The sequence below is a fragment of the Puma concolor genome, chromosome E2 (assembly GCF_028749965.1).
Source record: "Puma concolor isolate L17-30 chromosome E2, mPumCon1.1.hap2, whole genome shotgun sequence".
NCBI lineage: Eukaryota > Metazoa > Chordata > Mammalia > Carnivora > Felidae > Puma > Puma concolor.
In genome coordinates this window covers 63565205-63631462 of record NC_141681.1, presented here as the reverse complement: position 1 = coordinate 63631462, position 66258 = coordinate 63565205, and positions in this window count along the sequence as shown.

Sequence of the window (66258 nt, the reverse complement as noted above, 5' to 3'; positions counted from 1 at the left end):
CCGGGGCTGCTCGCCCCGGGCCTCCAGGCCCGGGGCTGCTCGCCCCGGGCCTCCAGGCCCGGGGCTGCTCGCCCCGGGCCTCCAGGCCCGGGGCTGCTCGCCCCGGGCCTCCAGGCCCGGGGCTGCTCGCCCCGGGCCTCCAGGCCCGGGGCTGCTCGCCCCGGGCCTCCAGGCCCGGGGCTGCTCGCCCCGGGCCTCCAGGCCCGGGGCTGCTCGCCCCGGGCCTCCAGGCCCGGGGCTGCTCGCCCCGGGCCTCCAGGCCCGGGGCTGCTCGCCCCGGGCCTCCAGGCCCGGGGCTGCTCGCCCCGGGCCTCCAGGCCCGGGGCTGCTCGCCCCGGGCCTCCAGGCCCGGGGCTGCTCGCCCCGGGCCTCCAGGCCCGGGGCTGCTCGCCCCGGGCCTCCAGGCCCGGGGCTGCTCGCCCCGGGCCTCCAGGCCCGGGGCTGCTCGCCCCGGGCCTCCAGGCCCGGGGCTGCTCGCCCCGGGCCTCCAGGCCCGGGGCTGCTCGCCCCGGGCCTCCAGGCCCGGGGCTGCTCGCCCCGGGCCTCCAGGCCCGGGGCTGCTCGCCCCGGGCCTCCTCGCCCGGGGCTGCTCGCCCCGGGCCTCCTCGCCCGGGGCTGCTCGCCCCGGGCCTCCTCGCCCGGGGCTGCTCGCCCCGGGCCTCCTCGCCCGGGGCTGCTCGCCCCGGGCCTCCTCGCCCGGGGCTGCTCGCCCCGGGCCTCCTCGCCCGGGGCTGCTCGCCCCGGGCCTCCTCGCCCGGGGCTGCTCGCCCCGGGCCTCCTCGCCCGGGGCTGCTCGCCCCGGGCCTCCTCGCCCGGGGCTGCTCGCCCCGGGCCTCCTCGCCCGGGGCTGCTCGCCCCGGGCCTCCTCGCCCGGGGCTGCTCGCCCCGGGCCTCCTCGCCCGGGGCTGCTCGCCCCGGGCCTCCTCGCCCGGGGCTGTCTCTTACCATGGCTAATCATGCCTGAAGCCTCTGCCTGTACCCGAGAGGAACGGGTCAGAGTATCCCACACAGCCTTCAGTCCATGGGGTCTAAGCTGAGAACCTTACGGGGAATGTTGGAGAAGTGGGAGACACAGAATCCCAAGCAGCCCCTCCAGGGGCTATGCAGCGAGCACAAAATCCCAAGGAGACAGATGCCTGACTCCGAAAAGGAAACAAACCCTTCGTCTCGGCCCAGAAATGACGGGGTTAGGTCCGAGAGTAGGGAAACACAGAATCCCAAACACCTGCTACGAGACACGGCATCCAAGCCCTGAGTCATTACCTTGGCTCACCGTGGGTGAAGCCGCTCCCTGTACCTGAGAGAAAGGGTTCACAGGACCCGAAACAGCCTCCAGACCCTAGGGAATCAGTGCAGAGATTCCCCGCAAAGGTCCGAGGCATTGGAGACCCAGAAAGGGAAGTGCCCCGCTCGCCCCGGGCCTCCAGGCCCGGGGCTGCTCGCCCCGGGCCTCCTCGCCCGGGGCTGCTCGCCCCGGGCCTCCTCGCCCGGGGCTGCTCGCCCCGGGCCTCCTCGCCCGGGGCTGTCTCTTACCATGGCTAATCATGCCTGAAGCCTCTGCCTGTACCCGAGAGGAACGGGTCAGAGTATCCCACACAGCCTCCAGTCCATGGGGTCTAAGCTGAGAACCTTACGGGGAATGTTGGAGAAGTGGGAGACACAGAATCCCAAGCAGCCCCTCCAGGGGCTATGCAGCGAGCACAAAATCCCAAGGAGACAGATGCCTGACTCCGAAAAGGAAACAAACCCTTCCTCTCGGCCCAGAAATGCCGGGGTTAGGTCCGAGAGTAGGGAAACACAGAATCCCAAACACCTGCTACGAGACACGGCATCCAAGCCCTGAGTCATGACCTTGGCTCACCGTGGGTGAAGCCGCTCCCTGTACCTGAGAGAAAGGGTTCACAGGACCAGAAACAGCTTCCAGACCCTAGGGACTCAGTGCAGAGATTCCCCGCAAAGGTCCGAGGCATTGGAGACCCAGAAAGGGAAGTGCCCCGCTCGCCCCGGGCCTCCAGGCCCGGGGCTGCTCGCCCCGGGCCTCCAGGCCCGGGGCTGCTCGCCCCGGGCCTCCAGGCCCGGGGCTGCTCGCCCCGGGCCTCCAGGCCCGGGGCTGCTCGCCCCGGGCCTCCAGGCCCGGGGCTGCTCGCCCCGGGCCTCCAGGCCCGGGGCTGCTCGCCCCGGGCCTCCAGGCCCGGGGCTGCTCGCCCCGGGCCTCCAGGCCCGGGGCTGCTCGCCCCGGGCCTCCAGGCCCGGGGCTGCTCGCCCCGGGCCTCCAGGCCCGGGGCTGCTCGCCCCGGGCCTCCTCGCCCGGGGCTGCTCGCCCCGGGCCTCCAGGCCCGGGGCTGCTCGCCCCGGGCCTCCTCGCCCGGGGCTGCTCGCCCCGGGCCTCCAGGCCCGGGGCTGCTCGCCCCGGGCCTCCTCGCCCGGGGCTGCTCGCCCCGGGCCTCCAGGCCCGGGGCTGCTCGCCCCGGGCCTCCTCGCCCGGGGCTGCTCGCCCCGGGCCTCCTCGCCCGGGGCTGCTCGCCCCGGGCCTCCTCGCCCGGGGCTGCTCGCCCCGGGCCTCCTCGCCCGGGGCTGCTCGCCCCGGGCCTCCTCGCCCGGGGCTGTCTCTTACCATGGCTAATCATGCCTGAAGCCTCTGCCTGTACCCGAGAGGAACGGGTCAGAGTATCCCACACAGCCTCCAGTCCATGGGGTCTAAGCTGAGAACCTTACGGGGAATGTTGGAGAAGTGGGAGACACAGAATCCCAAGCAGCCCCTCCAGGGGCTATGCAGCGAGCACAAAATCCCAAGGAGACAGATGCCTGACTCCGAAAAGGAAACAAACCCTTCGTCTCGGCCCAGAAATGCCGGGGTTAGGTCCGAGAGTAGGGAAACACAGAATCCCAAACACCTGCTACGAGACACGGCATCCAAGCCCTGAGTCATTACCTTGGCTCACCGTAGGTGAAGCCGCTCCCTGTACCTGAGAGAAAGGGTTCACAGGACCCGAAACAGCCTCCAGACCCTAGGGAATCAGTGCAGAGATTCCCCGCAAAGGTCCGAGGCATTGGAGACCCAGAAAGGGAAGTGCCCCGCTCGCCCCGGGCCTCCAGGCCCGGGGCTGCTCGCCCCGGGCCTCCAGGCCCGGGGCTGCTCGCCCCGGGCCTCCAGGCCCGGGGCTGCTCGCCCCGGGCCTCCAGGCCCGGGGCTGCTCGCCCCGGGCCTCCAGGCCCGGGGCTGCTCGCCCCGGGCCTCCAGGCCCGGGGCTGCTCGCCCCGGGCCTCCAGGCCCGGGGCTGCTCGCCCCGGGCCTCCAGGCCCGGGGCTGCTCGCCCCGGGCCTCCAGGCCCGGGGCTGCTCGCCCCGGGCCTCCAGGCCCGGGGCTGCTCGCCCCGGGCCTCCAGGCCCGGGGCTGCTCGCCCCGGGCCTCCAGGCCCGGGGCTGCTCGCCCCGGGCCTCCAGGCCCGGGGCTGCTCGCCCCGGGCCTCCAGGCCCGGGGCTGCTCGCCCCGGGCCTCCAGGCCCGGGGCTGCTCGCCCCGGGCCTCCTCGCCCGGGGCTGCTCGCCCCGGGCCTCCAGGCCCGGGGCTGCTCGCCCCGGGCCTCCTCGCCCGGGGCTGCTCGCCCCGGGCCTCCAGGCCCGGGGCTCCTCGCCCCGGGCCTCCTCGCCCGGGGCTGCTCGCCCCGGGCCTCCTCGCCCTGGGCTGCTCGCCCCGGGCCTCCTCGCCCGGGGCTGCTCGCCCCGGGCCTCCTCGCCCGGGGCTGCTCGCCCCGGGCCTCCTCGCCCGGGGCTGCTCGCCCCGGGCCTCCTCGCCCGGGGCTGCTCGCCCCGGGCCTCCTCGCCCGGGGCTGCTCGCCCCGGGCCTCCTCGCCCGGGGCTGCTCGCCCCGGGCCTCCTCGCCCGGGGCTGCTCGCCCCGGGCCTCCTCGCCCGGGGCTGCTCGCCCCGGGCCTCCTCGCCCGGGGCTGTCTCTTACCATGGCTAATCATGCCTGAAGCCTCTGCCTGTACCCGAGAGGAACGGGTCAGAGTATCCCACACAGCCTCCAGTCCATGGGGTCTAAGCTGAGAACCTTACGGGGAATGTTGGAGAAGTGGGAGACACAGAATCCCAAGCAGCCCCTCCAGGGGCTATGCAGCGAGCACAAAATCCCAAGGAGACAGATGCCTGACTCCGAAAAGGAAACAAACCCTTCCTCTCGGCCCAGAAATGCCGGGGTTAGGTCCGAGAGTAGGGAAACACAGAATCCCAAACACCTGCTACGAGACACGGCATCCAAGCCCTGAGTCATTACCTTACGGCATCCAAGCCCTGAGTCATTACCTTGGCTCACCGTGGGTGAAGCCGCTCCCTGTACCTGAGAGAAAGGGTTCACAGGACCCGAAACAGCCTCCAGACCCTAGGGACTCAGTGCAGAGATTCCCCGCAAAGGTCCGAGGCATTGGAGACCCAGAAAGGGAAGTGCCCCGCTCGCCCCGGGCCTCCAGGCCCGGGGCTGCTCGCCCCGGGCCTCCAGGCCCGGGGCTGCTCGCCCCGGGCCTCCAGGCCCGGGGCTGCTCGCCCCGGGCCTCCAGGCCCGGGGCTGCTCGCCCCGGGCCTCCAGGCCCGGGGCTGCTCGCCCCGGGCCTCCAGGCCCGGGGCTGCTCGCCCCGGGCCTCCAGGCCCGGGGCTGCTCGCCCCGGGCCTCCAGGCCCGGGGCTGCTCGCCCCGGGCCTCCAGGCCCCGGGCTGCTCGCCCCGGGCCTCCAGGCCCGGGGCTGCTCGCCCCGGGCCTCCTCGCCCGGGGCTGCTCGCCCCGGGCCTCCAGGCCCGGGGCTGCTCGCCCCGGGCCTCCTCGCCCGGGGCTGCTCGCCTCGGGCCTCCAGGCCCGGGGCTGCTCGCCCCGGGCCTCCTCGCCCGGGGCTGCTCGCCCCGGGCCTCCTCGCCCGGGGCTGCTCGCCCCGGGCCTCCTCGCCCGGGGCTGCTCGCCCCGGGCCTCCTCGCCCGGGGCTGCTCGCCCCGGGCCTCCTCGCCCGGGGCTGCTCGCCCCGGGCCTCCTCGCCCGGGGCTGCTCGCCCCGGGCCTCCTCGCCCGGGGCTGCTCGCCCCGGGCCTCCTCGCCCGGGGCTGCTCGCCCCGGGCCTCCTCGCCCGGGGCTGTCTCTTACCATGGCTAATCATGCCTGAAGCCTCTGCCTGTACCCGAGAGGAACGGGTCAGAGTATCCCACACAGCCTCCAGTCCATGGGGTCTAAGCTGAGAACCTTACGGGGAATGTTGGAGAAGAGGGAGACACAGAATCCCAAGCAGCCCCTCCAGGGGCTATGCAGCGAGCACAAAATCCCAAGGAGACAGATGCCTGACTCCGAAAAGGAAACAAACCCTTCCTCTCGGCCCAGAAATGCCGGGGTTAGGTCCGAGAGTAGGGAAACACAGAATCCCAAACACCTGCTACGAGACACGGCATCCAAGCCCTGAGTCATTACCTTGGCTCACCGTGGGTGAAGCCGCTCCCTGTACCTGAGAGAAAGGGTTCACAGGACCCGAAACAGCCTCCAGACCCTAGGGACTCAGTGCAGAGATTCCCCGCAAAGGTCCGAGGCATTGGAGACCCAGAAAGGGAAGTGCCCCGCTCGCCCCGGGCCTCCAGGCCCGGGGCTGCTCGCCCCGGGCCTCCAGGCCCGGGGCTGCTCGCCCCGGGCCTCCAGGCCCGGGGCTGCTCGCCCCGGGCCTCCAGGCCCGGGGCTGCTCGCCCCGGGCCTCCAGGCCCGGGGCTGCTCGCCCCGGGCCTCCAGGCCCGGGGCTGCTCGCCCCGGGCCTCCAGGCCCGGGGCTGCTCGCCCCGGGCCTCCAGGCCCGGGGCTGCTCGCCCCGGGCCTCCAGGCCCGGGGCAGCTCGCCCCGGGCCTCCAGGCCCGGGGCTGCTCGCCCCGGGCCTCCAGGCCCGGGGCAGCTCGCCCCGGGCCTCCAGGCCCGGGGCTGCTCGCCCCGGGCCTCCAGGCCCGGGGCTGCTCGCCCCGGGCCTCCAGGCCCGGGGCTGCTCGCCCCGGGCCTCCAGGCCCGGGGCTGCTCGCCCCGGGCCTCCAGGCCCGGGGCTGCTCGCCCCGGGCCTCCAGGCCCGGGGCTGCTCGCCCCGGGCCTCCAGGCCCGGGGCTGCTCGCCCCGGGCCTCCAGGCCCGGGGCTGCTCGCCCCGGGCCTCCAGGCCCGGGGCTGCTCGCCCCGGGCCTCCTCGCCCGGGGCTGCTCGCCCCGGGCCTCCTCGCCCGGGGCTGCTCGCCCCGGGCCTCCTCGCCCGGGGCTGCTCGCCCCGGGCCTCCTCGCCCGGGGCTGCTCGCCCCGGGCCTCCTCGCCCGGGGCTGCTCGCCCCGGGCCTCCTCGCCCGGGGCTGTCTCTTACCATGGCTAATCATGCCTGAAGCCTCTGCCTGTACCCGAGAGGAACGGGTCAGAGTATCCCACACAGCCTCCAGTCCATGGGGTCTAAGCTGAGAACCTTACGGGGAATGTTGGAGAAGAGGGAGACACAGAATCCCAAGCAGCCCCTCCAGGGGCTATGCAGCGAGCACAAAATCCCAAGGAGACAGATGCCTGACTCCGAAAAGGAAACAAACCCTTCCTCTCGGCCCAGAAATGCCGGGGTTAGGTCCGAGAGTAGGGAAACACAGAATCCCAAACACCTGCTACGAGACACGGCATCCAAGCCCTGAGTCATTACCTTGGCTCACCGTGGGTGAAGCCGCTCCCTGTACCTGAGAGAAAGGGTTCACAGGACCCGAAACAGCCTCCAGACCCTAGGGACTCAGTGCAGAGATTCCCCGCAAAGGTCCGAGGCATTGGAGACCCAGAAAGGGAAGTGCCCCGCTCGCCCCGGGCCTCCAGGCCCGGGGCTGCTCGCCCCGGGCCTCCAGGCCCGGGGCTGCTCGCCCCGGGCCTCCAGGCCCGGGGCTGCTCGCCCCGGGCCTCCAGGCCCGGGGCTGCTCGCCCCGGGCCTCCAGGCCCGGGGCTGCTCGCCCCGGGCCTCCAGGCCCGGGGCTGCTCGCCCCGGGCCTCCAGGCCCGGGGCTGCTCGCCCCGGGCCTCCAGGCCCGGGGCTGCTCGCCCCGGGCCTCCAGGCCCGGGGCTGCTCGCCCCGGGCCTCCAGGCCCCGGGCTGCTCGCCCCGGGCCTCCAGGCCCGGGGCTGCTCGCCCCGGGCCTCCTCGCCCGGGGCTGCTCGCCCCGGGCCTCCAGGCCCGGGGCTGCTCGCCCCGGGCCTCCTCGCCCGGGGCTGCTCGCCTCGGGCCTCCAGGCCCGGGGCTGCTCGCCCCGGGCCTCCTCGCCCGGGGCTGCTCGCCCCGGGCCTCCTCGCCCGGGGCTGCTCGCCCCGGGCCTCCTCGCCCGGGGCTGCTCGCCCCGGGCCTCCTCGCCCGGGGCTGCTCGCCCCGGGCCTCCTCGCCCGGGGCTGCTCGCCCCGGGCCTCCTCGCCCGGGGCTGCTCGCCCCGGGCCTCCTCGCCCGGGGCTGCTCGCCCCGGGCCTCCTCGCCCGGGGCTGCTCGCCCCGGGCCTCCTCGCCCGGGGCTGTCTCTTACCATGGCTAATCATGCCTGAAGCCTCTGCCTGTACCCGAGAGGAACGGGTCAGAGTATCCCACACAGCCTCCAGTCCATGGGGTCTAAGCTGAGAACCTTACGGGGAATGTTGGAGAAGAGGGAGACACAGAATCCCAAGCAGCCCCTCCAGGGGCTATGCAGCGAGCACAAAATCCCAAGGAGACAGATGCCTGACTCCGAAAAGGAAACAAACCCTTCCTCTCGGCCCAGAAATGCCGGGGTTAGGTCCGAGAGTAGGGAAACACAGAATCCCAAACACCTGCTACGAGACACGGCATCCAAGCCCTGAGTCATTACCTTGGCTCACCGTGGGTGAAGCCGCTCCCTGTACCTGAGAGAAAGGGTTCACAGGACCCGAAACAGCCTCCAGACCCTAGGGACTCAGTGCAGAGATTCCCCGCAAAGGTCCGAGGCATTGGAGACCCAGAAAGGGAAGTGCCCCGCTCGCCCCGGGCCTCCAGGCCCGGGGCTGCTCGCCCCGGGCCTCCAGGCCCGGGGCTGCTCGCCCCGGGCCTCCAGGCCCGGGGCTGCTCGCCCCGGGCCTCCAGGCCCGGGGCTGCTCGCCCCGGGCCTCCAGGCCCGGGGCTGCTCGCCCCGGGCCTCCAGGCCCGGGGCTGCTCGCCCCGGGCCTCCAGGCCCGGGGCTGCTCGCCCCGGGCCTCCAGGCCCGGGGCTGCTCGCCCCGGGCCTCCAGGCCCGGGGCAGCTCGCCCCGGGCCTCCAGGCCCGGGGCTGCTCGCCCCGGGCCTCCAGGCCCGGGGCAGCTCGCCCCGGGCCTCCAGGCCCGGGGCTGCTCGCCCCGGGCCTCCAGGCCCGGGGCTGCTCGCCCCGGGCCTCCAGGCCCGGGGCTGCTCGCCCCGGGCCTCCAGGCCCGGGGCTGCTCGCCCCGGGCCTCCAGGCCCGGGGCTGCTCGCCCCGGGCCTCCAGGCCCGGGGCTGCTCGCCCCGGGCCTCCAGGCCCGGGGCTGCTCGCCCCGGGCCTCCAGGCCCGGGGCTGCTCGCCCCGGGCCTCCAGGCCCGGGGCTGCTCGCCCCGGGCCTCCTCGCCCGGGGCTGCTCGCCCCGGGCCTCCTCGCCCGGGGCTGCTCGCCCCGGGCCTCCTCGCCCGGGGCTGCTCGCCCCGGGCCTCCTCGCCCGGGGCTGCTCGCCCCGGGCCTCCTCGCCCGGGGCTGCTCGCCCCGGGCCTCCTCGCCCGGGGCTGTCTCTTACCATGGCTAATCATGCCTGAAGCCTCTGCCTGTACCCGAGAGGAACGGGTCAGAGTATCCCACACAGCCTCCAGTCCATGGGGTCTAAGCTGAGAACCTTACGGGGAATGTTGGAGAAGAGGGAGACACAGAATCCCAAGCAGCCCCTCCAGGGGCTATGCAGCGAGCACAAAATCCCAAGGAGACAGATGCCTGACTCCGAAAAGGAAACAAACCCTTCCTCTCGGCCCAGAAATGCCGGGGTTAGGTCCGAGAGTAGGGAAACACAGAATCCCAAACACCTGCTACGAGACACGGCATCCAAGCCCTGAGTCATTACCTTGGCTCACCGTGGGTGAAGCCGCTCCCTGTACCTGAGAGAAAGGGTTCACAGGACCCGAAACAGCCTCCAGACCCTAGGGACTCAGTGCAGAGATTCCCCGCAAAGGTCCGAGGCATTGGAGACCCAGAAAGGGAAGTGCCCCGCTCGCCCCGGGCCTCCAGGCCCGGGGCTGCTCGCCCCGGGCCTCCAGGCCCGGGGCTGCTCGCCCCGGGCCTCCAGGCCCGGGGCTGCTCGCCCCGGGCCTCCAGGCCCGGGGCTGCTCGCCCCGGGCCTCCAGGCCCGGGGCTGCTCGCCCCGGGCCTCCAGGCCCGGGGCTGCTCGCCCCGGGCCTCCAGGCCCGGGGCTGCTCGCCCCGGGCCTCCAGGCCCGGGGCTGCTCGCCCCGGGCCTCCAGGCCCGGGGCAGCTCGCCCCGGGCCTCCAGGCCCGGGGCAGCTCGCCCCGGGCCTCCAGGCCCGGGGCTGCTCGCCCCGGGCCTCCAGGCCCGGGGCTGCTCGCCCCGGGCCTCCAGGCCCGGGGCTGCTCGCCCCGGGCCTCCAGGCCCGGGGCTGCTCGCCCCGGGCCTCCAGGCCCGGGGCTGCTCGCCCCGGGCCTCCAGGCCCGGGGCTGCTCGCCCCGGGCCTCCTCGCCCGGGGCTGCTCGCCCCGGGCCTCCTCGCCCGGGGCTGCTCGCCCCGGGCCTCCTCGCCCGGGGCTGCTCGCCCCGGGCCTCCTCGCCCGGGGCTGCTCGCCCCGGGCCTCCTCGCCCGGGGCTGCTCGCCCCGGGCCTCCTCGCCCGGGGCTGCTCGCCCCGGGCCTCCTCGCCCGGGGCTGCTCGCCCCGGGCCTCCTCGCCCGGGGCTGCTCGCCCCGGGCCTCCTCGCCCGGGGCTGCTCGCCCCGGGCCTCCTCGCCCGGGGCTGCTCGCCCCGGGCCTCCTCGCCCGGGGCTGTCTCTTACCATGGCTAATCATGCCTGAAGCCTCTGCCTGTACCCGAGAGGAACGGGTCAGAGTATCCCACACAGCCTCCAGTCCATGGGGTCTAAGCTGAGAACCTTACGGGGAATGTTGGAGAAGTGGGAGACACAGAATCCCAAGCAGCCCCTCCAGGGGCTATGCAGCGAGCACAAAATCCCAAGGAGACAGATGCCTGACTCCGAAAAGGAAACAAACCCTTCGTCTCGGCCCAGAAATGCCGGGGTTAGGTCCGAGAGTAGGGAAACACAGAATCCCAAACACCTGCTACGAGACACGGCATCCAAGCCCTGAGTCATTACCTTGGCTCACCGTGGGTGAAGCCGCTCCCTGTACCTGAGAGAAAGGGTTCACAGGACCCGAAACAGCCTCCAGACCCTAGGGAATCAGTGCAGAGATTCCCCGCAAAGGTCCGAGGCATTGGAGACCCAGAAAGGGAAGTGCCCCGCTCGCCCCGGGCCTCCAGGCCCGGGGCTGCTCGCCCCGGGCCTCCAGGCCCGGGGCTGCTCGCCCCGGGCCTCCAGGCCCGGGGCTGCTCGCCCCGGGCCTCCAGGCCCGGGGCTGCTCGCCCCGGGCCTCCAGGCCCGGGGCTGCTCGCCCCGGGCCTCCAGGCCCGGGGCTGCTCGCCCCGGGCCTCCTCGCCCGGGGCTGCTCGCCCCGGGCCTCCAGGCCCGGGGCTGCTCGCCCCGGGCCTCCTCGCCCGGGGCTGCTCGCCCCGGGCCTCCAGGCCCGGGGCTGCTCGCCCCGGGCCTCCTCGCCCGGGGCTGCTCGCCCCGGGCCTCCTCGCCCGGGGCTGCTCGCCCCGGGCCTCCTCGCCCGGGGCTGCTCGCCCCGGGCCTCCTCGCCCGGGGCTGCTCGCCCCGGGCCTCCTCGCCCGGGGCTGCTCGCCCCGGGCCTCCTCGCCCGGGGCTGCTCGCCCCGGGCCTCCTCGCCCGGGGCTGCTCGCCCCGGGCCTCCTCGCCCGGGGCTGTCTCTTACCATGGCTAATCATGCCTGAAGCCTCTGCCTGTACCCGAGAGGAACGGGTCAGAGTATCCCACACAGCCTCCAGTCCATGGGGTCTAAGCTGAGAACCTTACGGGGAATGTTGGAGAAGTGGGAGACACAGAATCCCAAGCAGCCCCTCCAGGGGCTATGCAGCGAGCACAAAATCCCAAGGAGACAGATGCCTGACTCCGAAAAGGAAACAAACCCTTCCTCTCGGCCCAGAAATGCCGGGGTTAGGTCCGAGAGTAGGGAAACACAGAATCCCAAACACCTGCTACGAGACACGGCATCCAAGCCCTGAGTCATTACCTTGGCTCACCGTGGGTGAAGCCGCTCCCTGTACCTGAGAGAAAGGGTTCACAGGACCCGAAACAGCCTCCAGACCCTAGGGACTCAGTGCAGAGATTCCCCGCAAAGGTCCGAGGCATTGGAGACCCAGAAAGGGAAGTGCCCCGCTCGCCCCGGGCCTCCAGGCCCGGGGCTGCTCGCCCCGGGCCTCCAGGCCCGGGGCTGCTCGCCCCGGGCCTCCAGGCCCGGGGCTGCTCGCCCCGGGCCTCCAGGCCCGGGGCTGCTCGCCCCGGGCCTCCAGGCCCGGGGCTGCTCGCCCCGGGCCTCCAGGCCCGGGGCTGCTCGCCCCGGGCCTCCAGGCCCGGGGCTGCTCGCCCCGGGCCTCCTCGCCCGGGGCTGCTCGCCCCGGGCCTCCTCGCCCGGGGCTGCTCGCCCCGGGCCTCCTCGCCCGGGGCTGCTCGCCCCGGGCCTCCTCGCCCGGGGCTGCTCGCCCCGGGCCTCCTCGCCCGGGGCTGCTCGCCCCGGGCCTCCTCGCCCGGGGCTGCTCGCCCCGGGCCTCCTCGCCCGGGGCTGCTCGCCCCGGGCCTCCTCGCCCGGGGCTGCTCGCCCCGGGCCTCCTCGCCCGGGGCTGTCTCTTACCATGGCTAATCATGCCTGAAGCCTCTGCCTGTACCCGAGAGGAACGGGTCAGAGTATCCCACACAGCCTCCAGTCCATGGGGTCTAAGCTGAGAACCTTACGGGGAATGTTGGAGAAGAGGGAGACACAGAATCCCAAGCAGCCCCTCCAGGGGCTATGCAGCGAGCACAAAATCCCAAGGAGACAGATGCCTGACTCCGAAAAGGAAACAAACCCTTCCTCTCGGCCCAGAAATGCCGGGGTTAGGTCCAAGAGTAGGGAAACACAGAATCCCAAACACCTGCTACGAGACACGGCATCCAAGCCCTGAGTCATTACCTTGGCTCACCGTGGGTGAAGCCGCTCCCTGTACCTGAGAGAAAGGGTTCACAGGACCCGAAACAGCCTCCAGACCCTAGGGACTCAGTGCAGAGATTCCCCGCAAAGGTCCGACGCATTGGAGACCCAGAAAGGGAAGTGCCCCGCTCGCCCCGGGCCTCCAGGCCCGGGGCTGCTCGCCCCGGGCCTCCAGGCCCGGGGCTGCTCGCCCCGGGCCTCCAGGCCCGGGGCTGCTCGCCCCGGGCCTCCAGGCCCGGGGCTGCTCGCCCCGGGCCTCCAGGCCCGGGGCTGCTCGCCCCGGGCCTCCAGGCCCGGGGCTGCTCGCCCCGGGCCTCCAGGCCCGGGGCTGCTCGCCCCGGGCCTCCAGGCCCGGGGCTGCTCGCCCCGGGCCTCCAGGCCCGGGGCTGCTCGCCCCGGGCCTCCAGGCCCGGGGCTGCTCGCCCCGGGCCTCCAGGCCCGGGGCTGCTCGCCCCGGGCCTCCAGGCCCGGGGCTGCTCGCCCCGGGCCTCCAGGCCCGGGGCTGCTCGCCCCGGGCCTCCAGGCCCGGGGCTGCTCGCCCCGGGCCTCCAGGCCCGGGGCTGCTCGCCCCGGGCCTCCAGGCCCGGGGCTGCTCGCCCCGGGCCTCCAGGCCCGGGGCTGCTCGCCCCGGGCCTCCAGGCCCGGGGCTGCTCGCCCCGGGCCTCCAGGCCCGGGGCTGCTCGCCCCGGGCCTCCAGGCCCGGGGCTGCTCGCCCCGGGCCTCCAGGCCCGGGGCTGCTCGCCCCGGGCCTCCAGGCCCGGGGCTGCTCGCCCCGGGCCTCCAGGCCCGGGGCTGCTCGCCCCGGGCCTCCAGGCCCGGGGCTGCTCGCCCCGGGCCTCCAGGCCCGGGGCTGCTCGCCCCGGGCCTCCAGGCCCGGGGCTGCTCGCCCCGGGCCTCCAGGCCCGGGGCTGCTCGCCCCGGGCCTCCAGGCCCCGGGCTGCTCGCCCCGGGCCTCCAGGCCCCGGGCTGCTCGCCCCGGGCCTCCAGGCCCGGGGCTGCTCGCCCCGGGCCTCCTCGCCCGGGGCTGCTCGCCCCGGGCCTCCAGGCCCGGGGCTGCTCGCCCCGGGCCTCCTCGCCCGGGGCTGCTCGCCCCGGGCCTCCTCGCCCGGGGCTGCTCGCCCCGGGCCTCCTCGCCCGGGGCTGCTCGCCCCGGGCCTCCAGGCCCGGGGCTGCTCGCCCCGGGCCTCCTCGCCCGGGGCTGCTCGCCCCGGGCCTCCTCGCCCGGGGCTGCTCGCCCCGGGCCTCCTCGCCCGGGGCTGCTCGCCCCGGGCCTCCTCGCCCGGGGCTGCTCGCCCCGGGCCTCCTCGCCCGGGGCTGCTCGCCCCGGGCCTCCTCGCCCGGGGCTGCTCGCCCCGGGCCTCCTCGCCCGGGGCTGCTCGCCCCGGGCCTCCTCGCCCGGGGCTGCTCGCCCCGGGCCTCCTCGCCCGGGGCTGCTCGCCCCGGGCCTCCTCGCCCGGGGCTGTCTCTTACCATGGCTAATCATGCCTGAAGCCTCTGCCTGTACCCGAGAGGAACGGGTCAGAGTATCCCACACAGCCTCCAGTCCATGGGGTCTAAGCTGAGAACCTTACGGGGAATGTTGGAGAAGTGGGAGACACAGAATCCCAAGCAGCCCCTCCAGGGGCTATGCAGCGAGCACAAAATCCCAAGGAGACAGATGCCTGACTCCGAAAAGGAAACAAACCCTTCCTCTCGGCCCAGAAATGCCGGGGTTAGGTCCGAGAGTAGGGAAACACAGAATCCCAAACACCTGCTACGAGACACGGCATCCAAGCCCTGAGTCATTACCTTGGCTCACCGTGGGTGAAGCCGCTCCCTGTACCTGAGAGAAAGGGTTCACAGGACCCGAAACAGCCTCCAGACCCTAGGGACTCAGTGCAGAGATTCCCCGCAAAGGTCCGAGGCATTGGAGACCCAGAAAGGGAAGTGCCCCGCTCGCCCCGGGCCTCCAGGCCCGGGGCTGCTCGCCCCGGGCCTCCAGGCCCGGGGCTGCTCGCCCCGGGCCTCCAGGCCCGGGGCTGCTCGCCCCGGGCCTCCAGGCCCGGGGCTGCTCGCCCCGGGCCTCCAGGCCCGGGGCTGCTCGCCCCGGGCCTCCAGGCCCGGGGCTGCTCGCCCCGGGCCTCCAGGCCCGGGGCTGCTCGCCCCGGGCCTCCAGGCCCGGGGCTGCTCGCCCCGGGCCTCCAGGCCCGGGGCTGCTCGCCCCGGGCCTCCAGGCCCGGGGCTGCTCGCCCCGGGCCTCCAGGCCCGGGGCTGCTCGCCCCGGGCCTCCAGGCCCGGGGCTGCTCGCCCCGGGCCTCCAGGCCCGGGGCTGCTCGCCCCGGGCCTCCAGGCCCGGGGCTGCTCGCCCCGGGCCTCCAGGCCCGGGGCTGCTCGCCCCGGGCCTCCAGGCCCGGGGCTGCTCGCCCCGGGCCTCCAGGCCCGGGGCTGCTCGCCCCGGGCCTCCAGGCCCGGGGCTGCTCGCCCCGGGCCTCCAGGCCCGGGGCTGCTCGCCCCGGGCCTCCAGGCCCGGGGCTGCTCGCCCCGGGCCTCCAGGCCCGGGGCTGCTCGCCCCGGGCCTCCAGGCCCGGGGCTGCTCGCCCCGGGCCTCCAGGCCCGGGGCTGCTCGCCCCGGGCCTCCAGGCCCGGGGCTGCTCGCCCCGGGCCTCCAGGCCCGGGGCTGCTCGCCCCGGGCCTCCAGGCCCGGGGCTGCTCGCCCCGGGCCTCCAGGCCCGGGGCTGCTCGCCCCGGGCCTCCAGGCCCGGGGCTGCTCGCCCCGGGCCTCCAGGCCCGGGGCTGCTCGCCCCGGGCCTCCAGGCCCGGGGCTGCTCGCCCCGGGCCTCCAGGCCCGGGGCTGCTCGCCCCGGGCCTCCAGGCCCGGGGCTGCTCGCCCCGGGCCTCCAGGCCCGGGGCTGCTCGCCCCGGGCCTCCAGGCCCGGGGCTGCTCGCCCCGGGCCTCCAGGCCCGGGGCTGCTCGCCCCGGGCCTCCAGGCCCGGGGCTGCTCGCCCCGGGCCTCCAGGCCCGGGGCTGCTCGCCCCGGGCCTCCAGGCCCGGGGCTGCTCGCCCCGGGCCTCCAGGCCCGGGGCTGCTCGCCCCGGGCCTCCAGGCCCGGGGCTGCTCGCCCCGGGCCTCCAGGCCCGGGGCTGCTCGCCCCGGGCCTCCAGGCCCGGGGCTGCTCGCCCCGGGCCTCCAGGCCCGGGGCTGCTCGCCCCGGGCCTCCAGGCCCGGGGCTGCTCGCCCCGGGCCTCCAGGCCCGGGGCTGCTCGCCCCGGGCCTCCAGGCCCGGGGCTGCTCGCCCCGGGCCTCCAGGCCCGGGGCTGCTCGCCCCGGGCCTCCAGGCCCGGGGCTGCTCGCCCCGGGCCTCCAGGCCCGGGGCTGCTCGCCCCGGGCCTCCAGGCCCGGGGCTGCTCGCCCCGGGCCTCCAGGCCCGGGGCTGCTCGCCCCGGGCCTCCAGGCCCGGGGCTGCTCGCCCCGGGCCTCCAGGCCCGGGGCTGCTCGCCCCGGGCCTCCAGGCCCGGGGCTGCTCGCCCCGGGCCTCCAGGCCCGGGGCTGCTCGCCCCGGGCCTCCAGGCCCGGGGCTGCTCGCCCCGGGCCTCCAGGCCCGGGGCTGCTCGCCCCGGGCCTCCAGGCCCGGGGCTGCTCGCCCCGGGCCTCCAGGCCCGGGGCTGCTCGCCCCGGGCCTCCAGGCCCGGGGCTGCTCGCCCCGGGCCTCCAGGCCCGGGGCTGCTCGCCCCGGGCCTCCAGGCCCGGGGCTGCTCGCCCCGGGCCTCCAGGCCCGGGGCTGCTCGCCCCGGGCCTCCTCGCCCGGGGCTGCTCGCCCCGGGCCTCCTCGCCCGGGGCTGCTCGCCCCGGGCCTCCTCGCCCGGGGCTGCTCGCCCCGGGCCTCCAGGCCCGGGGCTGCTCGCCCCGGGCCTCCTCGCCCGGGGCTGCTCGCCCCGGGCCTCCTCGCCCGGGGCTGCTCGCCCCGGGCCTCCAGGCCCGGGGCTGCTCGCCCCGGGCCTCCTCGCCCGGGGCTGCTCGCCCCGGGCCTCCTCGCCCGGGGCTGCTCGCCCCGGGCCTCCTCGCCCGGGGCTGCTCGCCCCGGGCCTCCAGGCCCGGGGCTGCTCGCCCCGGGCCTCCTCGCCCGGGGCTGCTCGCCCCGGGCCTCCAGGCCCGGGGCTGCCCGCCCCGGGCCTCCTCGCCCGGGGCTGCCCGCCCCGGGCCTCCTCGCCCGGGGCTGCCCGCCCCGGGCCTCCAGGCCCGGGGCTGCCCGCCCCGGGCCTCCTCGCCCGGGGCTGCCCGCCCCGGGCCTCCTCGCCCGGGGCTGCCCGCCCCGGGCCTCCTCGCCCGGGGCTGCCCGCCCCGGGCCTCCTCGCCCGGGGCTGCCCGCCCCGGGCCTCCTCGCCCGGGGCTGCCCGCCCCGGGCCTCCTCGCCCGGGGCTGCCCGCCCCGGGCCTCCTCGCCCGGGGCTGCCCGCCCCGGGCCTCCTCGCCCGGGGCTGCCCGCCCCGGGCCTCCTCGCCCGGGGCTGCCCGCCCCGGGCCTCCTCGCCCGGGGCTGCCCGCCCCGGGCCTCCTCGCCCGGGGCTGCCCGCCCCGGGCCTCCTCGCCCGGGGCTGCCCGCCCCGGGCCTCCTCGCCCGGGGCTGCCCGCCCCGGGCCTCCTCGCCCGGGGCTGCCCGCCCCGGGCCTCCTCGCCCGGGGCTGCCCGCCCCGGGCCTCCTCGCCCGGGGCTGCCCGCCCCGGGCCTCCTCGCCCGGGGCTGCCCGCCCCGGGCCTCCTCGCCCGGGGCTGCCCGCCCCGGGCCTCCTCGCCCGGGGCTGCCCGCCCCGGGCCTCCTCGCCCGGGGCTGCCCGCCCCGGGCCTCCTCGCCCGGGGCTGCCCGCCCCGGGCCTCCTCGCCCGGGGCTGCCCGCCCCGGGCCTCCTCGCCCGGGGCTGCCCGCCCCGGGCCTCCTCGCCCGGGGCTGCCCGCCCCGGGCCTCCTCGCCCGGGGCTGCCCGCCCCGGGCCTCCTCGCCCGGGGCTGCCCGCCCCGGGCCTCCTCGCCCGGGGCTGCCCGCCCCGGGCCTCCTCGCCCGGGGCTGCCCGCCCCGGGCCTCCTCGCCCGGGGCTGCCCGCCCCGGGCCTCCTCGCCCGGGGCTGCCCGCCCCGGGCCTCCTCGCCCGGGGCTGCCCGCCCCGGGCCTCCTCGCCCGGGGCTGCCCGCCCCGGGCCTCCTCGCCCGGGGCTGCCCGCCCCGGGCCTCCTCGCCCGGGGCTGCCCGCCCCGGGCCTCCTCGCCCGGGGCTGCCCGCCCCGGGCCTCCTCGCCCGGGGCTGCCCGCCCCGGGCCTCCTCGCCCGGGGCTGCCCGCCCCGGGCCTCCTCGCCCGGGGCTGCCCGCCCCGGGCCTCCTCGCCCGGGGCGGCCCGCCCCGGGCCTCCTCGCCCGGGGCGGCCCGCCCCGGGCCTCCTCGCCCGGGGCTGCCCGCCCCGGGCCTCCTCGCCCGGGGCTGCCCGCCCCGGGCCTCCTCGCCCGGGGCTGCCCGCCCCGGGCCTCCTCGCCCGGGGCTGCCCGCCCCGGGCCTCCTCGCCCGGGGCTGCCCGCCCCGGGCCTCCTCGCCCGGGGCTGTCTCTTACCATGGCTAATCATGCCTGAAGCCTCTGCCTGTACCCGAGAGGAACGGGTCAGAGTATCCCACACAGCCTCCAGTCCATGGGGTCTAAGCTGAGAACCTTACGGGGAATGTTGGAGAAGTGGGAGACACAGAATCCCAAGCAGCCCCTCCAGGGGCTATGCAGCGAGCACAAAATCCCAAGGAGACAGATGCCTGACTCCGAAAAGGAAACAAACCCTTCCTCTCGGCCCAGAAATGCCGGGGTTAGGTCCGAGAGTAGGGAAACACAGAATCCCAAACACCTGCTACGAGACACGGCATCCAAGCCCTGAGTCATGACCTTGGCTCACCGTGGGTGAAGCCGCTCCCTGTACCTGAGAGAAAGGGTTCACAGGACCAGAAACAGCCTCCAGACCCTAGGGACTCAGTGCAGAGATTCCCCGCAAAGGTCCGGCGCATTGGAGACCCAGAAAGGGAAGTGCCCCGCACGCCCCGGGCCTCCAGGCCCGGGGCTGCTCGCCCCGGGCCTCCAGGCCCGGGGCTGCTCGCCCCGGGCCTCCAGGCCCCGGGCTGCTCGCCCCGGGCCTCCAGGCCCCGGGCTGCTCGCCCCGGGCCTCCAGGCCCGGGGCTGCTCGCCCCGGGCCTCCTCGCCCGGGGCTGCTCGCCCCGGGCCTCCTCGCCCGGGGCTGCTCGCCCCGGGCCTCCAGGCCCGGGGCTGCTCGCCCCGGGCCTCCTCGCCCGGGGCTGCTCGCCCCGGGCCTCCAGGCCCGGGGCTGCTCGCCCCGGGCCTCCTCGCCCGGGGCTGCTCGCCCCGGGCCTCCTCGCCCGGGGCTGCTCGCCCCGGGCCTCCTCGCCCGGGGCTGCTCGCCCCGGGCCTCCAGGCCCGGGGCTGCTCGCCCCGGGCCTCCTCGCCCGGGGCTGCTCGCCCCGGGCCTCCAGGCCCGGGGCTGCTCGCCCCGGGCCTCCTCGCCCGGGGCTGCTCGCCCCGGGCCTCCTCGCCCGGGGCTGCTCGCCCCGGGCCTCCTCGCCCGGGGCTGCTCGCCCCGGGCCTCCAGGCCCGGGGCTGCTCGCCCCGGGCCTCCAGGCCCGGGGCTGCTCGCCCCGGGCCTCCAGGCCCGGGGCTGCTCGCCCCGGGCCTCCAGGCCCGGGGCTGCTCGCCCCGGGCCTCCTCCTCGCCCGGGGCTGCTCGCCCCGGGCCTCCTCGCCCGGGGCTGCTCGCCCCGGGCCTCCAGGCCCGGGGCTGCTCCCCCGGGCCTCCTCGCCCGGGGCTGCTCGCCCCGGGCCTCCTCGCCCGGGGCTGCTCGCCCCGGGCCTCCTCGCCCGGGGCTGCTCGCCCCGGGCCTCCTCGCCCGGGGCTGCTCGCCCCGGGCCTCCAGGCCCGGGGCTGCTCGCCCCGGGCCTCCTCGCCCGGGGCTGCTCGCCCCGGGCCTCCAGGCCCGGGGCTGCTCGCCCCGGGCCTCCTCGCCCGGGGCTGCTCGCCCCGGGCCTCCTCGCCCGGGGCTGCTCGCCCCGGGCCTCCTCGCCCGGGGCTGCTCGCCCCGGGCCTCCTCGCCCGGGGCTGCTCGCCCCGGGCCTCCTCGCCCGGGGCTGCTCGCCCCGGGCCTCCTCGCCCGCGGCTGCTCGCCCCGGGCCTCCTCGCCCGGGGCTGCTCGCCCCGGGCCTCCTCGCCCGGGGCTGCTCGCCCCGGGCCTCCTCGCCCGGGGCTGCTCGCCCCGGGCCTCCTCGCCCGGGGCTGCTCGCCCCGGGCCTCCTCGCCCGGGGCTGCTCGCCCCGGGCCTCCTCGCCCGGGGCTGCTCGCCCCGGGCCTCCTCGCCCGGGGCTGCTCGCCCCGGGCCTCCTCGCCCGGGGCTGCTCGCCCCGGGCCTCCTCGCCCGGGGCTGCTCGCCCCGGGCCTCCTCGCCCGGGGCTGCTCGCCCCGGGCCTCCTCGCCCGGGGCTGCTCGCCCCGGGCCTCCTCGCCCGGGGCTGCTCGCCCCGGGCCTCCTCGCCCGGGGCTGTCTCTTACCATGGCTAATCATGCCTGAAGCCTCTGCCTGTACCCGAGAGGAACGGGTCAGAGTATCCCACACAGCCTCCAGTCCATGGGGTCTAAGCTGAGAACCTTACGGGGAATGTTGGAGAAGTGGGAGACACAGAATCCCAAGCAGCCCCTCCAGGGGCTATGCAGCGAGCACAAAATCCCAAGGAGACAGATGCCTGACTCCGAAAAGGAAACAAACCCTTCCTCTCGGCCCAGAAATGCCGGGGTTAGGTCCGAGAGTAGGGAAACACAGAATCCCAAACACCTGCTACGAGACACGGCATCCAAGCCCTGAGTCATGACCTTGGCTCACCGTGGGTGAAGCCGCTCCCTGTACCTGAGAGAAAGGGTTCACAGGACCAGAAACAGCCTCCAGACCCTAGGGACTCAGTGCAGAGATTCCCCGCAAAGGTCCGAGGCATTGGAGACCCAGAAAGGGAAGTGCCCCGCACGCCCCGGGCCTCCAGGCCCGGGGCTGCTCGCCCCGGGCCTCCAGGCCCCGGGCTGCTCGCCCCGGGCCTCCAGGCCCCGGGCTGCTCGCCCCGGGCCTCCAGGCCCCGGGCTGCTCGCCCCGGGCCTCCAGGCCCCGGGCTGCTCGCCCCGGGCCTCCTCGCCCGGGGCTGCTCGCCCCGGGCCTCCAGGCCCGGGGCTGCTCGCCCCGGGCCTCCTCGCCCGGGGCTGCTCGCCCCGGGCCTCCTCGCCCGGGGCTGCTCGCCCCGGGCCTCCTCGCCCGGGGCTGCTCGCCCCGGGCCTCCTCGCCCGGGGCTGCTCGCCCCGGGCCTCCAGGCCCCGGGCTGCTCGCCCCGGGCCTCCAGGCCCCGGGCTGCTCGCCCCGGGCCTCCAGGCCCCGGGCTGCTCGCCCCGGGCCTCCTCGCCCGGGGCTGCTCGCCCCGGGCCTCCTCGCCCGGGGCTGCTCGCCCCGGGCCTCCAGGCCCGGGGCTGCTCGCCCCGGGCCTCCTCGCCCGGGGCTGCTCGCCCCGGGCCTCCAGGCCCGGGGCTGCTCGCCCCGGGCCTCCAGGCCCGGGGCTGCTCGCCCCGGGCCTCCAGGCCCGGGGCTGCTCGCCCCGGGCCTCCTCGCCCGGGGCTGCTCGCCCCGGGCCTCCTCGCCCGGGGCTGCTCGCCCCGGGCCTCCTCGCCCGGGGCTGCTCGCCCCGGGCCTCCAGGCCCGGGGCTGCTCGCCCCGGGCCTCCTCGCCCGGGGCTGCTCGCCCCGGGCCTCCAGGCCCGGGGCTGCTCGCCCCGGGCCTCCTCGCCCGGGGCTGCTCGCCCCGGGCCTCCTCGCCCGGGGCTGCTCGCCCCGGGCCTCCTCGCCCGGGGCTGCTCGCCCCGGGCCTCCTCGCCCGGGGCTGCTCGCCCCGGGCCTCCTCGCCCGGGGCTGCTCGCCCCGGGCCTCCTCGCCCGGGGCTGCTCGCCCCGGGCCTCCTCGCCCGGGGCTGTCTCTTACCATGGCTAATCATGCCTGAAGCCTCTGCCTGTACCCGAGAGGAACGGGTCAGAGTATCCCACACAGCCTCCAGTCCATGGGGTCTAAGCTGAGAACCTTACGGGGAATGTTGGAGAAGTGGGAGACACAGAATCCCAAGCAGCCCCTCCAGGGGCTATGCAGCGAGCACAAAATCCCAAGGAGACAGATGCCTGACTCCGAAAAGGAAACAAACCCTTCCTCTCGGCCCAGAAATGCCGGGGTTAGGTCCGAGAGTAGGGAAACACAGAATCCCAAACACCTGCTACGAGACACGGCATCCAAGCCCTGAGTCATTACCTTGGCTCACCGTGGGTGAAGCCGCTCCCTGTACCTGAGAGAAAGGGTTCACAGGACCCGAAACAGCCTCCAGACCCTAGGGACTCAGTGCAGAGATTCCCCGCAAAGGTCCGAGGCATTGGAGACCCAGAAAGGGAAGTGCCCCGCACGCCCCGGGCCTCCAGGCCCGGGGCTGCTCGCCCCGGGCCTCCAGGCCCGGGGCTGCTCGCCCCGGGCCTCCTCGCCCGGGGCTGCTCGCCCCGGTCCTCCTCGCCCGGGGCTGCTCGCCCCGGGCCTCCTCGCCCGGGGCTGCTCGCCCCGGGCCTCCTCGCCCGGGGCTGCTCGCCCCGGGCCTCCTCGCCCGGGGCTGCTCGCCCCGGGCCTCCTCGCCCGGGGCTGTCTCTTACCATGGCTAATCATTCCTGAAGCCTCTGCCTGTACCCGAGAGGAACGGGTCAGAGTATCCCACACAGCCTCCAGTCCATGGGGTCTAAGCTGAGAACCTTACGGGGAATGTTGGAGAAGTGGGAGACACAGAATCCCAAGCAGCCCCTCCAGGGGCTATGCAGCGAGCACAAAATCCCAAGGAGACAGATGCCTGACTCCGAAAAGGAAACAAACCCTTCGTCTCGGCCCAGAAATGCCGGGGTTAGGTCCGAGAGTAGGGAAACACAGAATCCCAAACACCTGCTACGAGACACGGCATCCAAGCCCTGAGTCATTACCTTGGCTCACCGTGGGTGAAGCCGCTCCCTGTACCTGAGAGAAAGGGTTCACAGGACCCGAAACAGCCTCCAGACCCTAGGGAATCAGTGCAGAGATTCCCCGCAAAGGTCCGAGGCATTGGAGACCCAGAAAGGGAAGTGCCCCGCTCGCCCCGGGCCTCCAGGCCCGGGGCTGCTCGCCCCGGGCCTCCAGGCCCGGGGCCGCTCGCCCCGGGCCTCCAGGCCCGGGGCCGCTCGCCCCGGGCCTCCTCGCCCGGGGCCGCTCGCCCCGGGCCTCCAGGCCCGGGGCCGCTCGCCCCGGGCCTCCAGGCCCGGGGCCGCTCGCCCCGGGCCTCCTCGCCCGGGGCCGCTCGCCCCGGGCCTCCTCGCCCGGGGCCGCTCGCCCCGGGCCTCCAGGCCCGGGGCCGCTCGCCCCGGGCCTCCAGGCCCGGGGCCGCTCGCCCCGGGCCTCCAGGCCCGGGGCCGCTCGCCCCGGGCCTCCTCGCCCGGGGCCGCTCGCCCCGGGCCTCCAGGCCCGGGGCCGCTCGCCCCGGGCCTCCTCGCCCGGGGCCGCTCGCCCCGGGCCTCCAGGCCCGGGGCCGCTCGCCCCGGGCCTCCAGGCCCGGGGCCGCTCGCCCCGGGCCTCCAGGCCCGGGGCCGCTCGCCCCGGGCCTCCTCGCCCGGGGCCGCTCGCCCCGGGCCTCCTCGCCCGGGGCCGCTCGCCCCGGGCCTCCTCGCCCGGGGCCGCTCGCCCCGGGCCTCCTCGCCCGGGGCCGCTCGCCCCGGGCCTCCTCGCCCGGGGCCGCTCGCCCCGGGCCTCCTCGCCCGGGGCTGTCTCTTACCATGGCTAATCATGCCTGAAGCCTCTGCCTGTACCCGAGAGGAACGGGTCAGAGTATCCCACACAGCCTCCAGTCCATGGGGTCTAAGCTGAGAACCTTACGGGGAATGTTGGAGAAGTGGGAGACACAGAATCCCAAGCAGCCCCTCCAGGGGCTATGAAGCGAGCACAAAATCCCAAGGAGACAGATGCCTGACTCCGAAAAGGAAACAAACCCTTCCTCTCGGCCCAGAAATGCCGGGGTTAGGTCCGAGAGTAGGGAAACACAGAATCCCAAACACCTGCTACGAGACACGGCATCCAAGCCCTGAGTCATGACCTTGGCTCACCGTGGGTGAAGCCGCTCCCTGTACCTGAGAGAAAGGGTTCACAGGACCAGAAACAGCCTCCAGACCCTAGGGACTCAGTGCAGAGATTCCCCGCAAAGGTCCGAGGCATTGGAGACCCAGAAAGGGAAGTGCCCCGCTCGCCCCGGGCCTCCAGGCCCGGGGCTGCTCGCCCCGGGCCTCCAGGCCCGGGGCTGCTCGCCCCGGGCCTCCAGGCCCGGGGCTGCTCGCCCCGGGCCTCCAGGCCCGGGGCTGCTCGCCCCGGGCCTCCAGGCCCGGGGCTGCTCGCCCCGGGCCTCCAGGCCCGGGGCTGCTCGCCCCGGGCCTCCAGGCCCGGGGCTGCTCGCCCCGGGCCTCCAGGCCCGGGGCTGCTCGCCCCGGGCCTCCAGGCCCGGGGCTGCTCGCCCCGGGCCTCCAGGCCCGGGGCTGCTCGCCCCGGGCCTCCAGGCCCGGGGCTGCTCGCCCCGGGCCTCCAGGCCCGGGGCTGCTCGCCCCGGGCCTCCAGGCCCGGGGCTGCTCGCCCCGGGCCTCCAGGCCCGGGGCTGCTCGCCCCGGGCCTCCAGGCCCGGGGCTGCTCGCCCCGGGCCTCCAGGCCCGGGGCTGCTCGCCCCGGGCCTCCAGGCCCGGGGCTGCTCGCCCCGGGCCTCCAGGCCCGGGGCTGCTCGCCCCGGGCCTCCAGGCCCGGGGCTGCTCGCCCCGGGCCTCCAGGCCCGGGGCTGCTCGCCCCGGGCCTCCAGGCCCGGGGCTGCTCGCCCCGGGCCTCCAGGCCCGGGGCTGCTCGCCCCGGGCCTCCAGGCCCGGGGCTGCTCGCCCCGGGCCTCCAGGCCCGGGGCTGCTCGCCCCGGGCCTCCAGGCCCGGGGCTGCTCGCCCCGGGCCTCCAGGCCCGGGGCTGCTCGCCCCGGGCCTCCAGGCCCGGGGCTGCTCGCCCCGGGCCTCCAGGCCCGGGGCTGCTCGCCCCGGGCCTCCAGGCCCGGGGCTGCTCGCCCCGGGCCTCCAGGCCCGGGGCTGCTCGCCCCGGGCCTCCAGGCCCGGGGCTGCTCGCCCCGGGCCTCCAGGCCCGGGGCTGCTCGCCCCGGGCCTCCAGGCCCGGGGCTGCTCGCCCCGGGCCTCCAGGCCCGGGGCTGCTCGCCCCGGGCCTCCAGGCCCGGGGCTGCTCGCCCCGGGCCTCCAGGCCCGGGGCTGCTCGCCCCGGGCCTCCAGGCCCGGGGCTGCTCGCCCCGGGCCTCCAGGCCCGGGGCTGCTCGCCCCGGGCCTCCAGGCCCGGGGCTGCTCGCCCCGGGCCTCCAGGCCCGGGGCTGCTCGCCCCGGGCCTCCAGGCCCGGGGCTGCTCGCCCCGGGCCTCCAGGCCCGGGGCTGCTCGCCCCGGGCCTCCAGGCCCGGGGCTGCTCGCCCCGGGCCTCCAGGCCCGGGGCTGCTCGCCCCGGGCCTCCAGGCCCGGGGCTGCTCGCCCCGGGCCTCCAGGCCCGGGGCTGCTCGCCCCGGGCCTCCAGGCCCGGGGCTGCTCGCCCCGGGCCTCCAGGCCCGGGGCTGCTCGCCCCGGGCCTCCAGGCCCGGGGCTGCTCGCCCCGGGCCTCCAGGCCCGGGGCTGCTCGCCCCGGGCCTCCAGGCCCGGGGCTGCTCGCCCCGGGCCTCCAGGCCCGGGGCTGCTCGCCCCGGGCCTCCAGGCCCGGGGCTGCTCGCCCCGGGCCTCCAGGCCCGGGGCTGCTCGCCCCGGGCCTCCAGGCCCGGGGCTGCTCGCCCCGGGCCTCCAGGCCCGGGGCTGCTCGCCCCGGGCCTCCAGGCCCGGGGCTGCTCGCCCCGGGCCTCCAGGCCCGGGGCTGCTCGCCCCGGGCCTCCAGGCCCGGGGCTGCTCGCCCCGGGCCTCCAGGCCCGGGGCTGCTCGCCCCGGGCCTCCAGGCCCGGGGCTGCTCGCCCCGGGCCTCCAGGCCCGGGGCTGCTCGCCCCGGGCCTCCAGGCCCGGGGCTGCTCGCCCCGGGCCTCCAGGCCCGGGGCTGCTCGCCCCGGGCCTCCAGGCCCGGGGCTGCTCGCCCCGGGCCTCCAGGCCCGGGGCTGCTCGCCCCGGGCCTCCTCGCCCGGGGCTGCTCGCCCCGGGCCTCCTCGCCCGGGGCTGCTCGCCCCGGGCCTCCTCGCCCGGGGCTGCTCGCCCCGGGCCTCCTCGCCCGGGGCTGCTCGCCCCGGGCCTCCTCGCCCGGGGCTGCTCGCCCCGGGCCTCCTCGCCCGGGGCTGCTCCCCCGGGCCTCCAGGCCCGGGGCTGCTCGCCCCGGGCCTCCTCGCCCGGGGCTGCTCGCCCCGGGCCTCCAGGCCCGGGGCTGCTCGCCCCGGGCCTCCTCGCCCGGGGCTGCTCGCCCCGGGCCTCCTCGCCCGGGGCTGCTCGCCCCGGGCCTCCTCGCCCGGGGCTGCTCGCCCCGGGCCTCCTCGCCCGGGGCTGCTCGCCCCGGGCCTCCTCGCCCGGGGCTGCTCGCCCCGGGCCTCCTCGCCCGGGGCTGCTCGCCCCGGGCCTCCTCGCCCGGGGCTGCTCGCCCCGGGCCTCCTCGCCCGGGGCTGCTCGCCCCGGGCCTCCTCGCCCGGGGCTGCTCGCCCCGGGCCTCCTCGCCCGGGGCTGCTCGCCCCGGGCCTCCTCGCCCGGGGCTGCTCGCCCCGGGCCTCCTCGCCCGGGGCTGCTCGCCCCGGGCCTCCTCGCCCGGGGCTGCTCGCCCCGGGCCTCCTCGCCCGGGGCTGCTCGCCCCGGGCCTCCTCCCCCGGGGCTGCTCGCCCCGGGCCTCCTCGCCCGGGGCTGCTCGCCCCGGGCCTCCTCGCCCGGGGCTGTCTCTTACCATGGCTAATCATGCCTGAAGCCTCTGCCTGTACCCGAGAGGAACGGGTCAGAGTATCCCACACAGCCTCCAGTCCATGGGGTCTAAGCTGAGAACCTTACGGGGAATGTTGGAGAAGTGGGAGACACAGAATCCCAAGCAGCCCCTCCAGGGGCTATGCAGCGAGCACAAAATCCCAAGGAGACAGATGCCTGACTCCGAAAAGGAAACAAACCCTTCCTCTCGGCCCAGAAATGCCGGGGTTAGGTCCGAGAGTAGGGAAACACAGAATCCCAAACACCTGCTACGAGACACGGCATCCAAGCCCTGAGTCATGACCTTGGCTCACCGTGGGTGAAGCCGCTCCCTGTACCTGAGAGAAAGGGTTCACAGGACCAGAAACAGCCTCCAGACCCTAGGGACTCAGTGCAGAGATTCCCCGCAAAGGTCCGAGGCATTGGAGACCCAGAAAGGGAAGTGCCCCGCTCGCCCCGGGCCTCCAGGCCCGGGGCTGCTCGCCCCGGGCCTCCAGGCCCGGGGCTGCTCGCCCCGGGCCTCCAGGCCCGGGGCTGCTCGCCCCGGGCCTCCAGGCCCGGGGCTGCTCGCCCCGGGCCTCCAGGCCCGGGGCTGCTCGCCCCGGGCCTCCAGGCCCGGGGCTGCTCGCCCCGGGCCTCCAGGCCCGGGGCTGCTCGCCCCGGGCCTCCAGGCCCGGGGCTGCTCGCCCCGGGCCTCCAGGCCCGGGGCTGCTCGCCCCGGGCCTCCAGGCCCGGGGCTGCTCGCCCCGGGCCTCCAGGCCCGGGGCTGCTCGCCCCGGGCCTCCAGGCCCGGGGCTGCTCGCCCCGGGCCTCCAGGCCCGGGGCTGCTCGCCCCGGGCCTCCAGGCCCGGGGCTGCTCGCCCCGGGCCTCCAGGCCCGGGGCTGCTCGCCCCGGGCCTCCAGGCCCGGGGCTGCTCGCCCCGGGCCTCCAGGCCCGGGGCTGCTCGCCCCGGGCCTCCAGGCCCGGGGCTGCTCGCCCCGGGCCTCCAGGCCCGGGGCTGCTCGCCCCGGGCCTCCAGGCCCGGGGCTGCTCGCCCCGGGCCTCCAGGCCCGGGGCTGCTCGCCCCGGGCCTCCAGGCCCGGGGCTGCTCGCCCCGGGCCTCCAGGCCCGGGGCTGCTCGCCCCGGGCCTCCAGGCCCGGGGCTGCTCGCCCCGGGCCTCCAGGCCCGGGGCTGCTCGCCCCGGGCCTCCAGGCCCGGGGCTGCTCGCCCCGGGCCTCCAGGCCCGGGGCTGCTCGCCCCGGGCCTCCAGGCCCGGGGCTGCTCGCCCCGGGCCTCCAGGCCCGGGGCTGCTCGCCCCGGGCCTCCAGGCCCGGGGCTGCTCGCCCCGGGCCTCCAGGCCCGGGGCTGCTCGCCCCGGGCCTCCTCGCCCGGGGCTGCTCGCCCCGGGCCTCCAGGCCCGGGGCTGCTCGCCCCGGGCCTCCAGGCCCGGGGCTGCTCGCCCCGGGCCTCCTCGCCCGGGGCTGCTCGCCCCGGGCCTCCAGTCCCGGGGCTGCTCGCCCCGGGCCTCCTCGCCCGGGGCTGCTCGCCTCGGGCCTCCTCGCCCGGGGCTGCTCGCCCCGGGCCTCCAGGCCCGGGGCTGCTCGCCCCGGGCCTCCTCGCCCGGGGCTGCTCGCCCCGGGCCTCCAGGCCCGGGGCTGCTCGCCCCGGGCCTCCAGGCCCGGGGCTGCTCGCCCCGGGCCTCCTCGCCCGGGGCTGCTCGCCCCGGGCCTCCTCGCCCGGGGCTGCTCGCCCCGGGCCTCCAGGCCCGGGGCTGCTCGCCCCGGGCCTCCAGGCCCGGGGCTGCTCGCCCCGGGCCTCCTCGCCCGGGGCTGCTCGCCCCGGGCCTCCAGGCCTGGGGCTGCTCGCCCCGGGCCTCCTCGCCCGGGGCTGCTCGCCCCGGGCCTCCTCGCCCGGGGCTGCTCGCCCCGGGCCTCCTCGCCCGGGGCTGCTCGCCCCGGGCCTCCTCGCCCGGGGCTGCTCGCCCCGGGCCTCCAGGCCCGGGGCTGCTCGGCCCGGGCCTCCAGGCCCGGGGCTGCTCGCCCCGGGCCTCCAGGCCCGGGGCTGCTCGCCCCGGGCCTCCAGGCCCGGGGCTGCTCGCCCCGGGCCTCCTCGCCCGGGGCTGCTCGCCCCGGGCCTCCAGGCCCGGGGCTGCTCGCCCCGGGCCGCCTCGCCCGGGGCTGCTCGCCCCGGGCCTCCTCGCCCGGGGCTGCTCGCCCCGGGCCTCCTCGCCCGGGGCTGCTCGCCCCGGGCCTCCTCGCCCGGGGCTGCTCGCCCCGGGCCTCCTCGCCCGGGGCTGCTCGCCCCGGGCCTCCTCGCCCGGGGCTGCTCGCCCCGGGCCTCCTCGCCCGGGGCTGCTCGCCCCGGGCCTCCTCGCCCGGGGCTGCTCGCCCCGGGCCTCCTCGCCCGGGGCTGCTCGCCCCGGGCCTCCTCGCCCGGGGCTGCTCGCCCCGGGCCTCCTCGCCCGGGGCTGCTCGCCCCGGGCCTCCTCGCCCGGGGCTGCTCGCCCCGGGCCTCCTCGCCCGGGGCTGCTCGCCCCGGGCCTCCTCGCCCGGGGCTGCTCGCCCCGGGCCTCCTCGCCCGGGGCTGCTCGCCCCGGGCCTCCTCGCCCGGGGCTGCTCGCCCCGGGCCTCCTCGCCCGGGGCTGCTCGCCCCGGGCCTCCTCGCCCGGGGCTGCTCGCCCCGGGCCTCCTCGCCCGGGCTGCTCGCCCCGGGCCTCCTCGCCCGGGGCTGCTCGCCCCGGGCCTCCTCGCCCGGGGCTGCTCGCCCCGGGCCTCCTCGCCCGGGGCTGCTCGCCCCGGGCCTCCTCGCCCGGGGCTGTCTCTTACCATGGCTAATCATGCCTGAAGCCTCTGCCTGTACCCGAGAGGAACGGGTCAGAGTATCCCACACAGCCTCCAGTCCATGGGGTCTAAGCTGAGAACCTTACGGGGAATGTTGGAGAAGTGGGAGACACAGAATCCCAAGCAGCCCCTCCAGGGGCTATGCAGCGAGCACAAAATCCCAAGGAGACAGATGCCTGACTCCGAAAAGGAAACAAACCCTTCCTCTCGGCCCAGAAATGCCGGGGTTAGGTCCGAGAGTAGGGAAACACAGAATCCCAAACACCTGCTACGAGACACGGCATCCAAGCCCTGAGTCATGACCTTGGCTCACCGTGGGTGAAGCCGCTCCCTGTACCTGAGAGAAAGGGTTCACAGGACCAGAAACAGCCTCCAGACCCTAGGGACTCAGTGCAGAGATTCCCCGCAAAGGTCCGAGGCATTGGAGACCCAGAAAGGGAAGTGCCCCGCTCGCCCCGGGCCTCCAGGCCCGGGGCTGCTCGCCCCGGGCCTCCAGGCCCGGGGCTGCTCGCCCCGGGCCTCCAGGCCCGGGGCTGCTCGCCCCGGGCCTCCAGGCCCGGGGCTGCTCGCCCCGGGCCTCCAGGCCCGGGCTGCTCGCCCCGGGCCTCCAGGCCCGGGCTGCTCGCCCCGGGCCTCCAGGCCCGGGGCTGCTCGCCCCGGGCCTCCAGGCCCGGGGCTGCTCGCCCCGGGCCTCCAGGCCCGGGGCTGCTCGCCCCGGGCCTCCAGGCCCGGGGCTGCTCGCCCCGGGCCTCCAGGCCCGGGGCTGCTCGCCCCGGGCCTCCAGGCCCGGGGCTGCTCGCCCCGGGCCTCCAGGCCCGGGGCTGCTCGCCCCGGGCCTCCAGGCCCGGGGCTGCTCGCCCCGGGCCTCCAGGCCCCGGGCTGCTCGCCCCGGGCCTCCAGGCCCGGGGCTGCTCGCCCCGGGCCTCCAGGCCCCGGGCTGCTCGCCCCGGGCCTCCAGGCCCCGGGCTGCTCGCCCCGGGCCTCCAGGCCCGGGGCTGCTCGCCCCGGGCCTCCTCGCCCGGGGCTGCTCGCCCCGGGCCTCCAGGCCCGGGGCTGCTCGCCCCGGGCCTCCTCGCCCGGGGCTGCTCGCCCCGGGCCTCCAGGCCCGGGGCTGCTCGCCCCGGGCCTCCAGGCCCGGGGCTGCTCGCCCCGGGCCTCCTCGCCCGGGGCTGCTCGCCCCGGGCCTCCTCGCCCGGGGCTGCTCGCCCCGGGCCTCCAGGCCCGGGGCTGCTCGCCCCGGGCCTCCTCGCCCGGGGCTGCTCGCCCCGGGCCTCCTCGCCCGGGGCTGCTCGCCCCGGGCCTCCTCGCCCGGGGCTGCTCGCCCCGGGCCTCCAGGCCCGGGGCTGCTCGCCCCGGGCCTCCAGGCCCGGGGCTGCTCGCCCCGGGCCTCCTCGCCCGGGGCTGCTCGCCCCGGGCCTCCTCGCCCGGGGCTGCTCGCCCCGGGCCTCCAGGCCCCGGGCTGCTCGCCCCGGGCCTCCAGGCCCCGGGCTGCTCGCCCGGGCCTCCAGGCCCGGGGCTGCTCGCCCCGGGCCTCCTCGCCCGGGGCTGCTCGCCCCGGGCCTCCTCGCCCGGGGCTGCTCGCCCCGGGCCTCCTCGCCCGGGGCTGCTCGCCCCGGGCCTCCAGGCCCGGGGCTGCTCGCCCCGGGCCTCCAGGCCCGGGGCTGCTCGCCCCGGGCCTCCAGGCCCGGGGCTGCTCGCCCCGGGCCTCCAGGCCCGGGGCTGCTCGCCCCGGGCCTCCAGGCCCGGGGCTGCTCGCCCCGGGCCTCCTCGCCCGGGGCTGCTCGCCCCGGGCCTCCAGGCCCGGGGCTGCTCGCCCCGGGCCTCCTCGCCCGGGGCTGCTCGCCCCGGGCCTCCTCGCCCGGGGCTGCTCGCCCCGGGCCTCCTCGCCCGGGGCTGCTCGCCCCGGGCCTCCTCGCCCGGGGCTGCTCGCCCCGGGCCTCCTCGCCCGGGGCTGTCTCTTACCATGGCTAATCATGCCTGAAGCCTCTGCCTGTACCCGAGAGGAACGGGTCAGAGTATCCCACACAGCCTCCAGTCCATGGGGTCTAAGCTGAGAACCTTACGGGGAATGTTGGAGAAGTGGGAGACACAGAATCCCAAGCAGCCCCTCCAGGGGCTATGCAGCGAGCACAAAATCCCAAGGAGACAGATGCCTGACTCCGAAAAGGAAACAAACCCTTCCTCTCGGCCCAGAAATGCCGGGGTTAGGTCCGAGAGTAGGGAAACACAGAATCCCAAACACATGCTACGAGACACGGCATCCAAGCCCTGAGTCATTACCTTGGCTCACCGTGGGTGAATCCGCTCCCTGTACCTGAGAGAAAGGGTTCACAGGACCCGAAACAGCCTCCAGACCCTAGGGACTCAGTGCAGAGATTCCCCGCAAAGGTCCGAGGCATTGGAGACCCAGAAAGGGAAGTGCCCCGCACGCCCCGGGCCTCCAGGCCCGGGGCTGCTCGCCCCGGGCCTCCAGGCCCGGGGCTGCTCGCCCCGGGCCTCCAGGCCCGGGGCTGCTCGCCCCGGGCCTCCAGGCCCGGGGCTGCTCGCCCCGGGCCTCCAGGCCCGGGGCTGCTCGCCCCGGGCCTCCAGGCCCGGGGCTGCTCGCCCCGGGCCTCCAGGCCCGGGGCTGCTCGCCCCGGGCCTCCTCGCCCGGGGCTGCTCGCCCCGGGCCTCCTCGCCCGGGGCTGCTCGCCCCGGGCCTCCTCGCCCGGGGCTGCTCGCCCCGGGCCTCCTCGCCCGGGGCTGCTCGCCCCGGGCCTCCTCGCCCGGGGCTGCTCGCCCCGGGCCTCCTCGCCCGGGGCTGCTCGCCCCGGGCCTCCTCGCCCGGGGCTGTCTCTTACCATGGCTAATCATTCCTGAAGCCTCTGCCTGTACCCGAGAGGAACGGGTCAGAGTATCCCACACAGCCTCCAGTCCATGGGGTCTAAGCTGAGAACCTTACGGGGAATGTTGGAGAAGTGGGAGACACAGAATCCCAAGCAGCCCCTCCAGGGGCTATGCAGCGAGCACAAAATCCCAAGGAGACAGATGCCTGACTCCGAAAAGGAAACAAACCCTTCCTCTCGGCCCAGAAATGCCGGGGTTAGGTCCGAGAGTAGGGAAACACAGAATCCCAAACACCTGCTACGAGACACGGCATCCAAGCCCTGAGTCATTACCTTGGCTCACCGTGGGTGAAGCCGCTCCCTGTACCTGAGAGAAAGGGTTCACAGGACCCGAAACAGCCTCCAGACCCTAGGGACTCAGTGCAGAGATTCCCCGCAAAGGTCCGAGGCATTGGAGACCCAGAAAGGGAAGTGCCCCGCTCGCCCCGGGCCTCCAGGCCCGGGGCCGCTCGCCCCGGGCCTCCAGGCCCGGGGCCGCTCGCCCCGGGCCTCCAGGCCCGGGGCCGCTCGCCCCGGGCCTCCTCGCCCGGGGCCGCTCGCCCCGGGCCTCCTCGCCCGGGGCCGCTCGCCCCGGGCCTCCAGGCCCGGGGCCGCTCGCCCCGGGCCTCCAGGCCCGGGGCCGCTCGCCCCGGGCCTCCTCGCCCGGGGCCGCTCGCCCCGGGCCTCCTCGCCCGGGGCCGCTCGCCCCGGGCCTCCTCGCCCGGGGCCGCTCGCCCCGGGCCTCCTCGCCCGGGGCCGCTCGCCCCGGGCCTCCTCGCCCGGGGCCGCTCGCCCCGGGCCTCCTCGCCCGGGGCTGTCTCTTACCATGGCTAATCATGCCTGAAGCCTCTGCCTGTACCCGAGAGGAACGGGTCAGAGTATCCCACACAGCCTCCAGTCCATGGGGTCTAAGCTGAGAACCTTACGGGGAATGTTGGAGAAGTGGGAGACACAGAATCCCAAGCAGCCCCTCCAGGGGCTATGCAGCGAGCACAAAATCCCAAGGAGACAGATGCCTGACTCCGAAAAGGAAACAAACCCTTCCTCTCGGCCCAGAAATGCCGGGGTTAGGTCCAAGAGTAGGGAAACACAGAATCCCAAACACCTGCTACGAGACACGGCATCCAAGCCCTGAGTCATGACCTTGGCTCACCGTGGGTGAAGCCGCTCCCTGTACCTGAGAGAAAGGGTTCACAGGACCAGAAACAGCCTCCAGACCCTAGGGACTCAGTGCAGAGATTCCCCGCAAAGGTCCGAGGCATTGGAGACCCAGAAAGGGAAGTGCCCCGCTCGCCCCGGGCCTCCAGGCCCGGGGCTGCTCGCCCCGGGCCTCCAGGCCCGGGGCTGCTCGCCCCGGGCCTCCAGGCCCGGGGCTGCTCGCCCCGGGCCTCCAGGCCCGGGGCTGCTCGCCCCGGGCCTCCAGGCCCGGGGCTGCTCGCCCCGGGCCTCCAGGCCCGGGGCTGCTCGCCCCGGGCCTCCAGGCCCGGGGCTGCTCGCCCCGGGCCTCCAGGCCCGGGGCTGCTCGCCCCGGGCCTCCAGGCCCGGGGCTGCTCGCCCCGGGCCTCCAGGCCCGGGGCTGCTCGCCCCGGGCCTCCAGGCCCGGGGCTGCTCGCCCCGGGCCTCCAGGCCCGGGGCTGCTCGCCCCGGGCCTCCAGGCCCGGGGCTGCTCGCCCCGGGCCTCCAGGCCCGGGGCTGCTCGCCCCGGGCCTCCAGGCCCGGGGCTGCTCGCCCCGGGCCTCCAGGCCCGGGGCTGCTCGCCCCGGGCCTCCAGGCCCGGGGCTGCTCGCCCCGGGCCTCCAGGCCCGGGGCTGCTCGCCCCGGGCCTCCAGGCCCGGGGCTGCTCGCCCCGGGCCTCCAGGCCCGGGGCTGCTCGCCCCGGGCCTCCAGGCCCGGGGCTGCTCGCCCCGGGCCTCCAGGCCCGGGGCTGCTCGCCCCGGGCCTCCAGGCCCGGGGCTGCTCGCCCCGGGCCTCCAGGCCCGGGGCTGCTCGCCCCGGGCCTCCAGGCCCGGGGCTGCTCGCCCCGGGCCTCCAGGCCCGGGGCTGCTCGCCCCGGGCCTCCAGGCCCGGGGCTGCTCGCCCCGGGCCTCCAGGCCCGGGGCTGCTCGCCCCGGGCCTCCAGGCCCGGGGCTGCTCGCCCCGGGCCTCCAGGCCCGGGGCTGCTCGCCCCGGGCCTCCAGGCCCGGGGCTGCTCGCCCCGGGCCTCCAGGCCCGGGGCTGCTCGCCCCGGGCCTCCAGGCCCGGGGCTGCTCGCCCCGGGCCTCCAGGCCCGGGGCTGCTCGCCCCGGGCCTCCAGGCCCGGGGCTGCTCGCCCCGGGCCTCCAGGCCCGGGGCTGCTCGCCCCGGGCCTCCAGGCCCGGGGCTGCTCGCCCCGGGCCTCCAGGCCCGGGGCTGCTCGCCCCGGGCCTCCTCGCCCGGGGCTGCTCGCCCCGGGCCTCCAGGCCCCGGGCTGCTCGCCCCGGGCCTCCAGGCCCCGGGCTGCTCGCCCCGGGCCTCCAGGCCCCGGGCTGCTCGCCCCGGGCCTCCAGGCCCGGGGCTGCTCGCCCCGGGCCTCCTCGCCCGGGGCTGCTCGCCCCGGGCCTCCAGGCCCGGGGCTGCTCGCCCCGGGCCTCCTCGCCCGGGGCTGCTCGCCCCGGGCCTCCAGGCCCGGGGCTGCTCGCCCCGGGCCTCCAGGCCCGGGGCTGCTCGCCCCGGGCCTCCTCGCCCGGGGCTGCTCGCCCCGGGCCTCCAGGCCCGGGGCTGCTCGCCCCGGGCCTCCAGGCCCGGGGCTGCTCGCCCCGGGCCTCCTCGCCCGGGGCTGCTCGCCCCGGGCCTCCTCGCCCGGGGCTGCTCGCCCCGGGCCTCCTCGCCCGGGGCTGCTCGCCCCGGGCCTCCTCGCCCGGGGCTGCTCGCCCCGGGCCTCCAGGCCCGGGGCTGCTCGCCCCGGGCCTCCAGGCCCGGGGCTGCTCGCCACGGGCCTCCAGGCCCGGGGCTGCTCGCCCCGGGCCTCCAGGCCCGGGGCTGCTCGCCCCGGGCCTCCAGGCCCGGGGCTGCTCGCCCCGGGCCTCCAGGCCCGGGGCTGCTCGCCCCGGGCCTCCAGGCCCGGGGCTGCTCGCCCCGGGCCTCCAGGCCCGGGGCTGCTCGCCCCGGGCCTCCAGGCCCCGGGCTGCTCGCCCCGGGCCTCCAGGCCCCGGGCTGCTCGCCCCGGGCCTCCAGGCCCGGGGCTGCTCGCCCCGGGCCTCCTCGCCCGGGGCTGCTCGCCCCGGGCCTCCAGGCCCGGGGCTGCTCGCCCCGGGCCTCCTCGCCCGGGGCTGCTCGCCCCGGGCCTCCAGGCCCGGGGCTGCTCGCCCCGGGCCTCCAGGCCCGGGGCTGCTCGCCCCGGGCCTCCAGGCCCGGGGCTGCTCGCCCCGGGCCTCCTCGCCCGGGGCTGCTCGCCCCGGGCCTCCTCGCCCGGGGCTGCTCGCCCCGGGCCTCCAGGCCCGGGGCTGCTCGCCCCGGGCCTCCTCGCCCGGGGCTGCTCGCCCCGGGCCTCCAGGCCCGGGGCTGCTCGCCCCGGGCCTCCTCGCCCGGGGCTGCTCGCCCCGGGCCTCCTCGCCCGGGGCTGCTCGCCCCGGGCCTCCTCGCCCGGGGCTGCTCGCCCCGGGCCTCCTCGCCCGGGGCTGTCTCTTACCATGGCTAATCATGCCTGAAGCCTCTGCCTGTACCCGAGAGGAACGGGTCAGAGTATCCCACACAGCCTCCAGTCCATGGGGTCTAAGCTGAGAACCTTACGGGAGCCCCTCCAGGGGCTATGCAGCGAGCACAAAATCCCAAGGAGACAGATGCCTGACTCCGAAAAGGAAACAAACCCTTCCTCTCGGCCCAGAAATGCCGGGGTTAGGTCCGAGAGTAGGGAAACACAGAATCCCAAACACCTGCTACGAGACACGGCATCCAAGCCCTGAGTCATTACCTTGGCTCACCGTGGGTGAAGCCGCTCCCTGTACCTGAGAGAAAGGGTTCACAGGACCCGAAACAGCCTCCAGACCCTAGGGACTCAGTGCAGAGATTCCCCGCAAAGGTCCGAGGCATTGGAGACCCAGAAAGGGAAGTGCCCCGCACGCCCCGGGCCTCCAGGCCCGGGGCTGCTCGCCCCGGGCCTCCAGGCCCGGGGCTGCTCGCCCCGGGCCTCCAGGCCCGGGGCTGCTCGCCCCGGGCCTCCAGGCCCGGGGCTGCTCGCCCCGGGCCTCCTCGCCCGGGGCTGCTCGCCCCGGGCCTCCTCGCCCGGGGCTGCTCGCCCCGGGCCTCCAGGCCCCGGGCTGCTCGCCCCGGGCCTCCAGGCCCGGGGCTGCTCGCCCCGGGCCTCCTCGCCCGGGGCTGCTCGCCCCGGGCCTCCTCGCCCGGGGCTGCTCGCCCCGGGCCTCCTCGCCCGGGGCTGCTCGCCCCGGGCCTCCAGGCCCGGGGCTGCTCGCCCCGGGCCTCCAGGCCCGGGGCTGCTCGCCCCGGGCCTCCTCGCCCGGGGCTGCTCGCCCCGGGCCTCCAGGCCCGGGGCTGCTCGCCCCGGGCCTCCTCGCCCGGGGCTGCTCGCCCCGGGCCTCCTCGCCCGGGGCTGCTCGCCCCGGGCCTCCTCGCCCGGGGCTGCTCGCCCCGGGCCTCCTCGCCCGGGGCTGCTCGCCCCGGGCCTCCTCGCCCGGGGCTGCTCGCCCCGGGCCTCCTCGCCCGGGGCTGTCTCTTTCCATGGCTAATCATGCCTGAAGCCTCTGCCTGTACCCGAGAGGAACGGGTCAGAGTATCCCACACAGCCTCCAGTCCATGGGGTCTAAGCTGAGAACCTTACGGGGAATGTTGGAGAAGTGGGAGACACAGAATCCCAAGCAGCCCCTCCAGGGGCTATGCAGCGAGCACAAAATCCCAAGGAGACAGATGCCTGACTCCGAAAAGGAAACAAACCCTTCCTCTCGGCCCAGAAATGCCGGGGTTAGGTCCGAGAGTAGGGAAACACAGAATCCCAAACACATGCTACGAGACACGGCATCCAAGCCCTGAGTCATTACCTTGGCTCACCGTGGGTGAATCCGCTCCCTGTACCTGAGAGAAAGGGTTCACAGGACCCGAAACAGCCTCCAGACCCTAGGGACTCAGTGCAGAGATTCCCCGCAAAGGTCCGAGGCATTGGAGACCCAGAAAGGGAAGTGCCCCGCACGCCCCGGGCCTCCAGGCCCGGGGCTGCTCGCCCCGGGCCTCCAGGCCCGGGGCTGCTCGCCCCGGGCCTCCTCGCCCGGGGCTGCTCGCCCCGGTCCTCCTCGCCCGGGGCTGCTCGCCCCGGGCCTCCTCGCCCGGGGCTGCTCGCCCCGGGCCTCCTCGCCCGGGGCTGCTCGCCCCGGGCCTCCTCGCCCGGGGCTGTCTCTTACCATGGCTAATCATTCCTGAAGCCTCTGCCTGTACCCGAGAGGAACGGGTCAGAGTATCCCACACAGCCTCCAGTCCATGGGGTCTAAGCTGAGAACCTTACGGGGAATGTTGGAGAAGTGGGAGACACAGAATCCCAAGCAGCCCCTCCAGGGGCTATGCAGCGAGCACAAAATCCCAAGGAGACAGATGCCTGACTCCGAAAAGGAAACAAACCCTTCCTCTCGGCCCAGAAATGCCGGGGTTAGGTCCGAGAGTAGGGAAACACAGAATCCCAAACACCTGCTACGAGACACGGCATCCAAGCCCTGAGTCATTACCTTGGCTCACCGTGGGTGAAGCCGCTCCCTGTACCTGAGAGAAAGGGTTCACAGGACCCGAAACAGCCTCCAGACCCTAGGGACTCAGTGCAGAGATTCCCCGCAAAGGTCCGAGGCATTGGAGACCCAGAAAGGGAAGTGCCCCGCTCGCCCCGGGCCTCCAGGCCCGGGGCCGCTCGCCCCGGGCCTCCAGGCCCGGGGCCGCTCGCCCCGGGCCTCCAGGCCCGGGGCCGCTCGCCCCGGGCCTCCAGGCCCGGGGCCGCTCGCCCCGGGCCTCCAGGCCCGGGGCCGCTCGCCCCGGGCCTCCTCGCCCGGGGCCGCTCGCCCCGGGCCTCCTCGCCCGGGGCCGCTCGCCCCGGGCCTCCAGGCCCGGGGCCGCTCGCCCCGGGCCTCCAGGCCCGGGGCCGCTCGCCCCGGGCCTCCTCGCCCGGGGCCGCTCGCCCCGGGCCTCCTCGCCCGGGGCCGCTCGCCCCGGGCCTCCTCGCCCGGGGCCGCTCGCCCCGGGCCTCCTCGCCCGGGGCTGTCTCTTACCATGGCTAATCATGCCTGAAGCCTCTGCCTGTACCCGAGAGGAACGGGTCAGAGTATCCCACACAGCCTCCAGTCCATGGGGTCTAAGCTGAGAACCTTACGGGGAATGTTGGAGAAGTGGGAGACACAGAATCCCAAGCAGCCCCTCCAGGGGCTATGCAGCGAGCACAAAATCCCAAGGAGACAGATGCCTGACTCCGAAAAGGAAACAAACCCTTCCTCTCGGCCCAGAAATGCCGGGGTTAGGTCCGAGAGTAGGGAAACACAGAATCCCAAACACCTGCTACGAGACACGGCATCCAAGCCCTGAGTCATGACCTTGGCTCACCGTGGGTGAAGCCGCTCCCTGTACCTGAGAGAAAGGGTTCACAGGACCAGAAACAGCCTCCAGACCCTAGGGACTCAGTGCAGAGATTCCCCGCAAAGGTCCGAGGCATTGGAGACCCAGAAAGGGAAGTGCCCCGCTCGCCCCGGGCCTCCAGGCCCGGGGCTGCTCGCCCCGGGCCTCCAGGCCCGGGGCTGCTCGCCCCGGGCCTCCAGGCCCGGGGCTGCTCGCCCCGGGCCTCCAGGCCCGGGGCTGCTCGCCCCGGGCCTCCAGGCCCGGGGCTGCTCGCCCCGGGCCTCCAGGCCCGGGGCTGCTCGCCCCGGGCCTCCAGGCCCGGGGCTGCTCGCCCCGGGCCTCCAGGCCCGGGGCTGCTCGCCCCGGGCCTCCAGGCCCGGGGCTGCTCGCCCCGGGCCTCCAGGCCCGGGGCTGCTCGCCCCGGGCCTCCAGGCCCGGGGCTGCTCGCCCCGGGCCTCCAGGCCCGGGGCTGCTCGCCCCGGGCCTCCAGGCCCGGGGCTGCTCGCCCCGGGCCTCCAGGCCCGGGGCTGCTCGCCCCGGGCCTCCAGGCCCGGGGCTGCTCGCCCCGGGCCTCCAGGCCCGGGGCTGCTCGCCCCGGGCCTCCAGGCCCGGGGCTGCTCGCCCCGGGCCTCCAGGCCCGGGGCTGCTCGCCCCGGGCCTCCAGGCCCGGGGCTGCTCGCCCCGGGCCTCCAGGCCCGGGGCTGCTCGCCCCGGGCCTCCAGGCCCGGGGCTGCTCGCCCCGGGCCTCCAGGCCCGGGGCTGCTCGCCCCGGGCCTCCAGGCCCGGGGCTGCTCGCCCCGGGCCTCCAGGCCCGGGGCTGCTCGCCCCGGGCCTCCAGGCCCGGGGCTGCTCGCCCCGGGCCTCCAGGCCCGGGGCTGCTCGCCCCGGGCCTCCAGGCCCGGGGCTGCTCGCCCCGGGCCTCCAGGCCCGGGGCTGCTCGCCCCGGGCCTCCAGGCCCGGGGCTGCTCGCCCCGGGCCTCCAGGCCCGGGGCTGCTCGCCCCGGGCCTCCAGGCCCGGGGCTGCTCGCCCCGGGCCTCCAGGCCCGGGGCTGCTCGCCCCGGGCCTCCAGGCCCGGGGCTGCTCGCCCCGGGCCTCCAGGCCCGGGGCTGCTCGCCCCGGGCCTCCAGGCCCGGGGCTGCTCGCCCCGGGCCTCCAGGCCCGGGGCTGCTCGCCCCGGGCCTCCAGGCCCGGGGCTGCTCGCCCCGGGCCTCCAGGCCCGGGGCTGCTCGCCCCGGGCCTCCAGGCCCGGGGCTGCTCGCCCCGGGCCTCCAGGCCCGGGGCTGCTCGCCCCGGGCCTCCAGGCCCGGGGCTGCTCGCCCCGGGCCTCCAGGCCCGGGGCTGCTCGCCCCGGGCCTCCAGGCCCGGGGCTGCTCGCCCCGGGCCTCCAGGCCCGGGGCTGCTCGCCCCGGGCCTCCAGGCCCGGGGCTGCTCGCCCCGGGCCTCCAGGCCCGGGGCTGCTCGCCCCGGGCCTCCAGGCCCGGGGCTGCTCGCCCCGGGCCTCCAGGCCCGGGGCTGCTCGCCCCGGGCCTCCAGGCCCGGGGCTGCTCGCCCCGGGCCTCCAGGCCCGGGGCTGCTCGCCCCGGGCCTCCAGGCCCGGGGCTGCTCGCCCCGGGCCTCCAGGCCCGGGGCTGCTCGCCCCGGGCCTCCAGGCCCGGGGCTGCTCGCCCCGGGCCTCCAGGCCCGGGGCTGCTCGCCCCGGGCCTCCAGGCCCGGGGCTGCTCGCCCCGGGCCTCCAGGCCCGGGGCTGCTCGCCCCGGGCCTCCTCGCCCGGGGCTGCTCGCCCCGGGCCTCCTCGCCCGGGGCTGCTCGCCCCGGGCCTCCTCGCCCGGGGCTGCTCGCCCCGGGCCTCCTCGCCCGGGGCTGCTCGCCCCGGGCCTCCTCGCCCGGGGCTGCTCGCCCCGGGCCTCCTCGCCCGGGGCTGCTCGCCCCGGGCCTCCTCGCCCGGGGCTGCTCGCCCCGGGCCTCCTCGCCCGGGGCTGCTCGCCCCGGGCCTCCTCGCCCGGGGCTGCTCGCCCCGGGCCTCCAGGCCCGGGGCTGCCCGCCCCGGGCCTCCAGGCCCGGGGCTGCTCGCCCCGGGCCTCCTCGCCCGGGGCTGCTCGCCCCGGGCCTCCTCGCCCGGGGCTGCCCGCCCCGGGCCTCCAGGCCCGGGGCTGCCCGCCCCGGGCCTCCTCGCCCGGGGCTGCCCGCCCCGGGCCTCCTCGCCCGGGGCTGCCCGCCCCGGGCCTCCTCGCCCGGGGCTGCCCGCCCCGGGCCTCCTCGCCCGGGGCTGCCCGCCCCGGGCCTCCTCGCCCGGGGCTGCCCGCCCCGGGCCTCCTCGCCCGGGGCTGCCCGCCCCGGGCCTCCTCGCCCGGGGCTGCCCGCCCCGGGCCTCCTCGCCCGGGGCTGCCCGCCCCGGGCCTCCTCGCCCGGGGCTGCCCGCCCCGGGCCTCCTCGCCCGGGGCTGCCCGCCCCGGGCCTCCTCGCCCGGGGCTGCCCGCCCCGGGCCTCCTCGCCCGGGGCTGCCCGCCCCGGGCCTCCTCGCCCGGGGCTGCCCGCCCCGGGCCTCCTCGCCCGGGGCTGCCCGCCCCGGGCCTCCTCGCCCGGGGCTGCCCGCCCCGGGCCTCCTCGCCCGGGGCTGCCCGCCCCGGGCCTCCTCGCCCGGGGCTGCCCGCCCCGGGCCTCCTCGCCCGGGGCTGCCCGCCCCGGGCCTCCTCGCCCGGGGCTGCCCGCCCCGGGCCTCCTCGCCCGGGGCTGCCCGCCCCGGGCCTCCTCGCCCGGGGCTGCCCGCCCCGGGCCTCCTCGCCCGGGGCTGCCCGCCCCGGGCCTCCTCGCCCGGGGCTGCCCGCCCCGGGCCTCCTCGCCCGGGGCTGCCCGCCCCGGGCCTCCTCGCCCGGGGCTGCCCGCCCCGGGCCTCCTCGCCCGGGGCTGCTCGCCCCGGGCCTCCTCGCCCGGGGCTGCTCGCCCCGGGCCTCCTCGCCCGGGGCTGTCTCTTACCATGGCTAATCATGCCTGAAGCCTCTGCCTGTACCCGAGAGGAACGGGTCAGAGTATCCCACACAGCCTCCAGTCCATGGGGTCTAAGCTGAGAACCTTACGGGGAATGTTGGAGAAGTGGGAGACACAGAATCCCAAGCAGCCCCTCCAGGGGCTATGCAGCGAGCACAAAATCCCAAGGAGACAGATGCCTGACTCCGAAAAGGAAACAAACCCTTCCTCTCGGCCCAGAAATGCCGGGGTTAGGTCCGAGAGTAGGGAAACACAGAATCCCAAACACCTGCTACGAGACACGGCATCCAAGCCCTGAGTCATGACCTTGGCTCACCGTGGGTGAAGCCGCTCCCTGTACCTGAGAGAAAGGGTTCACAGGACCAGAAACAGCCTCCAGACCCTAGGGACTCAGTGCAGAGATTCCCCGCAAAGGTCCGAGGCATTGGAGACCCAGAAAGGGAAGTGCCCCGCACGCCCCGGGCCTCCAGGCCCGGGGCTGCTCGCCCCGGGCCTCCAGGCCCGGGGCTGCTCGCCCCGGGCCTCCAGGCCCCGGGCTGCTCGCCCCGGGCCTCCAGGCCCCGGGCTGCTCGCCCCGGGCCTCCAGGCCCCGGGCTGCTCGCCCCGGGCCTCCAGGCCCCGGGCTGCTCGCCCCGGGCCTCCAGGCCCCGGGCTGCTCGCCCCGGGCCTCCAGGCCCGGGGCTGCTCGCCCCGGGCCTCCTCGCCCGGGGCTGCTCGCCCCGGGCCTCCAGGCCCGGGGCTGCTCGCCCCGGGCCTCCTCGCCCGGGGCTGCTCGCCCCGGGCCTCCAGGCCCGGGGCTGCTCGCCCCGGGCCTCCAGGCCCGGGGCTGCTCGCCCCGGGCCTCCTCGCCCGGGGCTGCTCGCCCCGGGCCTCCTCGCCCGGGGCTGCTCGCCCCGGGCCTCCTCGCCCGGGGCTGCTCGCCCCGGGCCTCCAGGCCCGGGGCTGCTCGCCCCGGGCCTCCTCGCCCGGGGCTGCTCGCCCCGGGCCTCCAGGCCCGGGGCTGCTCGCCCCGGGCCTCCTCGCCCGGGGCTGCTCGCCCCGGGCCTCCTCGCCCGGGGCTGCTCGCCCCGGGCCTCCTCGCCCGGGGCTGCTCGCCCCGGGCCTCCTCGCCCGGGGCTGCTCGCCCCGGGCCTCCTCGCCCGGGGCTGCTCGCCCCGGGCCTCCTCGCCCGGGGCTGCTCGCCCCGGGCCTCCAGGCCCGGGGCTGCTCGCCCCGGGCCTCCTCCTCGCCCGGGGCTGCTCGCCCCGGGCCTCCTCGCCCGGGGCTGCTCGCCCCGGGCCTCCAGGCCCGGGGCTGCTCCCCCGGGCCTCCTCGCCCGGGGCTGCTCGCCCCGGGCCTCCAGGCCCGGGGCTGCTCGCCCCGGGCCTCCTCGCCCGGGGCTGCTCGCCCCGGGCCTCCTCGCCCGGGGCTGCTCGCCCCGGGCCTCCTCGCCCGGGGCTGCTCGCCCCGGGCCTCCAGGCCCGGGGCTGCTCGCCCCGGGCCTCCTCGCCCGGGGCTGCTCGCCCCGGGCCTCCAGGCCCGGGGCTGCTCGCCCCGGGCCTCCTCGCCCGGGGCTGCTCGCCCCGGGCCTCCTCGCCCGGGGCTGCTCGCCCCGGGCCTCCTCGCCCGGGGCTGCTCGCCCCGGGCCTCCTCGCCCGCGGCTGCTCGCCCCGGGCCTCCTCGCCCGGGGCTGCTCGCCCCGGGCCTCCTCGCCCGGGGCTGCTCGCCCCGGGCCTCCTCGCCCGGGGCTGCTCGCCCCGGGCCTCCTCGCCCGGGGCTGCTCGCCCCGGGCCTCCTCGCCCGGGGCTGCTCGCCCCGGGCCTCCTCGCCCGGGGCTGCTCGCCCCGGGCCTCCTCGCCCGGGGCTGCTCGCCCCGGGCCTCCTCGCCCGGGGCTGCTCGCCCCGGGCCTCCTCGCCCGGGGCTGCTCGCCCCGGGCCTCCTCGCCCGGGGCTGTCTCTTACCATGGCTAATCATGCCTGAAGCCTCTGCCTGTACCCGAGAGGAACGGGTCAGAGTATCCCACACAGCCTCCAGTCCATGGGGTCTAAGCTGAGAACCTTACGGGGAATGTTGGAGAAGTGGGAGACACAGAATCCCAAGCAGCCCCTCCAGGGGCTATGCAGCGAGCACAAAATCCCAAGGAGACAGATGCCTGACTCCGAAAAGGAAACAAACCCTTCCTCTCGGCCCAGAAATGCCGGGGTTAGGTCCGAGAGTAGGGAAACACAGAATCCCAAACACCTGCTACGAGACACGGCATCCAAGCCCTGAGTCATGACCTTGGCTCACCGTGGGTGAAGCCGCTCCCTGTACCTGAGAGAAAGGGTTCACAGGACCAGAAACAGCCTCCAGACCCTAGGGACTCAGTGCAGAGATTCCCCGCAAAGGTCCGAGGCATTGGAGACCCAGAAAGGGAAGTGCCCCGCACGCCCCGGGCCTCCAGGCCCGGGGCTGCTCGCCCCGGGCCTCCAGGCCCGGGGCTGCTCGCCCCGGGCCTCCAGGCCCCGGGCTGCTCGCCCCGGGCCTCCAGGCCCCGGGCTGCTCGCCCCGGGCCTCCAGGCCCCGGGCTGCTCGCCCCGGGCCTCCAGGCCCCGGGCTGCTCGCCCCGGGCCTCCAGGCCCCGGGCTGCTCGCCCCGGGCCTCCTCGCCCGGGGCTGCTCGCCCCGGGCCTCCAGGCCCGGGGCTGCTCGCCCCGGGCCTCCTCGCCCGGGGCTGCTCGCCCCGGGCCTCCTCGCCCGGGGCTGCTCGCCCCGGGCCTCCTCGCCCGGGGCTGCTCGCCCCGGGCCTCCTCGCCCGGGGCTGCTCGCCCCGGGCCTCCTCGCCCGGGGCTGCTCGCCCCGGGCCTCCTCGCCCGGGGCTGCTCGCCCCGGGCCTCCAGGCCCGGGGCTGCTCGCCCCGGGCCTCCAGGCCCGGGGCTGCTCGCCCCGGGCCTCCAGGCCCGGGGCTGCTCGCCCCGGGCCTCCAGGCCCCGGGCTGCTCGCCCCGGGCCTCCAGGCCCGGGGCTGCTCGCCCCGGGCCTCCAGGCCCCGGGCTGCTCGCCCCGGGCCTCCAGGCCCCGGGCTGCTCGCCCCGGGCCTCCAGGCCCCGGGCTGCTCGCCCCGGGCCTCCAGGCCCGGGGCTGCTCGCCCCGGGCCTCCTCGCCCGGGGCTGCTCGCCCCGGGCCTCCAGGCCCGGGGCTGCTCGCCCCGGGCCTCCTCGCCCGGGGCTGCTCGCCCCGGGCCTCCAGGCCCGGGGCTGCTCGCCCCGGGCCTCCAGGCCCGGGGCTGCTCGCCCCGGGCCTCCAGGCCCGGGGCTGCTCGCCCCGGGCCTCCTCGCCCGGGGCTGCTCGCCCCGGGCCTCCTCGCCCGGGGCTGCTCGCCCCGGGCCTCCAGGCCCGGGGCTGCTCGCCCCGGGCCTCCTCGCCCGGGGCTGCTCGCCCCGGGCCTCCTCGCCCGGGGCTGCTCGCCCCGGGCCTCCTCGCCCGGGGCTGCTCGCCCCGGGCCTCCTCGCCCGGGGCTGCTCGCCCCGGGCCTCCTCGCCCGGGGCTGCTCGCCCCGGGCCTCCTCGCCCGGGGCTGCTCGCCCCGGGCCTCCTCGCCCGGGGCTGCTCGCCCCGGGCCTCCTCGCCCGGGGCTGTCTCTTACCATGGCTAATCATGCCTGAAGCCTCTGCCTGTACCCGAGAGGAACGGGTCAGAGTATCCCACACAGCCTCCAGTCCATGGGGTCTAAGCTGAGAACCTTACGGGGAATGTTGGAGAAGTGGGAGACACAGAATCCCAAGCAGCCCCTCCAGGGGCTATGCAGCGAGCACAAAATCCCAAGGAGACAGATGCCTGACTCCGAAAAGGAAACAAACCCTTCCTCTCGGCCCAGAAATGCCGGGGTTAGGTCCGAGAGTAGGGAAACACAGAATCCCAAACACCTGCTACGAGACACGGCATCCAAGCCCTGAGTCATTACCTTGGCTCACCGTGGGTGAAGCCGCTCCCTGTACCTGAGAGAAAGGGTTCACAGGACCCGAAACAGCCTCCAGACCCTAGGGACTCAGTGCAGAGATTCCCCGCAAAGGTCCGAGGCATTGGAGACCCAGAAAGGGAAGTGCCCCGCACGCCCCGGGCCTCCAGGCCCGGGGCTGCTCGCCCCGGGCCTCCAGGCCCGGGGCTGCTCGCCCCGGGCCTCCTCGCCCGGGGCTGCTCGCCCCGGTCCTCCTCGCCCGGGGCTGCTCGCCCCGGGCCTCCTCGCCCGGGGCTGCTCGCCCCGGGCCTCCTCGCCCGGGGCTGCTCGCCCCGGGCCTCCTCGCCCGGGGCTGCTCGCCCCAGGCCTCCTCGCCCGGGGCTGTCTCTTACCATGGCTAATCATTCCTGAAGCCTCTGCGTGTACCCGAGAGGAACGGGTCAGAGTATCCCACACAGCCTCCAGTCCATGGGGTCTAAGCTGAGAACCTTACGGGGAATGTTGGAGAAGTGGGAGACACAGAATCCCAAGCAGCCCCTCCAGGGGCTATGCAGCGAGCACAAAATCCCAAGGAGACAGATGCCTGACTCCGAAAAGGAAACAAACCCTTCCTCTCGGCCCAGAAATGCCGGGGTTAGGTCCGAGAGTAGGGAAACACAGAATCCCAAACACCTGCTACGAGACACGGCATCCAAGCCCTGAGTCATTACCTTGGCTCACCGTGGGTGAAGCCGCTCCCTGTACCTGAGAGAAAGGGTTCACAGGACCCGAAACAGCCTCCAGACCCTAGGGACTCAGTGCAGAGATTCCCCGCAAAGGTCCGAGGCATTGGAGACCCAGAAAGGGAAGTGCCCCGCTCGCCCCGGGCCTCCAGGCCCGGGGCCGCTCGCCCCGGGCCTCCAGGCCCGGGGCCGCTCGCCCCGGGCCTCCAGGCCCGGGGCCGCTCGCCCCGGGCCTCCTCGCCCGGGGCCGCTCGCCCCGGGCCTCCAGGCCCGGGGCCGCTCGCCCCGGGCCTCCAGGCCCGGGGCCGCTCGCCCCGGGCCTCCTCGCCCGGGGCCGCTCGCCCCGGGCCTCCTCGCCCGGGGCCGCTCGCCCCGGGCCTCCAGGCCCGGGGCCGCTCGCCCCGGGCCTCCAGGCCCGGGGCCGCTCGCCCCGGGCCTCCAGGCCCGGGGCCGCTCGCCCCGGGCCTCCTCGCCCGGGGCCGCTCGCCCCGGGCCTCCAGGCCCGGGGCCGCTCGCCCCGGGCCTCCTCGCCCGGGGCCGCTCGCCCCGGGCCTCCTCGCCCGGGGCCGCTCGCCCCGGGCCTCCAGGCCCGGGGCCGCTCGCCCCGGGCCTCCAGGCCCGGGGCCGCTCGCCCCGGGCCTCCTCGCCCGGGGCCGCTCGCCCCGGGCCTCCTCGCCCGGGGCCGCTCGCCCCGGGCCTCCTCGCCCGGGGCCGCTCGCCCCGGGCCTCCTCGCCCGGGGCCGCTCGCCCCGGGCCTCCTCGCCCGGGGCTGTCTCTTACCATGGCTAATCATGCCTGAAGCCTCTGCCTGTACCCGAGAGGAACGGGTCAGAGTATCCCACACAGCCTCCAGTCCATGGGGTCTAAGCTGAGAACCTTACGGGGAATGTTGGAGAAGTGGGAGACACAGAATCCCAAGCAGCCCCTCCAGGGGCTATGCAGCGAGCACAAAATCCCAAGGAGACAGATGCCTGACTCCGAAAAGGAAACAAACCCTTCCTCTCGGCCCAGAAATGCCGGGGTTAGGTCCGAGAGTAGGGAAACACAGAATCCCAAACACCTGCTACGAGACACGGCATCCAAGCCCTGAGTCATGACCTTGGCTCACCGTGGGTGAAGCCGCTCCCTGTACCTGAGAGAAAGGGTTCACAGGACCAGAAACAGCCTCCAGACCCTAGGGACTCAGTGCAGAGATTCCCCGCAAAGGTCCGAGGCATTGGAGACCCAGAAAGGGAAGTGACCCGCTCGCCCCGGGCCTCCAGGCCCGGGGCTGCTCGCCCCGGGCCTCCAGGCCCGGGGCTGCTCGCCCCGGGCCTCCAGGCCCGGGGCTGCTCGCCCCGGGCCTCCAGGCCCGGGGCTGCTCGCCCCGGGCCTCCAGGCCCGGGGCTGCTCGCCCCGGGCCTCCTCGCCCGGGGCTGCTCGCCCCGGGCCTCCTCGCCCGGGGCTGCTCGCCCCGGGCCTCCAGGCCCGGGGCTGCTCGCCCCGGGCCTCCAGGCCCGGGGCTGCTCGCCCCGGGCCTCCTCGCCCGGGGCTGCTCGCCCCGGGCCTCCTCGCCCGGGGCTGCTCGCCCCGGGCCTCCTCGCCCGGGGCTGCTCGCCCCGGGCCTCCTCGCCCGGGGCTGCTCGCCCCGGGCCTCCTCGCCCGGGGCTGCTCGCCCCGGGCCTCCTCGCCCGGGGCTGCTCGCCCCGGGCCTCCTCGCCCGGGGCTGCTCGCCCCGGGCCTCCTCGCCCGGGGCTGCTCGCCCCGGGCCTCCAGGCCCGGGGCTGCTCGCCCCGGGCCTCCTCGCCCGGGGCTGCTCGCCCCGGGCCTCCAGGCCCGGGGCTGCTCGCCCCGGGCCTCCTCGCCCGGGGCTGCTCGCCCCGGGCCTCCTCGCCCGGGGCTGCTCGCCCCGGGCCTCCTCGCCCGGGGCTGCTCGCCCCGGGCCTCCTCGCCCGGGGCTGCTCGCCCCGGGCCTCCTCGCCCGGGGCTGCTCGCCCCGGGCCTCCTCGCCCGGGGCTGCTCGCCCCGGGCCTCCTCGCCCGGGGCTGCTCGCCCCGGGCCTCCTCGCCCGGGGCTGCTCGCCCCGGGCCTCCTCGCCCGGGGCTGCTCGCCCCGGGCCTCCTCGCCCGGGGCTGCTCGCCCCGGGCCTCCTCGCCCGGGGCTGCTCGCCCCGGGCCTCCTCGCCCGGGGCTGCTCGCCCCGGGCCTCCTCGCCCGGGGCTGCTCGCCCCGGGCCTCCTCGCCCGGGGCTGCTCGCCCCGGGCCTCCTCGCCCGGGGCTGCTCGCCCCGGGCCTCCTCGCCCGGGGCTGCTCGCCCCGGGCCTCCTCGCCCGGGGCTGCTCGCCCCGGGCCTCCTCGCCCGGGGCTGCTCGCCCCGGGCCTCCTCGCCCGGGGCTGCTCGCCCCGGGCCTCCTCGCCCGGGGCTGCTCGCCCCGGGCCTCCTCGCCCGGGGCTGCTCGCCCCGGGCCTCCTCGCCCGGGGCTGCTCGCCCCGGGCCTCCTCGCCCGGGGCTGCTCGCCCCGGGCCTCCTCGCCCGGGGCTGCTCGCCCCGGGCCTCCTCGCCCGGGGCTGTCTCTTACCATGGCTAATCATGCCTGAAGCCTCTGCCTGTACCCGAGAGGAACGGGTCAGAGTATCCCACACAGCCTCCAGTCCATGGGGTCTAAGCTGAGAACCTTACGGGGAATGTTGGAGAAGTGGGAGACACAGAATCCCAAGCAGCCCCTCCAGGGGCTATGCAGCGAGCACAAAATCCCAAGGAGACAGATGCCTGACTCCGAAAAGGAAACAAACCCTTCCTCTCGGCCCAGAAATGCCGGGGTTAGGTCCGAGAGTAGGGAAACACAGAATCCCAAACACCTGCTACGAGACACGGCATCCAAGCCCTGAGTCATGACCTTGGCTCACCGTGGGTGAAGCCGCTCCCTGTACCTGAGAGAAAGGGTTCACAGGACCAGAAACAGCCTCCAGACCCTAGGGACTCAGTGCAGAGATTCCCCGCAAAGGTCCGAGGCATTGGAGACCCAGAAAGGGAAGTGCCCCGCTCGCCCCGGGCCTCCAGGCCCGGGGCTGCTCGCCCCGGGCCTCCAGGCCCGGGGCTGCTCGCCCCGGGCCTCCAGGCCCGGGGCTGCTCGCCCCGGGCCTCCAGGCCCGGGGCTGCTCGCCCCGGGCCTCCAGGCCCGGGGCTGCTCGCCCCGGGCCTCCAGGCCCGGGGCTGCTCGCCCCGGGCCTCCTCGCCCGGGGCTGCTCGCCCCGGGCCTCCTCGCCCGGGGCTGCTCGCCCCGGGCCTCCAGGCCCGGGGCTGCTCGCCCCGGGCCTCCAGGCCCGGGGCTGCTCGCCCCGGGCCTCCAGGCCCGGGGCTGCTCGCCCCGGGCCTCCTCGCCCGGGGCTGCTCGCCCCGGGCCTCCAGGCCCGGGGCTGCTCGCCCCGGGCCTCCAGGCCCGGGGCTGCTCGCCCCGGGCCTCCTCGCCCGGGGCTGCTCGCCCCGGGCCTCCAGTCCCGGGGCTGCTCGCCCCGGGCCTCCTCGCCCGGGGCTGCTCGCCCCGGGCCTCCAGGCCCGGGGCTGCTCGCCCCGGGCCTCCAGGCCCGGGGCTGCTCGCCCCGGGCCTCCTCGCCCGGGGCTGCTCGCCCCGGGCCTCCAGGCCCGGGGCTGCTCGCCCCGGGCCTCCTCGCCCGGGGCTGCTCGCCCCGGGCCTCCAGGCCCGGGGCTGCTCGCCCCGGGCCTCCAGGCCCGGGGCTGCTCGCCCCGGGCCTCCTCGCCCGGGGCTGCTCGCCCCGGGCCTCCAGGCCCGGGGCTGCTCGCCCCGGGCCTCCTCGCCCGGGGCTGCTCGCCCCGGGCCTCCAGGCCCGGGGCTGCTCGCCCCGGGCCTCCTCGCCCGGGGCTGCTCGCCCCGGGCCTCCTCGCCCGGGGCTGCTCGCCCCGGGCCTCCTCGCCCGGGGCTGTCTCTTACCATGGCTCATCATGGCTGAAGCCTCTCGCTGTATGTACCTGAGAGGAACGGGTCAGGGTATCCCACACAGCCTCCAGTCCATGGGGTCTAAGCTGAGAAACTTACGGGGAATGTTTTAGAAGTGGGAGACACAGAATCCCAAGCTGCCCCTCCAGGGGCTATGCAGCGAGCACAAAATCCCAAGGAGACAGATGCCTGACTCCTAAAAGGCATACAAACCCTTCCTATCAGCCCAGAAACTCCCGGGATAAGACCGAGGGTAGGGAAACACAGAATCCCAAACACCTGCTACGAGACCCGGCATCCAAGCCCTGAGTCATTACCTTGGCACACAATGGATGAGGCCGCACCCTGTACCTGAGAGAAAGGGTTCACAGGACCCGAAACAGCCTGCAGACCCTGGGGACTCAGCGCAGAAATTCCCCGCAAAGGTCCGAGGCATTGGAGACCCACAATGGGAAGTGCCCCGCTCGCCCCGGGCCTCCAGGCCCGGGGCTGCTCGCCCCCGGGCTCCAGGCCCGGGGCTGCTCGCCCCGGGGCTCCAGGCCCGGGGCTGCTCGCCCCGGGGCTCCAGGCCCGGGGCTGCTCGCCCCGGGCCTCCTCGCCCGGGGCTGCTCGCCCCGGGCCTCCAGTCCCGGGGCTGCTCGCCCCGGGCCTCCTCGCCCGGGGCTGCTCGCCCCGGGCCTCCAGGCCCGGGGCTGCTCGCCCCGGGCCTCCTCGCCCGGGGCTGCTCGCCCCGGGCCTCCAGGCCCGGGGCTGCTCGCCCCGGGCCTCCAGGCCCGGGGCTGCTCGCCCCGGGCCTCCTCGCCCGGGGCTGCTCGCCCCGGGCCTCCAGGCCCGGGGCTGCTCGCCCCGGGCCTCCAGGCCCGGGGCTGCTCGCCCCGGGCCTCCAGGCCCGGGGCTGCTCGCCCCGGGCCTCCAGGCCCGGGGCTGCTCGCCCCGGGCCTCCAGGCCCGGGGCTGCTCGCCCCGGGCCTCCAGGCCCGGGGCTGCTCGCCCCGGGCCTCCAGGCCCGGGGCTGCTCGCCCCGGGCCTCCAGGCCCGGGGCTGCTCGCCCCGGGCCTCCAGGCCCGGGGCTGCTCGCCCCGGGCCTCCAGGCCCGGGGCTGCTCGCCCCGGGCCTCCAGGCCCGGGGCTGCTCGCCCCGGGCCTCCAGGCCCGGGGCTGCTCGCCCCGGGCCTCCAGGCCCGGGGCTGCTCGCCCCGGGCCTCCAGGCCCGGGGCTGCTCGCCCCGGGCCTCCAGGCCCGGGGCTGCTCGCCCCGGGCCTCCAGGCCCCGGGCTGCTCGCCCCGGGCCTCCAGGCCCCGGGCTGCTCGCCCCGGGCCTCCAGGCCCCGGGCTGCTCGCCCCGGGCCTCCAGGCCCCGGGCTGCTCGCCCCGGGCCTCCAGGCCCGGGGCTGCTCGCCCCGGGCCTCCTCGCCCGGGGCTGCTCGCCCCGGGCCTCCTCGCCCGGGGCTGCTCGCCCCGGGCCTCCTCGCCCGGGGCTGCTCGCCCCGGGCCTCCTCGCCCGGGGCTGTCTCTTACCATGGCTAATCATGCCTGAAGCCTCTGCCTGTACCCGAGAGGAACGGGTCAGAGTATCCCACACAGCCTCCAGTCCATGGGGTCTAAGCTGAGAACCTTACGGGGAATGTTGGAGAAGTGGGAGACACAGAATCCCAAGCAGCCCCTCCAGGGGCTATGCAGCGAGCACAAAATCCCAAGGAGACAGATGCCTGACTCCGAAAAGGAAACAAACCCTTCCTCTCGGCCCAGAAATGCCGGGGTTAGGTCCGAGAGTAGGGAAACACAGAATCCCAAACACCTGCTACGAGACACGGCATCCAAGCCCTGAGTCATTACCTTGGCTCACCGTGGGTGAAGCCGCTCCCTGTACCTGAGAGAAAGGGTTCACAGGACCCGAAACAGCCTCCAGACCCTAGGGACTCAGTGCAGAGATTCCCCGCAAAGGTCCGAGGCATTGGAGACCCAGAAAGGGAAGTGCCCCGCACGCCCCGGGCCTCCAGGCCCGGGGCTGCTCGCCCCGGGCCTCCAGGCCCGGGGCTGCTCGCCCCGGGCCTCCTCGCCCGGGGCTGCTCGCCCCGGGCCTCCTCGCCCGGGGCTGCTCGCCCCGGGCCTCCAGGCCCCGGGCTGCTCGCCCCGGGCCTCCTCGCCCGGGGCTGCTCGCCCCGGGCCTCCAGGCCCCGGGCTGCTCGCCCCGGGCCTCCAGGCCCCGGGCTGCTCGCCCCGGGCCTCCTCGCCCGGGGCTGCTCGCCCCGGGCCTCCTCGCCCGGGGCTGCTCGCCCCGGGCCTCCTCGCCCGGGGCTGCTCGCCCCGGGCCTCCAGGCCCGGGGCTGCTCGCCCCGGGCCTCCAGGCCCGGGGCTGCTCGCCCCGGGCCTCCAGGCCCGGGGCTGCTCGCCCCGGGCCTCCTCGCCCGGGGCTGCTCGCCCCGGGCCTCCAGGCCCGGGGCTGCTCGCCCCGGGCCTCCTCGCCCGGGGCTGCTCGCCCCGGGCCTCCTCGCCCGGGGCTGCTCGCCCCGGGCCTCCTCGCCCGGGGCTGCTCGCCCCGGGCCTCCTCGCCCGGGGCTGCTCGCCCCGGGCCTCCTCGCCCGGGGCTGCTCGCCCCGGGCCTCCTCGCCCGGGGCTGCTCGCCCCGGGCCTCCTCGCCCGGGGCTGTCTCTTACCATGGCTAATCATGCCTGAAGCCTCTGCCTGTACCCGAGAGGAACGGGTCAGAGTATCCCACACAGCCTCCAGTCCATGGGGTCTAAGCTGAGAACCTTACGGGGAATGTTGGAGAAGTGGGAGACACAGAATCCCAAGCAGCCCCTCCAGGGGCTATGCAGCGAGCACAAAATCCCAAGGAGACAGATGCCTGACTCCGAAAAGGAAACAAACCCTTCCTCTCGGCCCAGAAATGCCGGGGTTAGGTCCGAGAGTAGGGAAACACAGAATCCCAAACACATGCTACGAGACACGGCATCCAAGCCCTGAGTCATTACCTTGGCTCACCGTGGGTGAATCCGCTCCCTGTACCTGAGAGAAAGGGTTCACAGGACCCGAAACAGCCTCCAGACCCTAGGGACTCAGTGCAGAGATTCCCCGCAAAGGTCCGAGGCATTGGAGACCCAGAAAGGGAAGTGCCCCGCACGCCCCGGGCCTCCAGGCCCGGGGCTGCTCGCCCCGGGCCTCCAGGCCCGGGGCTGCTCGCCCCGGGCCTCCAGGCCCGGGGCTGCTCGCCCCGGGCCTCCTCGCCCGGGGCTGCTCGCCCCGGGCCTCCTCGCCCGGGGCTGCTCGCCCCGGGCCTCCTCGCCCGGGGCTGCTCGCCCCGGGCCTCCTCGCCCGGGGCTGCTCGCCCCGGGCCTCCTCGCCCGGGGCTGCTCGCCCCGGGCCTCCTCGCCCGGGGCTGTCTCTTACCATGGCTAATCATTCCTGAAGCCTCTGCCTGTACCCGAGAGGAACAGGTCAGAGTATCCCACACAGCCTCCAGTCCATGGGGTCTAAGCTGAGAACCTTACGGGGAATGTTGGAGAAGTGGGAGACACAGAATCCCAAGCAGCCCCTCCAGGGGCTATGCAGCGAGCACAAAATCCCAAGGAGACAGATGCCTGACTCCGAAAAGGAAACAAACCCTTCCTCTCGGCCCAGAAATGCCGGGGTTAGGTCCGAGAGTAGGGAAACACAGAATCCCAAACACCTGCTACGAGACACGGCATCCAAGCCCTGAGTCATTACCTTGGCTCACCGTGGGTGAAGCCGCTCCCTGTACCTGAGAGAAAGGGTTCACAGGACCCGAAACAGCCTCCAGACCCTAGGGACTCAGTGCAGAGATTCCCCGCAAAGGTCCGAGGCATTGGAGACCCAGAAAGGGAAGTGCCCCGCTCGCCCCGGGCCTCCAGGCCCGGGGCCGCTCGCCCCGGGCCTCCAGGCCCGGGGCCGCTCGCCCCGGGCCTCCAGGCCCGGGGCCGCTCGCCCCGGGCCTCCAGGCCCGGGGCCGCTCGCCCCGGGCCTCCTCGCCCGGGGCCGCTCGCCCCGGGCCTCCTCGCCCGGGGCCGCTCGCCCCGGGCCTCCAGGCCCGGGGCCGCTCGCCCCGGGCCTCCAGGCCCGGGGCCGCTCGCCCCGGGCCTCCTCGCCCGGGGCCGCTCGCCCCGGGCCTCCTCGCCCGGGGCCGCTCGCCCCGGGCCTCCTCGCCCGGGGCCGCTCGCCCCGGGCCTCCTCGCCCGGGGCCGCTCGCCCCGGGCCTCCTCGCCCGGGGCCGCTCGCCCCGGGCCTCCTCGCCCGGGGCTGTCTCTTACCATGGCTAATCATGCCTGAAGCCTCTGCCTGTACCCGAGAGGAACGGGTCAGAGTATCCCACACAGCCTCCAGTCCATGGGGTCTAAGCTGAGAACCTTACGGGGAATGTTGGAGAAGTGGGAGACACAGAATCCCAAGCAGCCCCTCCAGGGGCTATGCAGCGAGCACAAAATCCCAAGGAGACAGATGCCTGACTCCGAAAAGGAAACAAACCCTTCCTCTCGGCCCAGAAATGCCGGGGTTAGGTCCGAGAGTAGGGAAACACAGAATCCCAAACACCTGCTACGAGACACGGCATCCAAGCCCTGAGTCATGACCTTGGCTCACCGTGGGTGAAGCCGCTCCCTGTACCTGAGAGAAAGGGTTCACAGGACCAGAAACAGCCTCCAGTCCCTAGGGACTCAGTGCAGAGATTCCCCGCAAAGGTCCGAGGCATTGGAGACCCAGAAAGGGAAGTGCCCCGCTCGCCCCGGGCCTCCAGGCCCGGGGCTGCTCGCCCCGGGCCTCCAGGCCCGGGGCTGCTCGCCCCGGGCCTCCAGGCCCGGGGCTGCTCGCCCCGGGCCTCCAGGCCCGGGGCTGCTCGCCCCGGGCCTCCAGGCCCGGGGCTGCTCGCCCCGGGCCTCCAGGCCCGGGGCTGCTCGCCCCGGGCCTCCAGGCCCGGGGCTGCTCGCCCCGGGCCTCCAGGCCCGGGGCTGCTCGCCCCGGGCCTCCAGGCCCGGGGCTGCTCGCCCCGGGCCTCCAGGCCCGGGGCTGCTCGCCCCGGGCCTCCAGGCCCGGGGCTGCTCGCCCCGGGCCTCCAGGCCCGGGGCTGCTCGCCCCGGGCCTCCAGGCCCGGGGCTGCTCGCCCCGGGCCTCCAGGCCCGGGGCTGCTCGCCCCGGGCCTCCAGGCCCGGGGCTGCTCGCCCCGGGCCTCCAGGCCCGGGGCTGCTCGCCCCGGGCCTCCAGGCCCGGGGCTGCTCGCCCCGGGCCTCCAGGCCCGGGGCTGCTCGCCCCGGGCCTCCAGGCCCGGGGCTGCTCGCCCCGGGCCTCCAGGCCCGGGGCTGCTCGCCCCGGGCCTCCAGGCCCGGGGCTGCTCGCCCCGGGCCTCCAGGCCCGGGGCTGCTCGCCCCGGGCCTCCAGGCCCGGGGCTGCTCGCCCCGGGCCTCCAGGCCCGGGGCTGCTCGCCCCGGGCCTCCAGGCCCGGGGCTGCTCGCCCCGGGCCTCCAGGCCCGGGGCTGCTCGCCCCGGGCCTCCAGGCCCGGGGCTGCTCGCCCCGGGCCTCCAGGCCCGGGGCTGCTCGCCCCGGGCCTCCAGGCCCGGGGCTGCTCGCCCCGGGCCTCCAGGCCCGGGGCTGCTCGCCCCGGGCCTCCAGGCCCGGGGCTGCTCGCCCCGGGCCTCCAGGCCCGGGGCTGCTCGCCCCGGGCCTCCAGGCCCGGGGCTGCTCGCCCCGGGCCTCCAGGCCCGGGGCTGCTCGCCCCGGGCCTCCAGGCCCGGGGCTGCTCGCCCCGGGCCTCCTCGCCCGGGGCTGCTCGCCCCGGGCCTCCAGGCCCGGGGCTGCTCGCCCCGGGCCTCCAGGCCCGGGGCTGCTCGCCCCGGGCCTCCTCGCCCGGGGCTGCTCGCCCCGGGCCTCCAGGCCCGGGGCTGCTCGCCCCGGGCCTCCAGGCCCGGGGCTGCTCGCCCCGGGCCTCCTCGCCCGGGGCTGCTCGCCCCGGGCCTCCAGGCCCGGGGCTGCTCGCCCCGGGCCTCCTCGCCCGGGGCTGCTCGCCCCGGGCCTCCAGGCCCGGGGCTGCTCGCCCCGGGCCTCCTCGCCCGGGGCTGCTCGCCCCGGGCCTCCAGGCCCGGGGCTGCTCGCCCCGGGCCTCCTCGCCCGGGGCTGCTCGCCCCGGGCCTCCAGGCCCGGGGCTGCTCGCCCCGGGCCTCCAGGCCCGGGGCTGCTCGCCCCGGGCCTCCTCGCCCGGGGCTGCTCGCCCCGGGCCTCCTCGCCCGGGGCTGCTCGCCCCGGGCCTCCTCGCCCGGGGCTGTCTCTTACCATGGCTAATCATGCCTGAAGCCTCTGCCTGTACCCGAGAGGAACGGGTCAGAGTATCCCACACAGCCTCCAGTCCATGGGGTCTAAGCTGAGAACCTTACGGGGAATGTTGGAGAAGTGGGAGACACAGAATCCCAAGCAGCCCCTCCAGGGGCTATGCAGCGAGCACAAAATCCCAAGGAGACAGATGCCTGACTCCGAAAAGGAAACAAACCCTTCCTCTCGGCCCAGAAATGCCGGGGTTAGGTCCGAGAGTAGGGAAACACAGAATCCCAAACACCTGCTACGAGACACGGCATCCAAGCCCTGAGTCATTACCTTGGCTCACCGTGGGTGAAGCCGCTCCCTGTACCTGAGAGAAAGGGTTCACAGGACCCGAAACAGCCTCCAGACCCTAGGGACTCAGTGCAGAGATTCCCCGCAAAGGTCCGAGGCATTGGAGACCCAGAAAGGGAAGTGCCCCGCACGCCCCGGGCCTCCAGGCCCGGGGCTGCTCGCCCCGGGCCTCCAGGCCCGGGGCTGCTCGCCCCGGGCCTCCTCGCCCGGGGCTGCTCGCCCCGGTCCTCCTCGCCCGGGGCTGCTCGCCCCGGGCCTCCTCGCCCGGGGCTGCTCGCCCCGGGCCTCCTCGCCCGGGGCTGCTCGCCCCGGGCCTCCTCGCCCGGGGCTGCTCGCCCCAGGCCTCCTCGCCCGGGGCTGTCTCTTACCATGGCTAATCATTCCTGAAGCCTCTGCGTGTACCCGAGAGGAACGGGTCAGAGTATCCCACACAGCCTCCAGTCCATGGGGTCTAAGCTGAGAACCTTACGGGGAATGTTGGAGAAGTGGGAGACACAGAATCCCAAGCAGCCCCTCCAGGGGCTATGCAGCGAGCACAAAATCCCAAGGAGACAGATGCCTGACTCCGAAAAGGAAACAAACCCTTCCTCTCGGCCCAGAAATGCCGGGGTTAGGTCCGAGAGTAGGGAAACACAGAATCCCAAACACCTGCTACGAGACACGGCATCCAAGCCCTGAGTCATTACCTTGGCTCACCGTGGGTGAAGCCGCTCCCTGTACCTGAGAGAAAGGGTTCACAGGACCCGAAACAGCCTCCAGACCCTAGGGACTCAGTGCAGAGATTCCCCGCAAAGGTCCGAGGCATTGGAGACCCAGAAAGGGAAGTGCCCCGCTCGCCCCGGGCCTCCAGGCCCGGGGCCGCTCGCCCCGGGCCTCCAGGCCCGGGGCCGCTCGCCCCGGGCCTCCAGGCCCGGGGCCGCTCGCCCCGGGCCTCCTCGCCCGGGGCCGCTCGCCCCGGGCCTCCAGGCCCGGGGCCGCTCGCCCCGGGCCTCCAGGCCCGGGGCCGCTCGCCCCGGGCCTCCTCGCCCGGGGCCGCTCGCCCCGGGCCTCCTCGCCCGGGGCCGCTCGCCCCGGGCCTCCAGGCCCGGGGCCGCTCGCCCCGGGCCTCCAGGCCCGGGGCCGCTCGCCCCGGGCCTCCAGGCCCGGGGCCGCTCGCCCCGGGCCTCCTCGCCCGGGGCCGCTCGCCCCGGGCCTCCAGGCCCGGGGCCGCTCGCCCCGGGCCTCCTCGCCCGGGGCCGCTCGCCCCGGGCCTCCTCGCCCGGGGCCGCTCGCCCCGGGCCTCCAGGCCCGGGGCCGCTCGCCCCGGGCCTCCAGGCCCGGGGCCGCTCGCCCCGGGCCTCCTCGCCCGGGGCCGCTCGCCCCGGGCCTCCTCGCCCGGGGCCGCTCGCCCCGGGCCTCCTCGCCCGGGGCCGCTCGCCCCGGGCCTCCTCGCCCGGGGCCGCTCGCCCCGGGCCTCCTCGCCCGGGGCTGTCTCTTACCATGGCTAATCATGCCTGAAGCCTCTGCCTGTACCCGAGAGGAACGGGTCAGAGTATCCCACACAGCCTCCAGTCCATGGGGTCTAAGCTGAGAACCTTACGGGGAATGTTGGAGAAGTGGGAGACACAGAATCCCAAGCAGCCCCTCCAGGGGCTATGCAGCGAGCACAAAATCCCAAGGAGACAGATGCCTGACTCCGAAAAGGAAACAAACCCTTCCTCTCGGCCCAGAAATGCCGGGGTTAGGTCCGAGAGTAGGGAAACACAGAATCCCAAACACCTGCTACGAGACACGGCATCCAAGCCCTGAGTCATGACCTTGGCTCACCGTGGGTGAAGCCGCTCCCTGTACCTGAGAGAAAGGGTTCACAGGACCAGAAACAGCCTCCAGACCCTAGGGACTCAGTGCAGAGATTCCCCGCAAAGGTCCGAGGCATTGGAGACCCAGAAAGGGAAGTGACCCGCTCGCCCCGGGCCTCCAGGCCCGGGGCTGCTCGCCCCGGGCCTCCAGGCCCGGGGCTGCTCGCCCCGGGCCTCCAGGCCCGGGGCTGCTCGCCCCGGGCCTCCAGGCCCGGGGCTGCTCGCCCCGGGCCTCCAGGCCCGGGGCTGCTCGCCCCGGGCCTCCTCGCCCGGGGCTGCTCGCCCCGGGCCTCCTCGCCCGGGGCTGCTCGCCCCGGGCCTCCAGGCCCGGGGCTGCTCGCCCCGGGCCTCCAGGCCCGGGGCTGCTCGCCCCGGGCCTCCTCGCCCGGGGCTGCTCGCCCCGGGCCTCCTCGCCCGGGGCTGCTCGCCCCGGGCCTCCTCGCCCGGGGCTGCTCGCCCCGGGCCTCCTCGCCCGGGGCTGCTCGCCCCGGGCCTCCTCGCCCGGGGCTGCTCGCCCCGGGCCTCCTCGCCCGGGGCTGCTCGCCCCGGGCCTCCTCGCCCGGGGCTGCTCGCCCCGGGCCTCCTCGCCCGGGGCTGCTCGCCCCGGGCCTCCAGGCCCGGGGCTGCTCGCCCCGGGCCTCCTCGCCCGGGGCTGCTCGCCCCGGGCCTCCAGGCCCGGGGCTGCTCGCCCCGGGCCTCCTCGCCCGGGGCTGCTCGCCCCGGGCCTCCTCGCCCGGGGCTGCTCGCCCCGGGCCTCCTCGCCCGGGGCTGCTCGCCCCGGGCCTCCTCGCCCGGGGCTGCTCGCCCCGGGCCTCCTCGCCCGGGGCTGCTCGCCCCGGGCCTCCTCGCCCGGGGCTGCTCGCCCCGGGCCTCCTCGCCCGGGGCTGCTCGCCCCGGGCCTCCTCGCCCGGGGCTGCTCGCCCCGGGCCTCCTCGCCCGGGGCTGCTCGCCCCGGGCCTCCTCGCCCGGGGCTGCTCGCCCCGGGCCTCCTCGCCCGGGGCTGCTCGCCCCGGGCCTCCTCGCCCGGGGCTGCTCGCCCCGGGCCTCCTCGCCCGGGGCTGCTCGCCCCGGGCCTCCTCGCCCGGGGCTGCTCGCCCCGGGCCTCCTCGCCCGGGGCTGCTCGCCCCGGGCCTCCTCGCCCGGGGCTGCTCGCCCCGGGCCTCCTCGCCCGGGGCTGCTCGCCCCGGGCCTCCTCGCCCGGGGCTGCTCGCCCCGGGCCTCCTCGCCCGGGGCTGCTCGCCCCGGGCCTCCTCGCCCGGGGCTGCTCGCCCCGGGCCTCCTCGCCCGGGGCTGCTCGCCCCGGGCCTCCTCGCCCGGGGCTGCTCGCCCCGGGCCTCCTCGCCCGGGGCTGCTCGCCCCGGGCCTCCTCGCCCGGGGCTGCTCGCCCCGGGCCTCCTCGCCCGGGGCTGTCTCTTACCATGGCTAATCATGCCTGAAGCCTCTGCCTGTACCCGAGAGGAACGGGTCAGAGTATCCCACACAGCCTCCAGTCCATGGGGTCTAAGCTGAGAACCTTACGGGGAATGTTGGAGAAGTGGGAGACACAGAATCCCAAGCAGCCCCTCCAGGGGCTATGCAGCGAGCACAAAATCCCAAGGAGACAGATGCCTGACTCCGAAAAGGAAACAAACCCTTCCTCTCGGCCCAGAAATGCCGGGGTTAGGTCCGAGAGTAGGGAAACACAGAATCCCAAACACCTGCTACGAGACACGGCATCCAAGCCCTGAGTCATGACCTTGGCTCACCGTGGGTGAAGCCGCTCCCTGTACCTGAGAGAAAGGGTTCACAGGACCAGAAACAGCCTCCAGACCCTAGGGACTCAGTGCAGAGATTCCCCGCAAAGGTCCGAGGCATTGGAGACCCAGAAAGGGAAGTGCCCCGCTCGCCCCGGGCCTCCAGGCCCGGGGCTGCTCGCCCCGGGCCTCCAGGCCCGGGGCTGCTCGCCCCGGGCCTCCTCGCCCGGGGCTGCTCGCCCCGGGCCTCCTCGCCCGGGGCTGCTCGCCCCGGGCCTCCAGGCCCGGGGCTGCTCGCCCCGGGCCTCCAGGCCCGGGGCTGCTCGCCCCGGGCCTCCAGGCCCGGGGCTGCTCGCCCCGGGCCTCCTCGCCCGGGGCTGCTCGCCCCGGGCCTCCAGGCCCGGGGCTGCTCGCCCCGGGCCTCCAGGCCCGGGGCTGCTCGCCCCGGGCCTCCTCGCCCGGGGCTGCTCGCCCCGGGCCTCCAGTCCCGGGGCTGCTCGCCCCGGGCCTCCTCGCCCGGGGCTGCTCGCCCCGGGCCTCCAGGCCCGGGGCTGCTCGCCCCGGGCCTCCAGGCCCGGGGCTGCTCGCCCCGGGCCTCCTCGCCCGGGGCTGCTCGCCCCGGGCCTCCAGGCCCGGGGCTGCTCGCCCCGGGCCTCCTCGCCCGGGGCTGCTCGCCCCGGGCCTCCAGGCCCGGGGCTGCTCGCCCCGGGCCTCCAGGCCCGGGGCTGCTCGCCCCGGGCCTCCTCGCCCGGGGCTGCTCGCCCCGGGCCTCCAGGCCCGGGGCTGCTCGCCCCGGGCCTCCTCGCCCGGGGCTGCTCGCCCCGGGCCTCCAGGCCCGGGGCTGCTCGCCCCGGGCCTCCTCGCCCGGGGCTGCTCGCCCCGGGCCTCCTCGCCCGGGGCTGCTCGCCCCGGGCCTCCTCGCCCGGGGCTGTCTCTTACCATGGCTCATCATGGCTGAAGCCTCTCGCTGTATGTACCTGAGAGGAACGGGTCAGGGTATCCCACACAGCCTCCAGTCCATGGGGTCTAAGCTGAGAAACTTACGGGGAATGTTTTAGAAGTGGGAGACACAGAATCCCAAGCTGCCCCTCCAGGGGCTATGCAGCGAGCACAAAATCCCAAGGAGACAGATGCCTGACTCCTAAAAGGCATACAAACCCTTCCTATCAGCCCAGAAACTCCCGGGATAAGACCGAGGGTAGGGAAACACAGAATCCCAAACACCTGCTACGAGACCCGGCATCCAAGCCCTGAGTCATTACCTTGGCACACAATGGATGAGGCCGCACCCTGTACCTGAGAGAAAGGGTTCACAGGACCCGAAACAGCCTGCAGACCCTGGGGACTCAGCGCAGAAATTCCCCGCAAAGGTCCGAGGCATTGGAGACCCACAATGGGAAGTGCCCCGCTCGCCCCGGGCCTCCAGGCCCGGGGCTGCTCGCCCCCGGGCTCCAGGCCCGGGGCTGCTCGCCCCGGGGCTCCAGGCCCGGGGCTGCTCGCCCCGGGGCTCCAGGCCCGGGGCTGCTCGCCCCGGGCCTCCTCGCCCGGGGCTGCTCGCCCCGGGCCTCCAGTCCCGGGGCTGCTCGCCCCGGGCCTCCTCGCCCGGGGCTGCTCGCCCCGGGCCTCCAGGCCCGGGGCTGCTCGCCCCGGGCCTCCTCGCCCGGGGCTGCTCGCCCCGGGCCTCCAGGCCCGGGGCTGCTCGCCCCGGGCCTCCAGGCCCGGGGCTGCTCGCCCCGGGCCTCCTCGCCCGGGGCTGCTCGCCCCGGGCCTCCAGGCCCGGGGCTGCTCGCCCCGGGCCTCCAGGCCCGGGGCTGCTCGCCCCGGGCCTCCAGGCCCGGGGCTGCTCGCCCCGGGCCTCCAGGCCCGGGGCTGCTCGCCCCGGGCCTCCAGGCCCGGGGCTGCTCGCCCCGGGCCTCCAGGCCCGGGGCTGCTCGCCCCGGGCCTCCAGGCCCGGGGCTGCTCGCCCCGGGCCTCCAGGCCCGGGGCTGCTCGCCCCGGGCCTCCAGGCCCGGGGCTGCTCGCCCCGGGCCTCCAGGCCCGGGGCTGCTCGCCCCGGGCCTCCAGGCCCGGGGCTGCTCGCCCCGGGCCTCCAGGCCCGGGGCTGCTCGCCCCGGGCCTCCAGGCCCGGGGCTGCTCGCCCCGGGCCTCCAGGCCCGGGGCTGCTCGCCCCGGGCCTCCAGGCCCCGGGCTGCTCGCCCCGGGCCTCCAGGCCCCGGGCTGCTCGCCCCGGGCCTCCAGGCCCCGGGCTGCTCGCCCCGGGCCTCCAGGCCCCGGGCTGCTCGCCCCGGGCCTCCAGGCCCGGGGCTGCTCGCCCCGGGCCTCCTCGCCCGGGGCTGCTCGCCCCGGGCCTCCTCGCCCGGGGCTGCTCGCCCCGGGCCTCCTCGCCCGGGGCTGCTCGCCCCGGGCCTCCTCGCCCGGGGCTGTCTCTTACCATGGCTAATCATGCCTGAAGCCTCTGCCTGTACCCGAGAGGAACGGGTCAGAGTATCCCACACAGCCTCCAGTCCATGGGGTCTAAGCTGAGAACCTTACGGGGAATGTTGGAGAAGTGGGAGACACAGAATCCCAAGCAGCCCCTCCAGGGGCTATGCAGCGAGCACAAAATCCCAAGGAGACAGATGCCTGACTCCGAAAAGGAAACAAACCCTTCCTCTCGGCCCAGAAATGCCGGGGTTAGGTCCGAGAGTAGGGAAACACAGAATCCCAAACACCTGCTACGAGACACGGCATCCAAGCCCTGAGTCATTACCTTGGCTCACCGTGGGTGAAGCCGCTCCCTGTACCTGAGAGAAAGGGTTCACAGGACCCGAAACAGCCTCCAGACCCTAGGGACTCAGTGCAGAGATTCCCCGCAAAGGTCCGAGGCATTGGAGACCCAGAAAGGGAAGTGCCCCGCACGCCCCGGGCCTCCAGGCCCGGGGCTGCTCGCCCCGGGCCTCCAGGCCCGGGGCTGCTCGCCCCGGGCCTCCTCGCCCGGGGCTGCTCGCCCCGGGCCTCCTCGCCCGGGGCTGCTCGCCCCGGGCCTCCAGGCCCCGGGCTGCTCGCCCCGGGCCTCCTCGCCCGGGGCTGCTCGCCCCGGGCCTCCAGGCCCCGGGCTGCTCGCCCCGGGCCTCCAGGCCCCGGGCTGCTCGCCCCGGGCCTCCTCGCCCGGGGCTGCTCGCCCCGGGCCTCCTCGCCCGGGGCTGCTCGCCCCGGGCCTCCTCGCCCGGGGCTGCTCGCCCCGGGCCTCCAGGCCCGGGGCTGCTCGCCCCGGGCCTCCAGGCCCGGGGCTGCTCGCCCCGGGCCTCCAGGCCCGGGGCTGCTCGCCCCGGGCCTCCTCGCCCGGGGCTGCTCGCCCCGGGCCTCCAGGCCCGGGGCTGCTCGCCCCGGGCCTCCTCGCCCGGGGCTGCTCGCCCCGGGCCTCCTCGCCCGGGGCTGCTCGCCCCGGGCCTCCTCGCCCGGGGCTGCTCGCCCCGGGCCTCCTCGCCCGGGGCTGCTCGCCCCGGGCCTCCTCGCCCGGGGCTGCTCGCCCCGGGCCTCCTCGCCCGGGGCTGCTCGCCCCGGGCCTCCTCGCCCGGGGCTGTCTCTTACCATGGCTAATCATGCCTGAAGCCTCTGCCTGTACCCGAGAGGAACGGGTCAGAGTATCCCACACAGCCTCCAGTCCATGGGGTCTAAGCTGAGAACCTTACGGGGAATGTTGGAGAAGTGGGAGACACAGAATCCCAAGCAGCCCCTCCAGGGGCTATGCAGCGAGCACAAAATCCCAAGGAGACAGATGCCTGACTCCGAAAAGGAAACAAACCCTTCCTCTCGGCCCAGAAATGCCGGGGTTAGGTCCGAGAGTAGGGAAACACAGAATCCCAAACACATGCTACGAGACACGGCATCCAAGCCCTGAGTCATTACCTTGGCTCACCGTGGGTGAATCCGCTCCCTGTACCTGAGAGAAAGGGTTCACAGGACCCGAAACAGCCTCCAGACCCTAGGGACTCAGTGCAGAGATTCCCCGCAAAGGTCCGAGGCATTGGAGACCCAGAAAGGGAAGTGCCCCGCACGCCCCGGGCCTCCAGGCCCGGGGCTGCTCGCCCCGGGCCTCCAGGCCCGGGGCTGCTCGCCCCGGGCCTCCAGGCCCGGGGCTGCTCGCCCCGGGCCTCCTCGCCCGGGGCTGCTCGCCCCGGGCCTCCTCGCCCGGGGCTGCTCGCCCCGGGCCTCCTCGCCCGGGGCTGCTCGCCCCGGGCCTCCTCGCCCGGGGCTGCTCGCCCCGGGCCTCCTCGCCCGGGGCTGCTCGCCCCGGGCCTCCTCGCCCGGGGCTGTCTCTTACCATGGCTAATCATTCCTGAAGCCTCTGCCTGTACCCGAGAGGAACAGGTCAGAGTATCCCACACAGCCTCCAGTCCATGGGGTCTAAGCTGAGAACCTTACGGGGAATGTTGGAGAAGTGGGAGACACAGAATCCCAAGCAGCCCCTCCAGGGGCTATGCAGCGAGCACAAAATCCCAAGGAGACAGATGCCTGACTCCGAAAAGGAAACAAACCCTTCCTCTCGGCCCAGAAATGCCGGGGTTAGGTCCGAGAGTAGGGAAACACAGAATCCCAAACACCTGCTACGAGACACGGCATCCAAGCCCTGAGTCATTACCTTGGCTCACCGTGGGTGAAGCCGCTCCCTGTACCTGAGAGAAAGGGTTCACAGGACCCGAAACAGCCTCCAGACCCTAGGGACTCAGTGCAGAGATTCCCCGCAAAGGTCCGAGGCATTGGAGACCCAGAAAGGGAAGTGCCCCGCTCGCCCCGGGCCTCCAGGCCCGGGGCCGCTCGCCCCGGGCCTCCAGGCCCGGGGCCGCTCGCCCCGGGCCTCCAGGCCCGGGGCCGCTCGCCCCGGGCCTCCAGGCCCGGGGCCGCTCGCCCCGGGCCTCCTCGCCCGGGGCCGCTCGCCCCGGGCCTCCTCGCCCGGGGCCGCTCGCCCCGGGCCTCCAGGCCCGGGGCCGCTCGCCCCGGGCCTCCAGGCCCGGGGCCGCTCGCCCCGGGCCTCCTCGCCCGGGGCCGCTCGCCCCGGGCCTCCTCGCCCGGGGCCGCTCGCCCCGGGCCTCCTCGCCCGGGGCCGCTCGCCCCGGGCCTCCTCGCCCGGGGCCGCTCGCCCCGGGCCTCCTCGCCCGGGGCCGCTCGCCCCGGGCCTCCTCGCCCGGGGCTGTCTCTTACCATGGCTAATCATGCCTGAAGCCTCTGCCTGTACCCGAGAGGAACGGGTCAGAGTATCCCACACAGCCTCCAGTCCATGGGGTCTAAGCTGAGAACCTTACGGGGAATGTTGGAGAAGTGGGAGACACAGAATCCCAAGCAGCCCCTCCAGGGGCTATGCAGCGAGCACAAAATCCCAAGGAGACAGATGCCTGACTCCGAAAAGGAAACAAACCCTTCCTCTCGGCCCAGAAATGCCGGGGTTAGGTCCGAGAGTAGGGAAACACAGAATCCCAAACACCTGCTACGAGACACGGCATCCAAGCCCTGAGTCATGACCTTGGCTCACCGTGGGTGAAGCCGCTCCCTGTACCTGAGAGAAAGGGTTCACAGGACCAGAAACAGCCTCCAGTCCCTAGGGACTCAGTGCAGAGATTCCCCGCAAAGGTCCGAGGCATTGGAGACCCAGAAAGGGAAGTGCCCCGCTCGCCCCGGGCCTCCAGGCCCGGGGCTGCTCGCCCCGGGCCTCCAGGCCCGGGGCTGCTCGCCCCGGGCCTCCAGGCCCGGGGCTGCTCGCCCCGGGCCTCCAGGCCCGGGGCTGCTCGCCCCGGGCCTCCAGGCCCGGGGCTGCTCGCCCCGGGCCTCCAGGCCCGGGGCTGCTCGCCCCGGGCCTCCAGGCCCGGGGCTGCTCGCCCCGGGCCTCCAGGCCCGGGGCTGCTCGCCCCGGGCCTCCAGGCCCGGGGCTGCTCGCCCCGGGCCTCCAGGCCCGGGGCTGCTCGCCCCGGGCCTCCAGGCCCGGGGCTGCTCGCCCCGGGCCTCCAGGCCCGGGGCTGCTCGCCCCGGGCCTCCAGGC